At 50.7% G+C, this 60911-nt stretch overlaps 2 protein-coding genes across 5 annotated transcripts; one reads left to right on the forward strand and one right to left on the reverse strand.

The window, feature by feature from the left end:
- Positions 1–4504: 4504 nt before the first annotated feature.
- On the reverse strand, positions 4505–40062 carry UHRF1 (ubiquitin like with PHD and ring finger domains 1). Of its 2 annotated transcripts, none has more exons than XM_027969835.2 (17): positions 39935–40062; positions 38459–38625; positions 29667–29939; positions 29231–29385; positions 25901–26116; positions 18104–18204; positions 17461–17647; positions 16779–16902; positions 16562–16669; positions 16168–16272; positions 15224–15330; positions 13616–13778; positions 13387–13524; positions 10738–10876; positions 10505–10650; positions 8600–8698; positions 4505–6066 (listed from the first exon to the last, which is right to left on the reverse strand). In XM_027969835.2, the coding sequence occupies exons 2-17, from the start codon at positions 38609–38611 to the stop codon at positions 5920–5922; spliced, it is 2361 nt and encodes a 786-aa protein (XP_027825636.1). In that variant the 5' UTR covers positions 38612–38625; positions 39935–40062; the 3' UTR covers positions 4505–5919. The 2 variants fall into 2 exon arrangements, with proteins under 2 accessions (XP_027825636.1, XP_027825635.1); XM_027969834.3 differs by lacking the exon at positions 39935–40062 and adding an exon at positions 39283–39430.
- ARRDC5 (arrestin domain containing 5) lies at positions 36398–58778 on the forward strand. 3 transcript variants are annotated; one of them, XM_015095879.4, is made up of 5 exons: positions 36398–36892; positions 38531–38734; positions 43375–43848; positions 45574–45782; positions 56753–58778. In XM_015095879.4, the coding sequence occupies exons 3-5, from the start codon at positions 43521–43523 to the stop codon at positions 57287–57289; spliced, it is 1074 nt and encodes a 357-aa protein (XP_014951365.1). In that variant the 5' UTR covers positions 36398–36892; positions 38531–38734; positions 43375–43520; the 3' UTR covers positions 57290–58778. The 3 variants fall into 3 exon arrangements, 1 of the variants encoding a protein (XP_014951365.1); XR_009600824.1 differs by lacking the exons at positions 43375–43848; positions 45574–45782; positions 56753–58778 and adding an exon at positions 50441–51037; XR_006059883.2 differs by lacking the exons at positions 43375–43848; positions 45574–45782; positions 56753–58778 and adding an exon at positions 50505–51037.
- Positions 58779–60911: the final 2133 nt, after the last annotated feature.

The raw sequence follows: 60911 nt of genomic DNA on the forward strand, positions 1-60911 counted from the left end.
TGCCAGCAAATTTGGAAAACTCAGCAGTGGTCACAGGACTGGAAAAGGTCAGTTTTCATTCCAATCCCAAAGAAAGGCAATGTCAAAGAATGCTCAAACTACTGCACAATTGCACTCATCTCACACACTAGTAAAGTAATGCTCAAAATTCTCCAAGCCAGGCTTCAGCGATACATGAAACATGAACTTCCTGATGTTCAAGCTGGTTTTAGAAAAGGCAGAGGAACCAGAGGTCAAATTGCCAACATCTGCTGGATCATGGAAAAAGCAAGAGAGTTCCAGAAAAACATCTATTTCTGCTTTATTGACTATGCCAAAGCCTTTGACTGTGTGGATCACAATCAACTGTGGAAAATTCTTCAAGAGATGGGAATACCAGACCATCTGACCTGTCTCTTGAGAAACCTATATGCAGGTCAGGAAGCAACAGTTAGAACTGGACATGGAACAACAGACTGGTTCCAGATAGGAAAAGGAGTACATCAAGGCTGTATGTGACTTGTGCTGATTTGCTATGCACTGACCTGTATGTGGGGAGAAGGCAATGGCATCCCACTCCAGTACTCTTGCCTGGAAAATCCCATGGACAGAGGAGCTTGGTAGGCTGCAGTCCATAGGGTTGCCAAGAGTCGGACACGACTGAGCGGCTTCACTTTCACTTTTCACTTTCATGCATTGGAGAAGGAAATGGCAACCCACTCCAGTGTTCTTGCCTGGAGAATCCCAGGGATGGGGGAGCCTGGTGGGTTGCCGTCTATGGGGTCGCACAGAGTTGGACACGACTGAAGCAACTTAGCCACAGTAGCAGTAGCAGCAGCAAGCCTGTATATTGTCACCCTGCTTATTTCACTTATATGGAGAATACATCATGAGAAATGCTGGGCTGGAAGAAGCACAAGCTGGAATCAAGATTGCCGGGAAAAATATTAATAACCTCAGATACACAGATGACACCACCCTTATGGCAGAAAGTGAAGAGGAACTAAAAAGCCTCTTGATGAAAGTGAAAGAGGAGAGTGAAAAGGTTGGCTTAAGGCTCAACATTCAGAAAATTAAGATAATGGCATCTGGTCCCATCACTTCATGGGAAATAGATGGGGAAAGAGTGGAAACAGTGTCAGACTTTATTTTGGGGGGCTCCAAAATCACTGTAGATGGTGACTGCAGCCATGAAATTAAAAGACACTTACTCCTTGGAAAGAAAGTTATGACCAACCTAGACAGCATATTCAAAAGCAGAGACATTATTTTGCCAACAAAGGTCCATCTAGTCAAGGCTATGGTTTCTCCAGTGGTCATGTATGGATGTGAGAGTTGGACTGTGAAGAAAGCTGAGCGCTGAAGAATTGATGCTTTTGAGCTGTGGTGTTGGAGAAGACTCTTGAGAGTCCCTTGGGACTGCAAGGAGATCCAACCAGTCCATCCTAAAGGAGATCAGCCCTGGGTGTTCATTGGAAGGACTGATGATGAGGCTGAAACTCCAGTACTTTGGCCACCTCATGCGAAGAGTTGACTCATTGGATAAGACTCTGATGCTGGGAGGGATTGGGGGCAGGAGGAGAAGGGGACAACAGAGGATGAGATGGCTGGATGGTATCACCGACTCAATGCACATGAGTTTGAGTGAACTCCAGGAGTTGGTGATGGACAGGGAGGCCTGGTGTGCTGTGATTCATGGGGTCGCAGAGTTGGACACGACTGAGCGACTGAACTGATGCCAATGGCTCATGTGGTTGTTTAGGTGCTGGATAAAGTGGCTGCCCCATCAACAGGCACAAGAAAGTACATACACTACTGTCCTAATGTTACTCTTTAAATTTGTATATAAAACAAAGACAGAGAAACATCTATAAACAAGCATGTACCCTGGCTTTGCCATGTCTTTGGGTAAGTCATTTAACCCGTCTGTCTATGCCTCAGGTGTTCTGAGGTTGAATGTTGCCATACCAACACACGTGTACAAATGAAGTCTAAAAATATTAACCCTCTGGGGTCAGGATCATATACTTTGGCTTTTTCTTCATCTTCAATTTACGAATGTTCTAAAGGATTATTGTTGTTCAGTCACTTAGTCATGTCCGACTCTTTGTGGCTCCACGGACTGCAGCACAACAGGTTTCCACGTCCTTCACCATCTCCAGGAGCTTGCTCAAACTCATGTCCATTGAATCAGTGATGCCATACAACCATCTCATCCTCCATCAGCCCCTTCTCCTGCCTTCAATCTTTCCCAGCATCAGGGTCTTTTCCAATGAGTCAGCTCTTCACATCAGGTGGCCCAAGTACTGGAGCTTCAGCTTCAACATCAGTCCTTCCAATTAATATTCTTTCCAATTAATAGTCATCAGGGTTATTTCCTTTAGGATTGACTGGTTTGATCTCCATGCACTCCAAGGGACTCAAGTCTTCAACACCACAGCTCAAAGGCATCAATTCTTTGGTGCTCAGCCTTTTTCAAGGGTTATTAATTTTATAGCATGGAGTGGAGGGAGAAAAGGAAGATTTACATTAAAAAAAGAAAAAAGCAACCACATAAACTTTAAAAGGTGATCCAATCTCAAACTGGAGTATTACTCACCCATGAAGAGTGAAGCCCTGACACTTGCTACAGTGTGGATAGGCCTTGAGAACGCGATGCTCAGTGAGATGCCAGACACAAAAAACTGTGTCTTATGAATTTAATTACATGAAATATCAAGAACAGGCAAACTGGCAGACAGAAAGTACGTTGATGGTTGCCAGGGGCTGGGGGAGGGGTGGGAAATGACTGCTAATAGGGACTGGGTATCTTTGAGGGAAAATGAAATTCTGGAACTAGATAGAGATGATTACACAACTGTGCAAATATACTAAAACCCACTGTATACTTTCAGTGGGTGTTATGGCATGGGCAATATATCTCAATAAAACTGCTATAAAATTAAAACTACCAAAAGTCAACCAGGAACCCAATACACCTAATATTGGAATTATTTTCTGCATAGCAGTTCATATACACTTTTCTTGGGTTTGTTCATTTTTTAGACATTTTTAAATAAAAAATTTTAAAATATTTAATTGGCTACATTGGGTCTTCGTTGCAGCACATGGGATCTAGCTCCCTTGCACTGGAAGCACGAAGTCTTAGCCACTGATCAACCAGGGAAGTCCATGGGGTTTGCTCACTTCTAACAGTGACAGCTTTAACTTTTGAGAAACAAAAAATATTCTACAATCTTGACAACATACCTCGGTGTGTCCTGTTCCCATGTGTGGCCCCCCTGCAGACACATAAGCCCACTTGGGGACATTATTTCTAGGCTCCTCATAGGAGGGCCTCTTTCTTATTTTTATTTCATGTTCACACTTTGACTTGAGATATAACTCACATACCACACAATTCAAAGGATTCTAACGCATTTACAGGTATTGCAATCATCACCAAATTTAGGACATTTTTATCACCTGCAAAAGAACCCTGCACCCTTTAGCTCCCCACCTCCTCCATCCCTCACCATATCTTGTCATCACTACATGAATCTGCCTTCTGTCTCTATAGATCCCTGTGTTTGGCATTTCATATGAATGAGAAACTACATGATCTTTTGTAACTAGATCCCCTGGAGAAGGACATGGCAACTGATTCCAGTATTCTTGCCTGGAGAAGTCCGTTGACAGTAGAGCCTGAGGGACTATAATCCATAGGGTCACAAAGAGTTGGACATTGCTGAGCACCACTAGCACTACTTTTACTTAGCATGATGTTTTCAAGGACACACTTGAAGGTCCTGAAGAGGCAGAGTTTTATTTCTTACATCCACCCACGGCATTTATAGAACCATCAGCACAAGGTGTCAGTGGTAGGTTGGCATCTGCAGAACTCACCACTGTTAACTTCCCTGGAACTGTTAAACTTGCCTCATTGTTGGGGAATTCTCTGGTCCAGTAGTTAAGATTCCATCCTTCTATTGCAGGCGGCAAGGATTCAATCCCTGGTGGGGGAACTAAGATCTTGCAAGCCAAGCCATGAAGGCACAGCCAAAAACAGGAGAAAACCTGAAAAATGTACCTCAGCCTTGGACCCTTGACTCCCACTGGAAACAGTGTTTCAGGTCATCTGTCTCCACGCCCCACGTGCACCCAATCCCCCAGGCCTGCAGAGGGCCCCCCAGGGTAAAGCAGTTCCCTAGCTGATGGTCCAGGCTGCTGACGCCCAGTTAAGGCAGAGCCAGTCTTCTCATGGGGGTCCCATGACAGCCTCTGTTTCTTCAAGTGTCAATGGGGACAGTGCCACCCCCCTTAGTGACACTAAATGACCTCTGGGTCCAAGCTGGAAGGCCCAGTTTGGCCCCTCTGGATCACTGCCCATCACTTGGATCTTCTGGGCCTGTTTTCGCATCTGCAAAGTGGAAATGATGCTACTTGTCTAGCATCCTGGGTTTTTCTGGATAGAGAAAACATGTTACAAGTTACAGAAATGCCTAGTAGGCTACAGGGCAATTTGCAGACAAAAGACACCACCAAATGCATCTGTAAAAGGCATTTATTCTGAGAATCTAAAACCTGGACAGAGAATATTGAACTTTGTAAAAAAAAAAAAAAAAAAGCCTACACAGGATTTCGGTGTTTATTTCTAATACATTAAACCACCTAATAATGAAGAAAAAAAGAGAAACTTTTAAAACAGTATTGCTCCAGTTTGTCTGCAGTTATGTGACTTAAAAATATCCCTGTTCTGTTGAGGTATAAGCTGCAAACTTTGGTAAAGTTAGAAACATTAACGAATCATTCCCCAAATACAAAACTCCCCCGACCAAAAAAAAAAAGAAAAAAACACAACCAAACCCTAAAGTTATTAGCTTCCTTGGTACATATACAGTAACTACAAAAAAAAATAATAATTTCATTTGGAAAAGGTGTTTATTCATTTTAAAAGGTTTCCCTCTTGTAATACCCAATTGGTGAGTTGAAAATTCTATTTCGAGGATCCACAAAACCCTGATTGTCCCCACTTGCTCACCTGGGGTCCCCAGGGAGGCACTGGAGGACCCCAGTTTAAGAATCCGGTTGGCAGTGTCAGTAATTCAGTGCTGAGAAAGAGCCCTGGGTTGAAAAGGAAGGAGGGACCAAAGGCACTTGAACATGGCCCCGGGCGTGGCTTCCGTGGCGTCAGGTCGGGACGGCGCTGCGCCGAGCGTCGGCCCCCATGGAGGGGAGGGTCCGGTGGAGGTAGCTTCGGTGTGGCCCCAGGTTTCTGCTCGGGTGGCCCGTGGCCTCTGTGTGTGGTGGGGATGCGGAGGCAGCCCGATGGGGGATGGCTTGGAGGTGAGGGTTTCAACGGGCCCCAGCGGGACTTCTCCGCTTTTCCTTGGAACAGTTTCCTGCTGGTGATGCGGGGCCAACACCTGGGTGTGGTGACACCCAGGACCACAGCCTTGCTGGGTCTTAGGCGATGGAACTTCACCTCTGGGGGCCCGACCTACCAACCTTGAAAAGATTGTTCTAGGCAGCCCGGTGCCTTCTTGCGAGTCGGTTGCGGGGATGGCTGAGACCTCAACCCTGGGAACTTCAGCAGCCTTCACACCAACTCGTTTCTAATCCCATCCTCAGAAGAAAAACCATTTTTTGAAAAACTTTGTTTTAGGTGTTTTTTTTTTTTTTTTTGCTGATAAAATTGCAGGCTTTTTGTTAAAAACCAAAATAAAAACACTGAGAAGTCCAACTTTGTTCCTTCCTTTGAGCCATAATACAAATTCCTGAAAAAATTCATAGATTAAAAAAAAAAAACATGGGAAGACGAGGCAGTTTTAGGGAGTGGAGGAAAAAACTACATGTTTAAGTTAAGCCCACTAAAAACGAAATGGGGGCCACGGACCCCTCTGATAACATGGTTTTTTTTGTTGTTTTTTTTTTAAATACTTGGCGAGAAGTGCTTGAAGATCACCGCCCGCTGCCATAGCCGGGGAAGAGCTGGGTGAGGACGGCCTGCAGCGGCTGGTTCACGGTCATGGTGTAGCTCCGGCCCAGGTCATAGCGACAGGCCGGGCAGCTGAACACCTGGGCCTTGAAGGACCTGTCCAGGCAGTCCTGTGGGAGAGTGGGGCGGGTGAGAGGTGATCCTGGCCACCCATGGTCCCCTGGGGCACCACCAGGCACCCAGAGGACCCTCCTGACCCTCAGTCTCATTTTCCACTGCTGGCAGCCCATGACCGGCCCGGCTGCCCCAGGCTCATCAAAGACACCAAGGTTGAACTTTCCAGTGGTCCAATGGTCAGGACTCTGTGCTCTCACTCCCAAGGGCCCATGTTCGATCTCTGGTCAGGGAGCTAAGATCCTACAAGCTGATCAATCACTGTGGCCAAAAAAAACAGAGACTCCCAGGTCATCCCGGCTGCCAGGCTCCTGCACCTGGAGGTCACACCACCTGACAGGTCTACCCTGGCTCTCTCGTCACTGGTGCTGGAGTCCCCTGCTCAGAGGACCCTTCCTCAAGGCGCCCTGGAACATCAGGATGGCCCCGCCTCACCACACCCTGTCTGCTTTCAAAACCTTCCTCCTTCTGAAACTGTCTGATGGACTGATGTGCTTGTGTGTTAACAGAGCAGATGCTCCCCACGATCAGGGGTTGTGTCTCCCTGATGTTCCCCATGCCAAGCACAGGACCCAGCATGGAGCACAGGCTCAGTAAAGATATGTCAGTGAGAAGACAGAAGGGAAAGGGGGGAAGGATGGAGTTTGGATTCTGAGCCAGACTTCTGTGTTCGAACCCAGCTGTCAACCAAACAATGCGGGAGGCAGTGTGTGGAGGAAGAGTCAGGTGGAGACTGAGCTGCAAGCCTGAGGAGCCCTGGAGAGCTGACCTCCCCATGAGGCGAACAGCGGGGAGATGATGCCCACAGGGGCACAGACACCTGCACAGCTATGCACACCTGAAGGATGGCACAAGGCAGCTGCGTGAGGGGCAATGCCAAGCAGGTGAAAACCTGCTGCCACAAGAGGAGGACAGTGGCTTTTGCTTCCTATATTTAAAAATCCCTGCATTCTTTTCCAGTATAAAGTCTATAGCTGATCGCAGACACAAAAGATAGTACTTTGTGCTCAATGCACTGACTCGGGTTCAAAATCAGATGCTGGACCACTTTGAGCTGCACGGTGGCCAAGAGGTGAAAACACTTAGAGCTCACTCACAGGTGATGGATCAACACAGCGTGGGCCATCTGCATGCTGCAGGGTGACTTAGCCTTCACACGGAAGGTGACTCACCCACGGGACCACATGGGCAAGCCCTGAACCTGATGCTATGGGAGAGAAGCCAGACCCAAGAGGACACACCCTGTCTGATGCCACTCACAGGAGTTCCCTGGAGGAGTCAGATCCACAGAGACTGTAAGTATCAGTAGAGGGTGGGGTCAGGGGCTGGGAGTCAGTGTTTAACGGGGACAGGGTTTCAGTTTGAGAAGATAGGAAAGATCTGGTTATGGGGCTTTTTAGAGTCATACAGCCAGAAAGGAGAGAGTTGGAGGTCAAACACAGGCAGCTGATCCCAAAGATGTGCTCTCTGTGCCACTCCACCAAACCTCTGAACTTGGGCGCCACGTGGCCTGGGGCACCGGAGGGTATCTTTCCCAGCCTCCATCAGGCCACGTGAGCACTGCCTGAGCGCTCCACATTCTCAGGGTCCCTCTCCTGGTCTGACAACTGACCCGATGCCCTGGATACAGCTCAGTGACCTAGAGTGAGCAGGTGGCAGGGACGGTCCCTTCTGAGCTGCCTGCCTACACTGCCTGTAAATTCTTACAGATTGACTCTGGCCAGAAGGCATGGCAAGGATGCTGTGCATGCAGCCCAGTGCTTCCCAGCTCGGGGGACTCCTGGGACCAAGGAGGTGGGGCCAGGGATGCTGCTCAGCTCCCAGGACACCCCCATGATAGAGAACGATCCAGCCCCAAAGCGGGGAGAGACCCTGGTCCGGGACCCATCTCAGCCTCTCCCAATCTCTCTTTCAAAAGCATCAGACTGGAGACCACTTCCCTCCTAGGATTGACCGCTGGCTGGAGGCTCCAGCCCCACTCACCAGCTCTCATTCCCTGACAGGCCCTGGCTACTCCCATGTGCCGGGATGCTGCCCCGAGGCCCCTCTCAGGGGGCAGGTTAGTGCCACCTCATCCTCCAGGAAGCCTTCCTCCCGGCTCCTCTAGGTGATAAGGGCCTCGTGCCTCTCCAGCCCTGCCTGAGGCCCACTTAAATCATTTAGTACGACTAGACGGCAGGAGCAGGACAGCAGCCCCTCCTCTCCCACCCTGGACCCCCAGGCTGGAAGATGCTGGAGAAGACCAGCGTGTGACCCCCAAGGAAGGTAGGCACAAACCGGCCTGTAGAGGGCCCAGCAGAGGGCCAGTGTGGCTGGAGGCGCAGGGTGGTGGCGGGGCAATGGGCAACTGGGATGAAGGCTGGTGGGGGAGGGGAGAGCAACTGTAAGCCAGGCAGCCCGGGAAACAGACCCTGAGGCCCCGGAAGGGCAAAGGGCAGGAGGTCCGAGTGAAGCCGGCCATCACAGGGTGCTGGCAGGGGTCAGAGCACCCTTTGGGACCCCCGGCGGCTCCCGCGGCCGCCCCCTCACCTTGCACACGTTGTGCTGGCACACGGTCGTGATCGGGCGGAACACCAGCTCCTGGCAGCAAATGCACTGGAATGTCTCCTCCACTTTGCTCAGGAATTTCTGAAAGCGGGAGAGCAGGTGTGTGAGTGCGGCAAAGGCTCGGTTCCCCAGAACGAAGAAGCACAACAGGCCTCCAGTTGCCCCGCTCGGCCCCCGCCCCCAGGTCCTGAATCTCATCTTCCTACCCCTGCCCTGGGAGGACAGGAGTCGCTGTGACCCTGTCTGAGGACCAGAAGACAGGGGCCCTGGAGCCGGGGGAGCACATGCAGGCTCGAGGTCAAGACCACGCTTGACAGTGCCTGTCTCGGTGCAGAGCCCAGTCCTGCGACACGCAGCGCCACCTGCCCGCCGCTCAGACACCCAGGTCCAGCAGGGGGCAAAATGGAGAAACACCTGCTTTCCTGGAGCCTGGGGCCCAGTGGGGAAGACCGAGGATAGGCAGGTGAAGACAGAAGCACAGCTTCTGTGGGGGACAGCAGGGAGCGAGGCGGGCTGCCCTGGAAGGACAGGGCAGGGGCCACCAAGAGCCCTCCACGGAGAAGCTGGCCTGCCAACAGAGAGACCTGAAGGACTGAGCCTCCTGAGCCTCAGGCCTCCTGAGCCCTCCCGTCTGGATCCTGGGACCTGCGGACCTGTCACCCACCACACACAGCAGAGGGGACTTGGCAAGAGGGATTAAGTTAAGGCCCCTGAGATGGGGGTGACCCCGGATTCCCAGGGGTCCCAGTGTCATCACAGGCTCCTTATAAGAAGAAAGGGGAGGGTCAGAGGCAGACGGACAGAAGATGCTGAGCTGCTGGCTTGAGGACGGAGGGAAGGGCCACGAACCAGGGATGCAGCGACTCTAGAAGCTGGAAGAGTCAGGAGTCGAAACTCCCCAGGAGCCTCCAGAGGGACCAGACTTGCCCAGGCCTGGGCTTTACCCCCAAAGGCTCATTTGTTAGGGCAGCCACAGTGATTTCACACAGGAAAGAGGTTGAGCCAGGAAGGCTGTGGGGGAAGGTACTCTGGGCAGAGAAACCCATGAGAGAGAAGGCTGTGAGACAGGATGACAGGGAGGAAGAGACCAGAGGCAGAGGATGTCAGCAGTAACAGGCAGCTGGCCCAGGGCTCAGGAGGGTTTGGGTTTGATCCTGACTGTGAGCCAAGGAGAAGTGGTCCCCACCAGGCAAGGACAGAGGACACCAAGGCCAAGACACTTGCCTGCAGTGACCCATCAATGTCACTCTACCCACCAAGGCAGGAGGACCGAAAAAAAAAAAAGAAAAAAATAGACCTGGTTTGGCGGTTTCTGGGAAATTTGAAAACAGAATGACCCTAGGATCCAGCAATCCCACTTCTAGGTTTATACCCAACAGAACTGAAGGCAGAGTCCCAGAGTCACCTGCCTACCCGTGTTCACAGCAGCCCCTTCACAACAGCCAAAGCCGGAAGCACCCCAAGTGTCTAATGAGACGACGGGTAAGCAAATTCCATTCATGTGGTGGAATATTACTCAGCCTTCGAAAGGAAGGAGGGTTCCAACATGGATGGACCTTGAGAACGTGATGCTCAGAGAGAGGAGCCAGACCCAAAAGGACATACACTGTCTGATCCCACTCACAGGAGGTCCCTGGAGGAGTCAGATTCACAGACAAGAAGTAGATGGTGGGGCCAGGGCCTGGGGGAGAGGATGGGGAGTCAGCGTTTCACAGGGACAGTTTCGCTCTAGGGAGATGAGAAAGCTCTGGAGATGGTGGCGGCAATAGTTGAATGTGCTCAATGCCACCGAGCTGCGCAGTTTAGAGAATGAAGATGGTCAATCTCACGGCATCACCATCTTACGACAACCAAGAGGAGAGGCCCCGGCCAGGCAGGAGAGCTCACCGGCCCGTCCTTAAGTGACTTCAGGATCTCGGTCCACAGCTTCATGTTGCTCTTGTCCTCCTTGATGAGGCTGCTCTGCTGGGTGGTGAGGCTGTAGGGCTCCACCTTGGTCTTCTTAGGTGTCCCTTGCGAAGACCCATCACCTCCTGGGGCAGAGCCGGGGGCGGGGTGAGGATGGAGAGTGGAGGGGGCCCCCCGCCCCTGGGCACGAGGGTGGCTGCAGAAACACCCACCGGCCGACTTGCTCTTCCGCTTGCCCTTCCTGGGGGATGTGAAGCCCTCCTCCCCGTCCTCCTCCTCCTTGTCCAGGGCTGCCTGCTTGCTGTTCTCCTTCTCCTTTCTGGCCAGGGCCTCCAGGTAGCCCTCTGGGTACTGCGAGTGGGAGATGACAGGCCGGTCACCCCTCCCCAGTCCAACCCCAGAGACAGACTCCGTGCTCACTCAGCCTCAACCCAGAGGTCTCCACCGACCCAACTCTGAAGCAGTGACTGAGCAGAGACTCACGGTGGCAAACACAGAGACACACAGCCTGCGCCTCGGGGTGGGGGTGGCAGGGGAGGAGGCAGAGTGAGATCAGAGGCAGCAAAAAAGACAAGTCTTGTGTTGTTGCTGTTGTTGTTTAGGCTGTAAACCCACACAGCATGGGGGATCTTAAAGTTTCCCAACCACAGACTAAACCCAAGGCCTCAGCAGTGAAAGCCCTGAGTCCTAACCACTGAAATGCTGAGGAATTCCCAAGATAGCCTTTATTATTTATTTTGCCGCATACCCCAAGGCTTGTGGGATCTTAGTTCCCTGACCAGGGATTAAACTAGGGCCCTCAGCAGTGAGAGCTCAGAATGTTAACCACTGAACCGCCAGGGAACTCCCCCAAGATAGTCTTAACAGTTTTCCATTTCTAAGAGAAAAAGTAGGCAAACCTTTTCCAGCCAGGGGCCAGGCAGTAAGAATTTCAGGCTCTGTGCTGCCAAGAGCAAGCCCAACCCCCGTGGGGATGATGGGCATGGCTGGCTCCCAAGATGATCTCATTTACTAACCGCCAGCCCCAGGCCTTAGCTCCAGGACCCTATTCTGATGGGTCTTGCGTTCCTCCAAGCCCCAGAAGGCTTTGTTAGAACCCCACTTCCTTTTTGTTTGTTTCAGTTTGGCCTAAGAGGCATGTGGGATCTAAGTTCCCTGACCAAGGATTGAACCCACACCCCTCGCAGTGGAAGCTCGGAATCGTAACCTCTGGATTGCCAGGGAAGCCTCTAAAACCCCATCTCTAAGGCACCTACAATCACATCCAATTCTCCAAAGTTCCATCAACAAACCCTCAAGCTTTTCTAGCAATGTGAACGTACAGTGAAGACTTAAGTCCTAAATAAAAATCTTCCTCCCACTGAACAGTTCCTGACCCTCAGCTGCCTGCCTCCTCAGTTCCTCAGCTTCTGAATTCCCTGCGGTATAAACACTGCTTCAAAAGACAACTCTCTGTGGCTCCCCCAGGGGGCAGGCGCTATCAGACTCTCAACAGCAATTAAGATTCCTGAAATAGCCCCACTACGACATATCAGCTGTAAAGCCGCTCACCGTGAGGAACAGAAAACACCATAATTATAGTGCAAAAAGGCAGTGTTCCCCAGGCATGGGGTAAACTGTTGGAAAAGGAAGATTCTGCAGCCATAGAGGTGAGCAGTTGGTCCAGGGGAGCGATCCACCTTATCTTTACATTTAGACTTCTCTCCATCTACTATGGGCTTCCCAGGCGGTGCTAGTGGTTAAGAACCCGCCTGCCAACACAGCAGACATAAGAGACCTGGGTTCCACTCTGGGTTGGAAGATCCCCTGGAGGAGCACATGGCAACCCACTCCAGTAGTCTTGCCTGGAGGATCCCATGGACAGAGGAGCCTGGGGGGCTACAGGCCATGGGGTCGCAGAGTCGGGCGTGACTAAAGTGACTTAGCACACATGCACTACCTACTAATATTAATGTATTTAGACCAATTGTGTTGGTTTGTCAGCTTTGGGGTTAGGAAGGGGTGATAGAGAGGAAGAAGAGAGACGGGGACTTCCCTGGTGGTCCAGTGGTTAGGACTCTGCTTCCACTGCAGGGTTCCATACCTGGTCAGGGAACTAAGAGATCCCACATGCCACATGGTGCAGTCAAAAAAATAGAAAGAGACAGATGGAAAGAGGAGAGGAGAAGAGAAGAGAGAGGGGAGGGGACTGGCCAAGAGAAGAGATCAGACTCCAGACTGATTTCGGGTACGCGCCTCTAACACAGCACCAATGAGGAAGCCCAGCTCTCAGTTCTAACCACAAAAGCCAAGCCTTCAGGCTTCCCCACTGATCCAGTGGTTAAGAATTCGGGTGCCAACACAGGGAACACCAGTTTAATCCCTGGTCCAGGAAGATCCCGTGTGCTGCAGAGCAATAGTCCATGCACAACAGCTATTGAGCCTGTGCTCTAGACTCTGGGAGCTGCAACTACTGAAGTCCGAATGCCCTAAAGCCCATGCTCCGCAACAAGAGAAGCCAATGCCATGAGCAGCCCAGGCATCAGAGAGAAGAGCAGCCACCACTTGCTGCAACTAGAGAAAGCCTGAGTGCAGCAACGAAGACCCAGCCCAGCCAAAAGATAACAAACAAATGAATCTTTAAAAACATCATTTAAGGAAAAAAAAGGAAAGGCAAAGCCACGTGCACACCTGAGCCACCACCCCAACATCCTCTGGGTGAAGGACGAGGAAGGGAAAGCCAGGGAGGTACCACCCGTTCGCAACCTGGAAATCATCCAGGATGAGAGAAACCCTGGAAAGCGTGGCCCTGCCGGCCAGACGCTCCCTGCCCGGGCCCCCGGCTGGCTCTGGTCCGGCCGCGAGTGCTGGCCTGGACGCACCTGCATGGTCAGCCCCAGCTTCTTGATCCGGTCCTTGCCCTCCTTGGTCCAGGGTCCCGGCTCCACATCATCTCGACGTAGGAGGAAGCGCCACACCAGGAAGCCAGACTTGCCCTTCTCGGGCCAGTACCTGACAACCTATGGAGGGAGTGGAGCGGGGGTCAGAGGGGATCACGCTAGCATGGGGGGGGGGGGGGCAGGCGGGTACAGCCACAGGGGCCCTGCTCACCTTATAGATGCCGTCGTACCGGTTGCCCTCGATGGGCGCGTACTTGCTGTGCTTGCGGCCCTTGACGTTCCGCACCACGCGGACTGGCTTCCCCGACCGCCAGTCCTTGGCCTCAGCCCCTTTGAGGTCGTTGATGGGGGCAAAGCAGTTGAGAGCCAGAGCCCTGCGGGGCAAGGCGGGCCCATGCTCTGGACAGTGTCCGCCTGAGAGGAGGCTGATTGCATCCCAAGCCCCCAATCACATGAATGTGTCACCTTCTTTTGAAAGAGGGTGCTTGCAGATGGAGTCAAGTTTGGCAGCGGTCAGAAAGGACTAGGGTAGGCCCTGAATCCAATGACCTTGTAAGGAAAGGGAAACTGAGGGACTTCCCTGGTGGTCCAGTGGTTAGAACTCCACATTCTCACTGTTCAGGGAACTAGATCCCACATGCCATAACTAAGAGTTCACATGCCTCAAATTAAAAACAAACAGACAATAAAACGCACATTTCCCATGCCACAACTAAAGACCCAGTACAGCCAAACTGGGGGGAAAAACCCACAAATGTGGGCCAGGCCAACAGGCGTGTCCCAACGGAGGACACAGTGGTCTGGGAGCTGGGGCGTGAGAGGTCAGCTCAGCTGCCCTCCTTTTTAAAACAAAGATTATTTAAGCAAAGAGTTTTCTGGAAAGCAAGAAATATCAATTTAGATTTCTACTAACAATGGAATGCTAGCCTATGCCTTGGCCTTTCTCAACACTGGAGAATCTGGGCAGCTTTACAGGATAAATAAATAGGAACTCATCATTGCTTCAATGTGTATTTCTTTGCTCACTAAAGATAAATAAATTTTCATGGTCACTGGGGATTGCATTACATTGTGGAATGATTTGCACATCATTTGCTTTATTCTGTTAGTTTTTCTTGTTGATTTGCAACAGCTCTTTACGTAGAAAGGCATAACCATCAGGTATCCTGTTTATGGCAGACTTTTCCCCCAAGAGTCACCTGCCTTTTCTGCACACTGAAGGGTTTTGTGTGATTTATAATATTTAAAGGTTATCAGATCTCTATTTTTTCATTTTTGCTCTATGTTTATGCTTTACCCCATCCTGTAATCGGGGCTCAAGAAACTCCTGCCCACGTACTGATGTTGCAAATAAAGTTTTATCGGAACAGAGCCATGCATACCCTCTTCCGTGGGCTCTGTGGCTGCTTATGTGCTATAAGAGCGGAGTTGAATGGCTGCCACAGAGAGCATGCAGAGCCAAATATGTTTATTATCTGGCCTTCTGTGGGAAAGTTTGCTTTGCTGTGACTAACTGATTCACAGGCGGACAGAGCAGGGAAGAGATGGACCCTACGTACCACCACGTTGGGTTTTGGCCATGATATGTGGCATGTGGGATCTTAGTTCCCCGACCAGGGATGAAACTCGAGTGCACTGCAGTGGGAGGGCAGAGTCTTAACACTGGACTGATAGGAAGATCCCACCACCACACTCTTAATGGGGATCTAACTTCCTGCATGTAATGCCTCCAAAACAGAACACAGCCCCTCCCCTGTGTAGCCAGCCAAGGACGAGGCAGACGTGCGCTTGAGAAACAGGAACACTCTGCTCCGCAAACCTGTTGGTGTTGGTGAGTTTCTGATCACAAGACTGTTCCGCAGTCCGCTTGTTTCCGGAAAGGTCTCGTCCGCCGCTACCTGTGTATGTGAACGAGTTCCCATGGTCCTAAAAACGACACAGAGGGCAGGCTAAACCCTGCAGGCATGGGAAAGGAGACATCCTCAAAATGAAGCCACGCATGCCCATGAGGATGCCAGCTGCCAAAGAACCAAGGCGTCAGGACCAGCAACCCAAGAAACAGATAACACCAAGAGCAGGTGAGGATGCGGAGAGACTGAAAACCTGTGTGTAGCTGGTGAGGATGGAAACTGGCATGGCTGCTGTGAAAAACAGTATGGACTTTCTTCACAAATTAAAAACGGAATCACTGTAGGCTAGCAATCCCATTTCTGAGTTTATACCCCAAAGAACTGAAAACAGGGACGTGAAGAGATCTGTGCAGACCCAGGTTCATAGCGGCATTATTCATAGTGGCTAGAATGTGGAGACAACCCAGGCATCCACGGATGCGTGACTGGATAAACAAAATGTGGTCCAGCCACACATCGGAGTATTACCCAGTCTTAAAAAAAGGAAGGAGATACTGTCACCTGTTACAGCGTGGATGAACTCTTAAGGACCAGATGCTCAGGGAGATAAGCCAGACACAGAAGGATAAATATATGATTCCACTTATATGTCAGATCTACAGACACAGAGAGCAGATGGTAGAGGTCCGAAGCTGGGGGAGGGGATGAGAACTCAAGTGTTTAGTGGGGACAGAGTCTTGGCTTCAAAAGATGGGAACGTTTCTGTGGATGGATGGTAGTGATAGTCGCATGACAGGGTCAATCTGCTTAATGCCACTGAGTGGTTCACTTAAGAACAGTTACGATGGTTAAGTGTTCTGTTACGTGTATTTGCCACAGTTACACACAAATGAAACCAGCTTCCCACACTCACCACATCGTCCTCATACCCTCCAGCCAGGACCAAGGAGTAGGCCCCGTGATTGCTCCGGCCATGGATACCCGCCACGTGAGGCCGATGGACCCCCGACTCGCTGACCTGTGAACCCAGAGAGATAAGTGGCACCCCATGGACCAGACACTACAGATAAGCTCAAATGCCCTCACTCCTGCCTTCAGAGCCAGAGTCTGACCCTTCGATCCAAACGCATCAGTCCTGTTAACAGAACCCTCAGCCCCTGAAGGCCAGAGTCCAAGCCATACCAGGGAAGGAGCTGGTGTGAATCCCAGCCTAGCCTCCTGCCCTTGGGGTGGCCCTCCCCAGCAGAGGGGCTACTGGAAAGCCAGCGCCTGCTGGCCGAGCCGCAGAGCCTGACATCCACACGTACCTGGACTCGGAACCTCCACATGGTGCCCACGGGGATGCCCGGGATGGGGCCAAAGTGGTTGGATGGCACGATGGTGCACTCCTTGGTGCGGCCCACGCACGCCATGCCCTGTCCATTGCGAAACAGAGGGGAGAGCAGCGTGAGTGGCCACGGGCAGGCGGAAGGCAGCAGGGCCCTCCAGGAGCCCAGGGACCCCAGGAGCCCAGGGCCCGCTCACCTTGCCCCAGTCCCGCTGCGAGGACGACGTGGCCGACGCCATCTTCGCCTTCTTCTTACTCTCCTTTAGCTTCTCGCCCGCCTGCACCACCTCGCTGGAGTCGATCCGGCAGTCGGGGCAGTACCTGTGATCATAAGGACGTCACCCCCTGCCCGAGGCCGCATGCCCAGCCCCCTGCCTTCCTGCACAGCCAAGACTGCACAGAAGTGGGGAGGTGGGGAACAGCTTCAACTTAAATTCACGAACTCGACATAAGAAATCCATTCCCTCGGTCCCACGGGCCACACTGGAAGAGCTCGATGGCCACATGGGGCGAGTGGCCCCCTTGGTGGGCAGCAGACACTGACCCCTCCCACTGGTAACAGCAGTGCCCCCCATGGTGAAGCCAAGACCAGCCCCCACGCAGCCAACAAGAAGGGCAGTTCAACGGCACCTACTCACTGCCAAGGACTCAGTTCCCTGTCTCCACCAGGAGGGCAGGGGTGGGGCAAACAACAGCCACCTCTGTTAGCACTCCCAGGCTCTCACACCAGAGCTGCGCATCACGACTCTCCCACTCCAGGCCTGAGACGCCCGCTCCCACCTCCGGCCCACAGTGCCTCCCTCCCCGCAGTGAGCCAGGGCCAGGCCACATGGGAAGGATCCCACATCTCCGTCACCTCGGCCACCCGGGGGCACTCACCACTCCTCCTCAGGGGGCACGCTGCTGAGCGGTGGGCGCAGGCAGTAGATGTGGAAGGCCATGTCGCACTCGTCGCACATCAACTGCTTGTCAGGGTCCTGCTTGCCCCCACACATGTGGCAGGCACACATGCGGCAGAGCTTCCGCTCATCGTCCTTACAGTGTTTGCAGGAGGGCCCGCTCTTCCCTGCATCCCGGGAAGCAGGGGACGGGATCAGCTCTGGCAGCGCCCCACCACCCCACCCTACACCCCATCACACACACAGAACGGAGGGGCTTTACAGTGTTTGCAGGAGGGCCCGCTCTTCCCTGCATCCCGGGAAGCAGGGGATGGGATCAGCTCTGGCAGCGCCCCACCACCCCACCCTACACCCCATCACACACACAGAACGGAGGGGCTTTACAGTGTTTGCGGGAGGGCCTGCTCTTCCTTGCATCCCGGGAAGCAGGGGATGGGATCAGCTCTGGCAGCGCCCCACCGCCCCACCCTACACCCCATCACACACACAGGACAGAGGGGCTTTACAGTGTTTGTGGGAGGGCCTGCTCTTCCCTGGATGTGGGCTGGGGTGTCAGCTCAGGCATGACTCCCACCCCTGCACCAACCCTCAACCCAGCACAGAGGGGCTGGATCAGAACTCACTTCTCATCGGGTTTTCCACCATGGGGTTCCCCTCGCCCGGACGCTCGATCTTGAAAACTTCGTCCACGAAGACAATCCGACAGTCGTTGAGAGAATCACCCCTACGAGAGAACAGGCCTGTTAGGACAACCAGCGGGCTGGTCCCACCAAAGACCCCAAAAGACCCGGCCACTTGGACATGTTCTCAGAGCCCACGAATGGCTCTGATTCTAATTATATCGGAGAAGAGGCTTTAGCAGGGCCCTGTGAACTCGCCTAGCTACTACCCTCGCAAATTCCAAGTCCTACCAAATCAAGAACAAGGTGAAAACAGCAAACAAGCCAGAATTTCATTATGTGATGCATTTGAGAGAATAATTTTTAACCTTTGGGAGGTGAGGCCCACTAAGAGGCAAGGCCCACTAAACAAGACTCAATAGGCAAAAACTATAAAGCAAGTTCTGATCAAAATATGAAAAATTTTAAAAAATTACAAAAACTCCTCTAGGTTAAAACAACCCCAGGGATCATCTCACTGCTTCCATCAGACCATCTGACTGCATCCATCAGATCATCCCACCACCAAGAACCACATTTAAATAGTAAAAAGTAGATGGCATCAGTTTGAATGTGCTCCTTGGAAGGAAAGCTATGACAAACCAAGACATCGTATTTAAAAGCAGAGACATCACTTTGCCAACAGAGGTCCATATAGTCAAAGTGACAGTTTTTCCCGTAGTCATGTACAAATGTGAGAGCTGGACCACAAAGAAGGCTGAGCACTGAAGAACTGATGCTTTTGAATTGTGTTGGAGAAGACTCTTGAGAGTGCCTTGGACTGCAAGGAGATCAAACCAGTCAATCCTAAAGGAAATCAACCCTTAATATTCACTGGAAGGACCGACGTTGAAGCTGAAGCGCCAATACTTAGAACACCTGATGCAAAGACCCGACTCATTGGGAAAGACCCTGATGCTGGGAAAGACTAAAGGCAAAAGGAGAAGAGGGCAGAAGATGAGATGGTTAGATAGCATCACTGACTCAACCGACATGGAGATGGTGAAGGACAGAGCAGCCTGGTATGCTGCAGGGGCAGACACGACTTAGCAACTGAACAACAACAAATGTAACCCAATGTATACAAGATGCCATTTCAATGTGCAATGAATGTTGAGGAATGATTAACAATCGCTAGTTTACACTCTTTCTCAGCACTGAGGTTTTGAAATCCTGGGTATATTTTACACTCACAGCATATTTCAGTGGCTCCTGGCCACATTTCAAGTGCTTGGCAGCATGTGACTCGTGACTGCAAGGCTAGATGGCACATGTCCAGATCTACCCACCAGTTCAAGGGGAACGCGGGGACAGAGGAACAGAGGAAATGACACCAGGAGGATGTTGGTGGGGAATCCAGACTGTGCAGATTTTATGTGACAAACAACCCAGCCTCCCCAACAAACAAGGAAAAGGAGGGAAAAACAAAAGGACAGGAAACCTAAGATAAAGGAGACTGAACGATCTACTGCGGATTTCCCTGGTGGTCCAGTGGCTAAGACTCCAAGCTCCCAATGCAGGGGTGGGGCCGGGTTCCATCCCTGGTCAGGGAACTAGATTCCACCCGCCGCAACTAAAGATCCCGCCTGCTGCAACTAAGAGCTCACATGCCACAACTATGGCCTGGCACAGCCAACGAAATAAGCAAATACAAATATTTTTAAAAGAAACAGATCTACCAACTTAACTGAAATCTGTGGACATTACTTAGATCTTAAACAAACAAATTATTTTTTTCTAAATGTGAGCCAACCGGCAGACAGAACAATGACTGGATAGATGTTAAGAAATTAAATGTTCTGGTGTAATAATAGCATTAAAACTGTTTCTCTAAAAGAGTCATTTTAAAGAAATATACTCAGAAGTATTAACAGACACAATGAAACGATGATTGGGAATTACTTCAATTTAATGGGGTGGTTACATTCTCAGGTGAAGGAAAATTAAAAGAATGTTGCTAGCTGATACTCCTTTATAGAATAATGAAGGAAAGGTTTTCAAGTAGACAGAAAATTACAAAGGAAGGCATCTGGGAGGAAAAAGGAAGACAGACAACAGAAAGGGCAGAAACATGGCTATGTACCGTAGATTATGTTCTTTGTGCGTAGATTATGTTCTTTCTTTATATATCATAAATCATATATGATGACAGAAATCAAGACATCGTCTGACACTCAACGCACTGAGTGTAAAGGAATGCAAAGGCATGAAAGATTTCCACACTTCCCTCAAAGTGGTAACAGAGACACTGGTATGTCACAGGCTTCTATGACAGAATCCAGAGAAACCACTTAGAAAACTGTGCAAAGCAATACATTCCAAAAGACCATCAATAAATCAAGACAGAACCCTGAAACATGCTTACATAACCCACAGGAAGGGCAGGAAAAGAGACACAGGAAAAAGAAAATGGGGAAACAAACAGAAAACAAGCAACAAAATGGCAGGCTCAAGCTCTGATGACTCAGTGGCAAAGAATCCGCCTGCAGTGCAGGACACACTGAGACCCCTGGGTGGGGAAGATGCCCTGGAGAAAGAAATGGCAACCCACTCCAGTGTTCTCGCCTAGGAAAGCCCATGGACAGAGGAGCCTGGCGGGCTACAGTCCATAGAGTCGGATATGACGGAGCGGCACACGAGCCCTAACATACCAATAATCACCTTAAATGTGTAATGGGCGAGACACTGTTGATCCCTGGCCAACATGAATTGGAACTTCATGAATCTGGTTATAAGTGGATTTTTCCCAATAATAAATGCTACAGTACCATACAATCCCCACTTGGTTGAATCCTCACACAAGGAACCACAGATATGATGGAACCACAGAAATGGGACGATGGACTGTAAGTTATGCTTGGATTCTCAACTGCACAGAGGTTGGTGCCTCTAATCCCCTAGTTGTTCAAGGTTCAATAATGTATGCCAAGTGGTAGACTTCCCTGGGGGTGCAGTGGTTAAAAGTCCAAACTTCCACTGCAGGGGGCATGAGTTCAAGCCCTAGTTGGGGAACTAAGATCCCACATGCTGTGTGTTGCAGCCTAAAAAATATGTAAATAATGGCCAGAAAACATAACACATGCCACGGAAAATGCAGACTTGATAAAGTGGATTAAAAAAAAATGACCCAACTATATACTGTTTATGCAAAGATGGGTTCGATAATGGACAGAAACGGTACGGACCTAACAGAAGCAGAAGATATTAAGAAGAGGTGGCAAGAACACACAGAAGAACTGTACAAAAAAGATCTTCACAACTCGGATAATCACGATGGTATGATCACTCACCTAGAGCCAGACATCCTGGAATGTGAAGTCAAGTGGGCCTTAGAAAGCATCACTACGAACAAAGCTAGTGGAGGTGATAGAATTCCAGTTGAGCTATTTCAAATCCTGAAAGATGATGCTCAATATGCCAGCAAATTTGGAAAACTCAGCAGTGGCCACAGGACTGGAAAAGGTCACTTTTCATTCCAATCCCAAAGAAAGGCAATGCCAAAGAATGCTCAAACTACCTCACAATTGCACTCATCTCACACGCCAGTAAAGCAATGCTCAAAATTCTCCAAGCCAGGCTTCAGCAATACGTGAACCATGAACTTCCAGATGTTCAAGCTGGTTTTAGAATAGGCAGAGGAACCAGAGATCAAATTGCCAACATCCACTGGATCATCGAAAAAGCAAGCAAGTTCCAGAAAAACATCTATTTCTGCTTTATTGACTATGCCAAAGCCTTTGACTGTGTGGATCACAATCAACTGTGGAAAATTCTGCAAGAGATGGGAATACCAGACCATCTGACCTGCCTCTTGAGAAACCTATATGCAGGTCAGGAAGCAACAGTTAGAACTGGACATGGAACAACAGACTGGTTCCAAATAGGAAAAAGAGTATGTCAAGACTGTATATTGTCACCCTGCTTATTTAACTTATATGCAGAGTACATCATGAGAAACTCTGGGCTGGATGAAGCACAAGCTGGAATCAAGACTGCCGGGAGAAATATCAATAACCTTAGATATGCAGATGACACCACCCTTAGGGCAGAAAGTGAAGAGGAACTAATAAGCCTCTTGATGAAAATGAAAGAGGAGAGTGAAAAAGTTGGCTTAAACTCAACGTTCAGAAAAAGATCATGGCATCTGGTCCCATCACTTCATGGGAAATAGATGTGGAAACAGTGTCAGACTTTATTTTGGGGGGCTCCAAAATCACTGCAGATGGTGATTGCAGCCATGAAACTAAAAGACGCTTACTCCTTGGAAGGAAAGTTATGACCAACCTGGATAGCATATTCAAAAGCAGAGACATTACTTTGCCAACAAAGGTCCGTCTAGTCAAGGATATGGTTTTTCCAGTAGTCATGTATGGATGCGAGAGTTAGACTGTGAAGAAAGCTGAGCACCAAAGAATTGATGCTTTTGAACTGTGGTGTTGGAGAAAACTCTTGAGAGTCCCTTGGACTGCAAGGAGATCCAATCAGTCCATTCTGAAGGAGATCAGTCCTGGGTGTTTATTGGAAGAACTGATGCTAAAGCTGAAACTCCAGTACTTTGGCCACCTCATGCGAAGAGTTGACTCATTGGAAAAGACTCTGATGCTGGGAGGGATTGGGGGCAGGAGGAGAAGGGGACAACAGAGTGTGAGATGGCTGAATGGCATCACGGACTCGATGGACGTGAGTTTGAGTGAACTCCAGGCGTTGGTGATGCACAGGGAGGCCTGGCGTGCTGCAATTTATGGGGTCGCAAAGAGTCGGACACGACTGAGCAACTGAACTGAACTAAACTACTGTTTATGAGAAACTCCAAATTCAGCCATAGTGGTGGAGATACACCATGCATATTCATTCATTCACTTATGGCCATTCTGTGTGGTTTGTAGGATCTTAGTTCCCTAACCAGGGATCAAACCCAGGCCCCCTGCAGTAGAAACAAGAGTCTTAACCACTGGACCACCACGGAACTCCTCATTTACTTTTTTTTTTTTAAGTGTGTTAATTCACATATATATATATCTCAGGTAAAGTAGACTTTAGAGCAAAGGAAATTACTGGAGACAAAGACAGACATTACATTAGGAACAGAAAGATAACACACATGAGTATGTCCACATCAAACAACAGATCCTCACGATTCTGAAGCTGACAGGTGAAATAGACAAATCCAGTTACAGCTGAACACCGGGACAGCCCCCTCAGCACATGACAGAAGTACTAGGCTGAACATCAGCAGGAGTTAGAAGATGCGAACACCACAATCAGCCGACATGGTCTAACTGACATAAACAGAACATTTGCCCGAACTACAGAATATACTCTTATTTTTTTTTAAAGAACTTTGCAATATTCACCAAGACAGACCCCACTCTGAACCATAAAACAAACCTCGACAAGGACTGGAATCATACAGTGTATGTTCCTTGACCGTAACAAAGTCAAATTGGAAATCAACAACAGAAAGACAATACAAAAAATCTCTAAACACTTGAGAGTTAAAAACTCCATGTTTCTCAATAAGCCAGGAGCCAAAGAGGAAGTAAGTGTCAAAGGAAATTGTAAAAACAGAGGTAACTAAATAAAAAGAAAAAGAATACAGCAAAGTATGTGGAAAGCAGGAAAGGCAGCTCTGACAGGGAAATTTGCAGCACTGAAATGCGTACATCAGACTTTTAATAATCGAAGTTGCTACCTCAAAAAGACTAGAAAAAGTCAACCCAAAAGAAGGAGAAAATGATAAAGGTGGCAGCAGGGAATTCCCTGGGAGGGGTTAAGACTTCAGGCTTCCACTGCAGGGGGCATAGATTCAATCCCTGGTCAAGGAACTAATATGTCACCTATCTCAGCCATAACTAACAAACTAAATATATACTTTTTTTTTTTTAAGATGAGAGCAGAAGTTAAAGAAATAGAAAACAAGAAACCAACATTCTAAGCAAGGAAACAAAAAGCAGGTTATTTTCTTTTTTAACAATCATGTCACCGCACCAGGGCTGATGCCTGGACCTTGCCCCCATCAGCCTCCCCCGATCTTCCTGCTGCCCCCTGCAGTCAAGTCCCAGCTCGGTTGCCTGAGTGATGATTCTAATTACAGGTGGCATCTGCGCTCTTCTGTAGTGGCTCAGATAGTAAAGAGTTCGCCTGCAATGAAGGAGACCTGGGTTCGATGGCTGGGTTGGGAAGAGCCCCTGGACAAGGGAATGGCAAGCCGCTCCAGTATTTCTGCCTGCAGAATTTCACGGACAGAAGAGCCTGGCGGGTTATGGTCCATGGGGTCGCAGAGTCGGACACAACTGAGCGACTGACACTTAACACTTACTCCGTGCTCTCAGGCTCCAGGAGCTGCCAGCAGCAGAGAGCGCACAGCACTCTGCACCCCTCCCAGCCATGGCCTAAGCGCTTCCTCCTCCCTCTCTCCCCGCTAGCCCACTGGCCTCCTCAAGAGGCCAGAAAGACACTAAGAATGGTCCTGCCCCAGGGCCTCTGCACTCGCTGTGCCTGTGCTCAAGACAGTTGCCTCCACTCATGTCTTGTATACAACATGTACAGTGGAGTATTATTCAACCACCAAGAAAGGTTCACCGTGCAACATGTATGGACCTTGAGAAAAAGCCAGACACAGAAAGACACATAGTGTATGATTCCACTTATGTGAGGTCCCTAGGAGTCAGATTCACAGATACTGAAAGTCGGTGGTGGGGGCCAGTGGTAGGGGAGCGGCTGGGGCGTTCAGTGTTTCAAGGGGACAGAGTTTCAGTTTGGGAAGATGAGAAAGTTCTGGAGATGGATGTTGGTGGGGGTGGGGATGGTTGCCCCAACAATATGAATATGCTTAATGCCACTGAACTATGCGCTTTAAGGTGGTTAAGGTGTTAAGTACTTCCCTGGTGGTCCAGTGGTTAAGAATCCACCTGTCAATGTAGGGGACGTGGGTTTGATCCCTGGTTGGGAAAGATCCCACATGCTGCGGGACAGCTAAGTCTGTGCGGCACAACTCCCAGGAGCGCGCACACTCTAGAGCCTGTGCTCCGCAACAAGAGGGGCCACTGCAATGAGAAGCCAACGCAACACCACGCCCCCTACCCCCCACCACTCGCTGCAACCAGAGAAAGCCCACACACAGCAACAGAGACCCAGTGAGGCCAAATAAGTCAAGAAAGATATTAAAATGGTAAAGATGTTAAGCTTTCTACACATACACAGAGAAGCCTGGTAGGCAGGGTTCAGCAAATATGTTCTGCAAAGGGCCTGGCAGTAAATATTTTCAGCTTTGTGGGCAGCCACCCAGCTCTCTTCTGGGCGCCCTCCTAACATGGAGCAGCCACAGTGAAGCAGTGAACAGATGGGCATGGCTCAGTGCCAATAAAACTTTATTTGCCTGTCAGAGCTAGGGGCCAGCTCTGGCCTGTGGCCAACAGCCTGTTGACCCCTGATGTGAAGGGCACCCTGGGTAGGAGTGTGTGGTTCTGGCTATGTTCTTGCCTGTCTGTGCACACACGTGACCCGGGAAGGTGCGGGGACCAGCCATGTCTCCAGACAGGAGAACTGCATGACCAGGGAACAGGAGAAGGGAGAATATTAAGTGTGGCCTTCAGTACTTTCTGGACTTGGCCACATTTTTTCACCTGTTTGCCAAATTCAAAATGACAAGTATACAAGAACAAGGAAGCCTGAAATCTCTGCCAGGGCCCTAGAGACAGTTCCTCTATGCAGGTTGGGCATAGAGGGCCCGGGGAGAAGGTGGAGGCCGGGTAGACTCACCCGATCCTGACGTTGGCATGCAGCTCCCGCGCTGTCCTGGTCTCGCGTTTCCGCAGGATCTCGGCGTCATACCAGAAGCCGCGGTCCTTGGGGAGGTCTGGGTTGTAGTTGACCATGACCACCTGGCCCACCTGCAGGTCCTCCCACTTGATGGTGTGTCGGGCCCGAGCCCGGACGTTCTGTGAGGTCATCTGGACCACTCCGTTCTCTGGGTAGCTGCAGGGGAGAGCCCTCAGCTCAGACCTCAGGCACCAGCAGGCCTCACTCCATCACCGGCAGAGAGAGAAGCCAGGCGGAGAGGGCCACCCAGTGTGCGGGTTTGAGTTACGCTCGTCACAGCAATCCAGAAAGGCCCCTCCCAGAGAGCTCATCTGTTGGTGTTAATAACACACAGGCACAGTGACACGTTCCAATGTGTCACAGCAGCCACCAGCCTTTGCAGCACCAGGGACTGGTTTCGTGGAAGACAGTTTTTTCATGGACCAGGAAGGCATGGGTGGTTTGAGGATGATTCAAGGATGATTCAAGTGCATTACATTTACTGTGCACTTTATTTCCACCCTTATTAAAGCAGCTCCACCTCAGCTCATGAGGCATTAGAGCCAGAGGGAGGAAAAAAAAAGCTACATTGGGATCCTAACCCCTGGCACCCTGACAAGTGGTGCTTATTGGCACCTAATCTGGAAATAGGGGCTTCCAAGATGGTGACATCAGCAGTAAAGACCCTGCCTGCCAATGCAGGAGACATAAGAGATGGGGGTTCGATTCCTGGATCAGGAAGATCCCCAGGAGAAGGAACTGGCAACCCACTCCAGTATTCTTGCCTGGAGAATCCCATGGACAGAGGAGCCTGGTGGGCTGCAGTCCACGGGGTCGTAGAGAGTCAGACACGACTGAAGTGGCTTAGCATGCCACGCACCCTGCTCATTTAGGGACACTGCTCAACCTGGAAATAGGAGTGTTGCAGACAGGAGAAGTTAAGATCAGGTCCTGATAGAGAAGAATCGTCCTAAACCTCGTGACTGATGGATGAGAGGCAGACAGAGGAGAGCAATGCAGCAAGAGGAGGCAGAGGCAGGAGGGGGGAACACAGCCACGAGCCAGGACAGCCAGTCCCGCTGGAAGAGGCACAAAGGACTCTCCCCTCCAGGTTCCAGGAGGGTCTCAGCCTTGTCACCACCTTGGTTTTGGACTTATAGCCTCTAGGACCATGAGACGATACACTATTCCAGCAACAGCAGCAATACTTCGTAGAGCAGCCATAGGAAACCAAGACAGAAGGAAATGAGGGGACGGAAAACCTTTTTCCATACATGTGTGTTGATGGTGACTTTTGTAGAGGGATAGACATTATATTAAAAAAAAAAAAGATAGGAAGTCATTGTTTTGGATATACAGGAATTCCAAGTGGCCCCAATACAGGCATAAGACAATTGGGGGAGCCTGGTAGGCTGCAGTCCATGGGGTCGCTGAGGGTTGGACACAACTGAGCCACTTCACTCTCTGTTTTCACTTTCATGCATTGGAGAAGGAAATGGCAACCCACTCCAGTGTTCTTGCCTGGAGAATCCCAGGGACGGGGGAGCCTGGTGGGCTGCCGTCTATGGGGTCACACAGAGTCGGACACGACTGAAGCGACTTAGCAGCAGCAGCAGCAGCAGCAGCATATTCTAAGTAACACAACATTGTAAAGCAACAAAACACCAATAAAAATTAACAAAAGATAAATAAGTAAAAAATTTTTTAAAAACCTAACACTGTAAAGCAACTATACTCTAGTAAAAGCTATTTTAAAATAAATTAAATTTAAAAAAAAAAAATAAAAGCATATCCTATTAGCAACAAAGTTTAGCCTCAGCCTAGAGCGGGGATGATCCCAACTTTACTGTGATGAGCTGGTTAGCCTGGTGTTCATTATTTTTGCTAATAAAGCGCCAAGAACAAGGGTTGTCCAAGGGGTGCTAGTGGTAAGGAACCTGCCTGCCAATGCAAGAGACATAAGAGACATGGGTTCGACCCCTGGGTGGGGAAAATCCCCTGGAGAAAGAAATGGTAACCCACTCTAGTACTTTTGTCTGGGGAAATCCCATGGACAGAGGAGGCTGGAGAGCTGCAGTCCACAGGGTTGCAAAGGGCTGGACACGACTGAAGCAACTTAGCATGCACAACAAGGGTTGCCAAGGACTAGACAGTCAATACTTACAGCTTTGTGAGCTGCAAGGTGTCTGCTGTGAACACTCAACTCGGCTATTACCACAAGAGCAGTCACAGACAAGATGTAAACAATCGGAGCTGGGGTGTTTCAATAAAGCTTTATCGTCAAAAACAGGATGTGGGCCAGGTCTGGCCTGAGGGTGGAAGCTTGTGAACCCTGACCAAGAGGATGGGAATCTGGCACCTTCTGCCTTTCACTCATCCAATTACTCCAATAATTTTTAGAGCTAAGCTTAGAATGTGCCAGAACCTGGTGTGGGCAGTAAGAGACTCTGCAGGGAAACAGATGAAGCCCTAGCACCCTCATACAACATGAGCTCCCTATAGGCAGGGAGGCTTGCCCTCTGTTACAAACTGCATCCCCCACATACATATTCTGAAGCCCTAATATCCACTGTGACTGTATCTGCAGACAGGGCCCTTAGAAGTTGTTATTGTTTAGTCACTAAGTCGTGTCCAATTCTTTGTGACCCCCATGGACTGTAGCCCGCCAGGCTCCTCTGTCCACAGGATTCTTCAGGCAAGAATATTGGAGTGGGTTGCCATTCCCTTCTCCAGGGGATCTTCCCAACCCAGGGATCAAACCCAGGTCTCTGCACTGTAGGCAGATTCTTTACCAGCTGAGCTACCAGGGAAGCCCAGGCTGTAATCAGTTAAAGGAGCTCATAAGGACAGGGCTCTAATCTAATAGGACTGGTGTCCTTATTAGAGAAGACACCAGAGCTCTCTCTCTCTCTCCCCAAACTCAAAAAAAAGGCCACGTGAGGATACAGTGAGATGGCTGTGTCCAAGCCAGGAGGAGAGCCCTCACCAGGAGCTGACCCTGCCAGCACGCTGAGCTCGGACTTGCAGCCTCCAGGACCATGAGAAGATACACGCCTGATGCTAGTCGCCCAGCCTGCGGCATGTGGTTATGGCTGCCAAGCCAACTCAGAGCCCCTCTGTGTTCACAGACGGGAACTCCCCAGGCCCATCACAGGGCTTGCCACATGCTAAGTGTTCCATAAACACTCTGAATTCCTACGACGGAGGGAGGGGACATCACCACCCAAGCAACTCCAAACACCAGGTCTTCGGAGCCGCTACTGTCCCGGGGCCCACCCCGAGAACACTCACTCATCGTATTTCACGTGATAGATAATGTCGTCCTCTGGCTCTGAGCTGGAGCTGCTGGGCTGGTCGTGAGCCTGAGCCTTCCTTGTCACCCTGATGACCTTGGCCTCGAACCACGCGCCCATATTTGTGTCCCTCGCATCCACGTACTCGCCGACCTGCCGGGGAAGGAAGCTCTCATTTGGCCTTGGGGAAATCTGAGAAGGGTCATGGTCTTAAGGGGAGGAGGGCAGCGGATCAGAACTTAACACGGCCCCTGCAAGGACCACAGGGAAGATACTCGCAGGTCCAGTTACAGGGTTCTGCTTTAGGGGTGGAGAAGGAACCCCTGAGCACTGATGTTTCCACCAAGGGACTGTGAGGACATAGGGCAGGATGAGGGGGCTGTCCAGCCACGGGGATCAGGGGCTGCATGGGGACAGCGATGCATGAGCCCCACCTTGTAGAGGCCCAGCTCCGTCTCGTCACACTCGTCCTCGTCTGCCTTCCCTTCTGGCTCGTTGGCGGCCTCGCCGCTGTTGGAGGACTTGTCCGACTCGCTCTGGGCCAGGCCGCAGCCGGAGTCTGTGTCCGAGAGCTCAGAGTCCCTCTCCTTGCTGCCACCGCTACTGCTGGGAACAGGGACGGGCAGCACAAGGCTCTGCCGGACCAGGAGCTGGATGGTGTCGTTCAGGCGGACGTCGTAGTCAAACAGCGTGTGGCCGTCCTCCATCTGCAGGGATGCAGGCCAAGGTCACCAGGCGAGGGAGCTCACTGGGGGGTTGGGAGGGTGATGGACCACACCCGCCCTGGCTGAGGCCTGCCAGCTCCCAGGGACAAGGTCACCTGAAGCCCTCCCCAATGAGGACGCCGGCTGCTACACGGGGGGTGTCCCCAGAAGCGTGTGGCCTAACCCCGCTGGGCCATGGCCACACATCAGGTATCGGGGGCGGTTTCAATACTTTATGTCGTTTGGAACTTTTGTTACAGTCAACAAGCACTGCCTGTACCCCTGGCTCTCAGGGAGAGTGACCTGCCCCCGGGACGATGCTGCAGGGACACTTCTGGTTGTCTTGACAAGGTGGGGGTGCTGGGAATGCCCAGGACGGCCCCCAGAGAGAACACCTTTCTGTTATTTCCACCCACGCTAGGCACTCACTGACGGGGAGGCTAGGAGCCAGCAGGGCTCTATGATCCATTGGCACCGGGCGACTCACCAGGTACGTGAAGGGGTTTGGCTTCAGAGCACATCCCTAGGGCACGAAAGTCTTTGCTGGGAGTTACCTTTCCGTGAGCAACTGCCCCAGAGCACCCCACCAACACCCAACAAGGACCCTCAGCCCTCGGGATCCAGAACACCCTGAAGCAGGCTCTGCTGATCTCTGATTGCTCTGGAGGGGTGGAGCAGGGGGCTATCATGGACACCACAGGAGCAGCTCCCTGCCCCCCACCCTCTGGATGCTGGGAGCAGCCCAGCTGTGACAACCACAGAGGGCATCCAACATCACCCAGCGTCCTCTGGTTCAGAAGCAGTGCCCTCAAGAAAGGAAGGACAGGACCTCCCTGGTGGCTCATGGTAAAGAATCCACCTGCCAACGCAGGGTTCGGTCCCTGGGAAGATCCCATGTGCCTCAGAGCAACTAAGCCCGTGCGCCACAACTACTGAGCCTTCGTTCCTAGAGCCCTGCTCCTCAAAAGAAGCCACAGCAACGAAGCCAGAGCTCCGCAGCTAGAGAATAGCTGCCGCTCGCCCCAACTAGAGAAAAGGCCGTGTAGCAATGAAGACCCAGCACAGCCAAGACAACTAAATTTTTTAAAAAAGAAACAAAAGGAAGAACATGCAAAAGTCAACTTTCCCTCCTTCCCAATTTTTAACCGGAAGCTGCTGGCTCAAAGGGCCGATTGCCATTAATATGCAAACAGCACCTGGGGGTCACGGGGAGGGCACGTTCCAGGTAGTGGTTGTTAATCCTTATTCATCACAAACCTGGGAACAGGATGGCTGAGAATCCCTCTCCCCAAGAAAGGCACGTGTGAACACACTTGCTGCAGAGGCCACCGGGGGCCCCCTGAAGCCCACCCTGCACAGCCGGGCCCATGCTGCCTGCTCACCCAAAGCCCAGCAAGAGCCTCTGATAAGCCTTGCCCTGCCTGGCTGCCACGGCAGGTCAGAGAGTGAGACAGCGCCAGCCCTCCTACACGGGGTGACGGCAGGAGAGGGGACACACACGCGTTGTCACAGCCCAGGGTCCACAGACTGACGGGCAGACCAACAACACACTGAGGTCATCCTCACGCTGGGATGTTACTGATCCCTAAAAAGGAGAGAAGGGACATCCCTGGCAGGCCAGTGGTTAAGACTCTGCATTTTCACTGCAGGGGGCACAGGTTCAATTCCTGGTCGGTGAACTAAGATCCCCAAGCCACATGGCAAGGCCAAAATGAAAAAGTCAACATAGGTTTCTCAGTTATACCAAATGCGCTATCTGGCAGGAGACAGGTGGTGGGGTGGGGGCACAGAGAGTATGAGAAATCTCTGTCCCTTCCTCTTAAATCTGTGAACCTAAAACTGCTCTAAAAACTAAAGTTTATCAGTTTTTTTTTAAAAAATGGTGGAGAAATGTGTGTCCCCAGCATCATTATGACAAGGAAACCAGCAGAACGTCATTAAAATGTCATTAAAAAGGATGATGAGGAGAGGCAGGCACCTGGTGCCCAGCACCTGCACAGTTAGGCAGACCCCCCTCACCACTGCGGACAGTAAACACCCCGACCCTGATCATCCTCTCTGTGGGGAGGTGGAGCAGAATTCCTGCTGCCCCAACTTGATGTCAGGAACCCCCCTAGTTGTGACAACTGATGTCTCCAGACACTGCTCAGAGCCCCAACAGGGCCAAACAGCCCCTAGGGAGAACCACTGAGCTAGACACAGGTAGCCTGGTGCTTACCATGCTCAGGGAAGCATCATTTGCCAGCCAAGCAGCGGCTCATTCCTGGAGACACAGGACACAGCTGCACATGACAGCTAAATGCAGGAGAGTAGAGGCGCTTCCCACACACATCAGGGGAAGCAAGGGTGGTTTCAGAGGACGAGAACTAATAAACGGAAACGCCAGAACGGGGGAGAGGCAGTGGGACCAGTAGGGGGCATGTGGTCGGACTTCTGTCTTACAAGGAGCACCAGGATGGAGGCCCAGCGGCAGCCAGGGTGGCAGAGCTGGGGGCGGGAGCAGAAAGGCAGCTGGGAGTGCACAGGGCAAGCGGGCTGGAGGGAAGATCAGGACCTGGCTGAGGGCTGCAGCTAAAGGCGGCAGGAGGAATACTGATGGGGCCATCCGTGATGGGTCAGGAAGCTAGATGGACGGGAGGGGCCCACACACACAGACCCAGACCCAGACCCAGACAGACAGACAGACACACACACACACACACACACACACCCCACCCCACCCCCCTGGTACAAGAGTGCAGCAGGCAGAGGTGCAGTCAGGCGGGCTGGGCACCGGGGAGGCCGCACGCTGGGCCACGCTAGCCTGGGGCTCCACCTCCAGGATGGAATGCAGACTGGTCTGACAGCTTCAGAGGACCACTTCTGGAAGGTTCCAGACAGGCCCCGCAGTGGGCAGGAAGGTGCTTGCACAACCACTTGCTATGATGAAAGGGTGTGTGTCGGATGCCCCCCTCCCCAACCCTGCTAGCCTCAAGTTGTACACAGCAGGGGGTGGGGCTGGACCCAGTGAGGATATGGACACGCCAAGCCCGGGGTTTCTTCAAAGATCCTAAAACTCCAACTGAGGCTAACAGCGTTGATAAAAGCTATACAAGGGACTTCCCTGCCTGTCCTGTGGTTAAGACGCCAAGCTTCCAACGCAGAGAGCATGGGTTCAGCTCCTGGTGGAGAAACTAAGATCCCATATGCCACGAGGCAATAACTGAAAAAAAAGGCAAAATTAACACACAGTTTAAATCCCTGGTGGCTCAGATGGTAAAGACTCTGCCTGCAATGCAGGAGACTCAGGTTTAATCCCTGGGTTAGGAAAATCCCCTGAAAGAAATGGCCACCAACTCCAATTATTTTTTCCTGGAAAATTCCATGGACAGAGAAGTTTGGTGGGCTGCAGTTCATGGGATCGCAAAGAGCTGGACAGGACTGAACGACACTTCAACACAACGTTGTAACACCACTGATAATCAACTATACTGGAATAAAATAATTTTTTAGAAAATTCAAAAAATGAAAGCTATTCAAACTGAATGGCAAGCTGGATCTTAGGTTGCAGATTCTCATGTTAAAAATTAAACATGCAGTCAGAATCCTGTACAACCAGAATGGCAGGTGAAAATCCCTTAAGCTGCCTGGGGTGGTAGTGTAGTCGCTCAGTTGTGTCCAGCTGTGTACAACCCCATGGACTGCAGCCCGCCAGGCTCCTCTGTCCATGGGATTTCCAAGGCAAGAACAGCGGAATGGGTTGCTATTTCCTTCTCCCGGGGATCTTCCTGACCTAGGGATCAAACCCAAGTCTCCTGCATTGTAGGCAGGTTCTTTACCACTGAGCCACCAGGGATTAAACTGCTTGTAGTAAAACACAAGACACGTGGTCTGGGGCACATTCAGGTGTAAAGGCCAAGCTGCCGGCGGCATTTAGATCACATCCCTCTTTTAAACCAGAAGCTTCCTGGACTTGGGGAATTCTGGGCATGCACATGGCAGTAAATGAAATCAACACAGAGGCCATCTGACAACAGAGCTTCCTCCCAGAAGCCTAGATTCAGAGCTGCCCACTTTCTGTCCCCCTGGGGCACTGGGGGGACACTTTTGAGGTATGAGTGCTGCTCAGAGCACAGGAAATACATGACCCTGGGTCTGGCAGGGGGTGGTTCTCCTGGACTGGGGAGAGGTGGAGAGGTCATAAACCAGACCACGGCGTGTGAACCTCTGGTCAAGAGGGACCTCCAACAGGAAGAGGCCAGGAGCCTCTATAAAGACCCTTCCTGCAGCTGTAGTCCCTCCCAGCCCCCACAGTCCCATCTAAGACTCCAGGCCTCCCCAGCAACGTGGGGTTCAGGCCAGACAGACAGATGGACAGACAGAGATGGGGGAAGGAGGAAAAGGCATGATTCAGGCCATAGCAGAGGAACACGCTTCCCGCTATGCGGGGGAGAGGTGGGTGTACAGGCATGACCCAGACTGTCCACCAATCAGTCCTGACAAGTGAACTCTGCCCTATGACCACCCCCGCCGCCAGCCACAGCCCAGGTCATGCCCTGGAGTGGCATTTCCATTTCGGGGGTCTGTGAGGCCCAGGCTACCTACCCTGTCAAGACACTGTGATGTCACTGGCCAGCCTCACGACCTTGCAGGGGCATGGAGCCTGTGCAGTGTGGGCTGACGCCACCATTCCGATGCCTAAAGAAACATACATGTGTGTTTTCTCTTGCTCCGTGGGGTTGCAGAGTTGGACACGACTGAGCAACTGAATAACAACAAATTTTTCTCCAATTCCGAATTCTAACAGGACAAAAACTGATAGACATGATCCACGTCCACAATGCTCTCTGTGGTCCTCCATTGCTTTGAGGGGTGGAAGCGGTGCTGAGTCCAAACAGTGTGACACCCAGGCCCTGGAGGGACACCTGCAGCACCCACCGCGCCCTGGGTACTCAGTCCAGCACATCCCACAGCACAACCCGGATCTGCACCCCGGGAGGAAGCCTGCATGTAACTGCCACACCTCAGCCAGCGGGACAGTTCCCACTAACCGTTTGGTAAATAAAGTTCTACCAGGACTCAAATTAGGACATGCCCACTCCTTTGGGCTCTGGATCTATTCCTGGCTTCAATGGCAGAGGTGAGTGGACAGACTGCCCAGCCGCAAATGGTTTCCACTGGGTCCTTAACAGAGTTTGCTAAACCCCAACCTGAAGGGTGTGTCTCCAGCTGCGGGGAGGGTGTTAGAGGGAGAAGGAAGGAAGGGACCTTCCCTCCTGTAGCCAGAAGGACAGGTCTCAGCAAGGGGCTGTCCAATTTACCGCATGACTCTGTCCTTTGGGAAAAGGGGCAGACCTTCAGAGAAGGCCCAGCAGGGCAGGGCCATCTGGCGGGGCACTGCGACAAGAGTGACCCTCAGAAGGCCACTCCCAGGATGCCATTTCACCTGATCCTTCAGACAGCCCTCCTATAGTAAATCACCGATTAAATAATTAGTTCTCGTCTCAGCTGGGAGCAACTTTGCCCCCAGGGGGTAATTGGCAATGTCTGGGGACCCTGTGGACTTTATGACTCGGGGGGGATAAGGGGGTGCTCCTGGCTTCAAGTGAGCGGGACCGAGATGCTGCTCCACTCCGCATACTGCTGGGGGATGAATCCCCCATGGAGGACGATCAGGCCCTGACGTCAGCAGTGCCCAAGGGGAGGTCCTGCACTAAATGATTTATCGCCCCTTTACTGTGAACCAGGAGGGAAGCTCAGCCCCCACCGCGCATCCGTGACCTCACTGAATCCCACCAAGTACATGTTGTGAGCCCACAGTTAGCCGCATCTGACTGCACAGCACAGACTGTCCCCGGCCAGAAAAACTGGTGAGGCACTTGGGACAATTAGGCCCAAGCATTGCGCCTGAGCACCATTAGCAGCACCATCAATGACAGCTATTGTGATTTTTCTGGGCAGCCAAAAAAAAAGACAAAGAAAGAAGCACCAGACGCCTCTCACCCTTGCCCAGGCTGGGCCAGCCGCCCGGGGTCCCTTCCCCCATCCAGCTCTCTGCATTTCCGCCAATCAAACGACATAACCGCCAACCTATTCAGCCTAAGCTAGCTCGCCACGGGACCCTCCCATATCCTGAAGACAGACTCTGCTTGGTTCTGCTTTATTGGCTCGAGTGACCTTACCGCAGACTTGGGACTGCATGCAACGCCCTGTTTCTTTAAAAAAAAGCGGGGGAGGGAAGGAATCTCGGACACTCTCTAGAACGTTCTATTAAAACAACAGCTCTCTCACACCCGCTGGAGGCTGCACGGCCTCCTACGGTGATTAGCCCAGTCTGTTTGCAGACCTAACTTGCTTCAAGGTGTCTTTGTGCCCCACTCGCCTGGCACTGTCCACACCTCCCTGAGACCGGGCCACTTCCTGGTCGCGCAACCCTGGGGAAATTGCATCACTCTGAGGCCTGGCTTCCTCACCCGGAAGACAGAACTGACTACGCATTGGCCCAGTTGAGCATGGGGAAAGGGATGAACAGCGGTTAGAGGAGGTTACTCAGGAACAAGGAACCTTCTGAGATCTTCAAAAGCGGCACTATGAGAAGACAGACAGACAAACAAACCTAAGGATTAAAGGTACACTGCTTATCATCAGGCTTTAAAACTCACACAGGCAATACCAAGACTTTGGTATGGATCAGTTGCCATGTTGCCCATGCAGGAAGAGAGGGGTTTGGTTACACGAATGTACGCATTGGTCAACATGCCAAACCATCTGCTTAGGATGTATTTCTCACTGTATGCAAATTTCCTCAGAAGAAACAGGAGCTACAAACAAACACTGTACTTAAGGACTGGCCGGCTGGAGGGTCTACTGGTGACATGAACTGGAACTTTCTCTGCAATGCATCTCCCAAAATAAGATGGGCTGGTGGACGGACAGAGGCAAAGACAGCTGTGTGATGTCAGCGATAAAAGCCACGGGTAGGTGTTTAGGCGTTCATGGCTCTTTCGACTTCTCTGCATGTTTTTGAATGTAAAAATTAAAGTGCATGGCGCCCAAGCCCACAGCAGGCATTCAGAAATAGTCACTGCCTTCAATGTAAGGATTCGATCCTATCTGCCTTTGCATGATGCCACGAACTGTTTAGCCCGTGCCCATGGGAGGTCTTCAGAAATTCAGCAGAAGGACCTTTTGCTGAACACAAAGACTGGGGGGCAAACTGTAATTAGTATGGACGTCCCCAAAAATGAGCCTCTGTTGGAGGTAGCAGCAAAGAGGCTCCGCTCCCCAGAGACCGCATCCCAGGGAAGCGCCACTCCCAGCCCTGCCTTTTCTCCAGCCGCACAGTGCACATGACCACAGTGAGTAAGTTCCCCAGCTTCCCTTCCCCAAGCGGGGCACGTTAACTCAGATTGTTAAGACATTCGAGTCCTCATATCTCCCACAGGAAGGAGGCGAGAGGTCTCAGAGGGCTCCTTGAGCCCAAGAAATTAATCATCAGGTCTCATTTCCAGGAGACAGGCAGGATCCTCCCAGCCCCTAAAAAAAAAAAAAAAAAAAAAAAAACTCCTGGCCAGGCGGACAGCATCTATTTTTCAATTTAAACACCAGATGGCGGCAGCATCCAGTTTAAGACATGACAACAACAAAGTCAGAGCCCAAAGGAACACTTTTATTCCTGGGTAGTCTCTATACCGAGGTCACCGAGGTCCCTACAGGCCACTCGCCTTCCAAGGTGGCCCCAGCAGACAGGAAGGACACTTTCCGTGGGACCATCTTCTCCCACTCAGGGACACCCCAACATAGCCTGGCCTGCGGTCCCCTCTGAAGACACCAAGAATGAAAACTCCCAGGGGTGTCACTAGAGAAAGCATCTCCAAAGTGGGCAGCTGATAAAGCCAAGGGGTGGGGGGCATTTTCAAGGGCTACAGGGGGCTGTGGTGGGGAATCTCGAAGAAAGGGAACAGGGCCAGCTGAGCCCACGCAAAGCACAAACCCCCATTCAGGGGCAGCCCCACCGCCTCCGCCAGGGAGGAGGCCCAGGAGTGGCGGAAATTCCTGATTAACAAGCACCGTCTCTGACTCTGAATAAGCTGATCCCAATTTCTAGAAAACCCCATGGGGGTCGGAAAATAGTAAGGTGCTAACCGACCGTAGACCTTTGGGGTGTGTTTCAAAGAAAAATCTGGTCTCTTCCGTCCGGGTGTCTGAGTATTGATTCTAGGCTCTTCCTTGAAATTCATCAGCCCTCCAACGGCCACCTCCAACTTCTTTTTTCTAGAAATTATTTTGAGGGGAGCGTCCACAAAAGGGAGGGCTGGGAGTTTAAAAGACCTCCAAACGCAACAGATTTGAGTGCCCGGCTGCCCGCCTGGAGTGTCAGTCTAGGAGTCGAGCCTTTGTTCCTCGCTCAGGCACTGGAGGTTTCTGTGGAGAAGCAGACCGGACGAGGGGGGTGGGGGGGGTGGAGTGTGTGTGCCCTGCCTGGATGAGGCAAGAACAAAGGTGCTGGGCAGGCAGGCGGGCAGCCTGCAGAGCGAGTTTACCTGCTTGCCCCGGTAGAAAAGCCTCTGCAGGCCTGGCTCCACGTGGAATAGCTCCTGGATCTTCTTTCTCAGCTCCTCCACCTTGGTCAGCCTAGACAAGGAGTCCACGGTGTGGGCCACCTTTCCATCCATGGTGCGAACCTGGATCCACATGGTGCCTGCTGGTGCTGCGAGGATAAGGGAGCGAGACCCCTGGTCAGTTCTGCCGTCAATACCACCACCATGGCCGTGCCATATTCGGGTCATCCTTGCTATTGTCCAGACGGTGGACACCAGGTAACTCTCGGAATGCCCTCCCAGCCCCTTATTCCCTATAGCCTGCCACAGCTGGCCCAGGCCCCAGGCCCTGAATTAAGAGATAATGCATTAATGAGCAGCACTGGTGGAGGATTAAGGAGGGACGGGAAATTAGGGGAGAGTAAAAGACACCTTGGGCTACTCAGTCAACGAACCCTGCCTTTCACAGGGGAAAAAAAAAAAAAAAAAAACCACATACCAGGATTTAAAGGAAAAGGGCACACAGTCAAAGGGCCGAGCTTGTTCATTCATTCATTCATTCATTCCTTGGATGAACACTGACGCGAGAGGGAAACCCAGAAGTCCCGCTCGGGTTGGAACTTACGAAGTCCCAGGGAACTCAACTAAGTGGGACCGAAGGGGAAGGAACCCACTCGAGACCCGGGAGCCCGGGACTCCGGGTGCCCGCGGACCCCCACCGCACCCCAACCCCGCGCGCGCGCGCTTGCGCGACGCGGCGGGCCCCGCTGTGGCCATGGCAACCGGCCGCCCCGTCCCGGCCACCCCGCGCGGGCAGCGCTACTCACTTCTGCCCCACGACCGCTCGGAGCTCCAGCCCGCGTTTCCCGGACCCCGACGCACGGCCCCGGAGCCCCTCTTGTTCTCTCGCTCGCCAGCGCGGGCCACGCCAGCGAGCCCACGCCCACCCCCACCGCCGGGACGGCCAAAGGGCCCGCGCGCCAGGTCCCGCCCCCTTCACTTGAGCCGCCTCACTGATTGGCTCCACCGCGGTCGGCCGCCCCGCCCTGTTCGCTCCTCATTGGCCCATACGCGCCTGGAGAACTAAGGGCGCGCGAAATCGGGCTCGGGCGCGACAATTGAATCGCGGGGCGCCCCGCGCGCAGGCGCGGAGCCTGACATCCTCCCCCGCGGCTCGCCGGGCCCTCCCCCACCGAGCCGGCGCGACCCCCGCGGGGCGCCTAGGATGTTCCGCTCGCCCCTGCCAGAGTCTGGGCTTCCGGGGCGACTTCTAAGGGTCGGCAGGGTGGTGGGCAAAGCCGGAGACCGCGTGTAGGGTAGCCCTGGCGCGGGGGAAATGTACTCCCGTGCTGGCAGAGCGTCCCGGAAAGTTTTGCAAAGTCAAGGCGCCGGGTGCGCCGAGTCCGGCCCGCCTCCCCCCGTCCGCGCCTTGGCCCGGGCTGACACCCCAAACGGCCTGACCGCTCACGATCCACTCGCCTGCTTGCGCTCTGGCCCTTCTGAGGATGGCAGAGGAGCCGCGTGTGTGGCCAGGACCCTGCGCAGACGTGCGTGCGATCCCGAGCGCCCGGACGGCCACCACTGCCCGCTGCGCTGCCAGCTGCTCTGATTTTTTTCCCGCGAAAACTTGGCGTTTGGGAGTTGCGGGGCCACAGGAGGCCGCGCCGGGGGCGGGCGCCTGCCTGGTGATTGGCCGCCTCAATGGCGGGAAGCGAGAAAGGGGGTGGGGGGCGCCCCCGCCTCTGTCCACCCCCCCCCTGCCCAGCGGGCCACGGCCCCGCCCAGCCCTGCGCGCTCTGCTGGGCTCGCCCAGCGTGCAACGGGGCCGGTGGCGGGACGTGGGCCCCCTCATCATGGGTGCTCTCCATGAACCCTAGGGATCACCCCCAGGGTAGACACCCCTGACCTCCTAAGTCTGTCCTTCAGCCCCTCTTACCAGGCATGCACTGACCAGTTGGGCAGGAAGACTGGAATCTGTAAATTATGCAGGAGAATTTGGGGGTATCTCCCAAGAGACCTCCTGCACCCCGATGACGGGCCTGGTCGCCCCAGCTCCGTTTCCTTGCGCCAAGGCCCTCCAGCGCTCCCCACCCTACCCACCCGCAGGGCTTGTTTGCTGGTTTTTCCCGCCTCCTTTTCCCGCCTTCTCCTGGCTGTCCAGGCGGGCAGGGCTGCCCTCCCCCCTTCGCCCTGCCTGCTCTGCTCTGACCAGTCCTGCCGGGCACACAGTGACCCATTCTGGGCACCTACAAAATGCCTGAACAGGGTGTTCAGAGCTGGGGGCCCAAAAGTGGGCAAGGCCCACCCTGTTGGTGGTCTCCGAGAGGTTAAATTCTTATCTGGGGAGACCAGCAAGAAATGAATCAATAAAGCAAATCATTTCAGATACCACACTACCATGAAGACAGAACAAGAGCTGGAGAGTGACCAGCAGCCATGTGGGAGGGCGGGGAGAGGAGGCACTCTGGTTGAGGTGGAGAGGTGGGCCTCTCTGGGCACATGACATTTGAGCTGAGATCTGAGATGAGAAACCCCGAGGACAGACGGATCCAGGCGGAAAGAGCAAATGCAGAGGCCGGAAAAGGCTTAGAAATGGACAGAGAGCTGGGCAGATGCAGTGAAAGGGCGGGCGGGCGGGAGCGGATGAGGTCAGAGGGGTGTCATGTAAGACCTCACAGGCCACCAGGAGGACTTTGGTCTTTCTCTGGAGAGCAGTGGATAGAGTGGGAGGGCTGTGAGCTAAAAACCGACACGCTCCGATGTGTGTTTTCACAGGGTTTCTCTGGCCACACACGGAGTTCCTTCTATCTTGGCTCTGGTATTTCTGCTTTTACTTCTCCCAGCGGTAGACAGACGAACGGCCCCCAAAGATGTCCGCATCTTAATCCCTGGGGTCTGTGAATATCATACCTTCCATGGCAAAAAGGGACTCAGCAGATGGGATTAAACTAAAGATTGTCAGATGGGGAGATTATCCTAGATTATCTGGGCTGGCCCAGTGTCATCATGAGAACGAACGTGAAGTCACTCAGTCATGTCCGACTCTTTGTGACCCCGTGGTCTGTAACCTACCAGGCTCCTCCACCCGTGGGATTTTCAAGGCAAGAATACTGGAGTGGGTTGTCGTTTCTCCAGGGGATCTTCCTGACCCAGGGATTGAAGCCAGGTCTCCCGCATTGCAGGCAGACGCTTTACCGGCTGAGCCACCAGGGAAGCCATCATGAGGGGCCTAGTAAATGAAAAAGAGTGGCGAGAGGATCAAGTCAGAGAAGTGAGAATGGGAACAGAGGATGGAACGATGATAGCAAAAGGCAAAGGATATGGGAAACCTCTAGAAACTGGAAAAGACAAGGGACAAATTCTTTCCTAGAATTCTAGAACGTAATCCTGCCAACACCTTGACTTTAGCTCCATTTCATGCTTCGGACCTCCCGAACTGTAAGAGAACTCAGTTGTCTTGTTTGAAAGCATGGAATTTGTGGACATTTGTTACAGCAGCCATAGGAATACACTCCAATCACAAAGTCAAGATGCTCCTATTAATTTTCCCTCACTTTCAGGATTTCACCAACACAGCTGAATGCGTTTATCAAAACTAAGCCATCAGCTACGTGGCAACCATGTTGTAGACGTGAGCAGGTAGCCAGGCCTCCCCAACGTTGTGTGGCAGGTGAGGTCTTCCATACTGACAACATCTCTGCCAAGAACCCAGCCCATTCCTGGCAAGAGCATAGCCTCTCTTTGTGCCTGCTGTCAAAATTCAGCATGGCTGAAAAAGAAATAGACCCTATATTCCCTGTGTACATTTGGTGCAGGGCACACAATCCAGCCTCTTTGGATATCTGAAGTTAAGCAATACAGAAAGAGGTGTCTGGTTTTCCCTGCAGAAAAGACCTTGAGCAGTGGTGATGCTGGGCCCCACCCAATCTCTCTACTCATTTCAAGAAAGTCAGAGGGGTTGCTTGGGTTAATTAACAATCATGAACAAGAAACTATGCCAAGCGTCTTTAAAAGAAGCTTACCAATCAGTTGGAAAAGCAAAATGTTGATGTCTGCAAAAGACATCACATCAAATACAGCAAGATATGACATAGTCATGAGGCCTGCCAGAGCCTGGAGAACAGACACTTCCTAAAGCTTCTTCTGTTTTTCTGTCCCTCCTACTAAGGCACCAGCCTACATACAGATCAGGCACCATGAGGATGCAAATGGCTTCAGTTTCCCTTTTGCAAAATGATATGCACTTGACAATCATTAAGTCATTGAACAGACTTTAACTGCCCTCCCTTTTCTGCACCAGGCCCTGGGTCCAGCAAACCAAGTCCCACTCTAGAGGGACTTCTTGGCAGTGGAGAAGCAGGAAGGAAGGACAGGCACCAGTTGTGTAGGGAGCTGGTGCTTTGTGATGGTATCCATGATCACGTGGATACCACCTCCAAGACACAGCAAATCCCATGTTCTAGATATCGCTATCATTTTCCTTCTAATACACATTAATAGAAATAGAGAGCTATTAAAAAGAAAATGATTGGGACTTTCCTGGCAGTCCAGTGGATAAGACTCCACACTGTCACTGCTGAGGTCACAGGTTCAATCCCTGGGCAGGGAACTGAGATCCCACAAACTGCACGGTATAGCAAAAAAAAAAAGTGAAAATGATTATTTGCATAGGACCCAGCATCCATGTGTGAACCCTGAGGGGGGTGCATGTGCCGCAGCTGGGGGCCATCCAACGGGGCAAAAGATACCCCTGGGCTCATCCCCTCTCCATCTGTAAATGAAGCTGATGATGCACGTCTCACCAGAGATCCTGGGAGATTTCTTCCCACCCAGGCCCCAGACATCTGGCAAGATGACAGGTGCTCCCTGTCTGCCAGGAATATTGCTATCTTGTGGTTTTCTTATTTGTTATTTCCTAGAAAAAAGAGGTCAGGCTGCCATTTCATCAACCAGTGAGGCCTTTGGGACTGTCAAACTGCCGCCCACCCCCAACAACCTTGCCCCCACCAATCCTGGCCACTGGGAACCCCTTCCCGGAACCCTGGCTGGCTGATGTCACAGACAGATGACCTCACTGCGGCCGAGGATCTCTGTGACATGGGGGAGGGGGAAGGATGTTTCTCCGTCACCCCAACCCCCCATGTCTGTGGTGAAGTCGATCGAATTAGTGCTGCCCAAGGATGCAGTCTACCTGGCCGGCTGCACCATCGAAGGACAGGTGATCCTAACTCTGAACAGCACCCTGGTGGACCCCATCGTGAAGGTGGAGCTCGTGGGAAGAGGTTACGTGGAGTGGAATGAAGAAACTGGGGCGTCCCGCGATTATAGCAGAGAAGTTATTTGCAACAACAAGGCTGACTATGTGCACAAGACAAAGACATTCCCAGTGCAGGGTAAGGACCAGTATGACTGCCACTGTTAGCCAGAATAGGAAACCAGGGTCTGGAAGATAAACACATCTGTCAGTCAATCAACAAACCCCCAGAGATATGAGAAATGGGCAGAGGCCTGGCTCCTGTGATCACAGGGAAAGAGAAAGAAGGGAGAGGATTAGAAGAGATCCTCGAGGGAAGCACTGATGAGCCCCCAGCTCTGCCAGATTCAGATCTAAAGTCTGGACAGACTTCAGGGAGCCTGGGCTGCCAGGGAACTATAGGTCCTTTCCAAAATGAGTGTTTCTGGGTAGGCCACAGTCAATCAGAACGCTTGACCAATGCTTGGTTGAACAAAGTTTCATTTCAGATTTTTTTTTAAAAATTTTAGATAGGGTCGCTGGGGAAGGTCACCAAAAGACTATGGAGCTCAGATCTAGTGATGGAAGGGGTCCCTGACTTGCAGATACCCAGATGTTGTTTGCACATTAGTTGCTTAGTCTTGTCCAACTCTTTGTGATCCCATGGACTTTAGCCCACTAGGCTCCTCTGTCCATGGGATTTCCAAGGCAAGAATACTGGAGTGGGTAGCCATTCCCTTCTCCAGGGGATCTTCCTGACCCAGGGATCGAACCCCGGTCTCCCGCATTACAGGCAGATTCTTTACCATCTGAGCCACCAGGGAAACCCCTGCAGATACTGCTGGACCTTAATACTCAACAATCAGGCAGCCTCTCTCTGTCTCAGTTAACCCATCTGGAAAATGGGAACAGAAGTCCTGCCTCCTGAGTTGTCTTGAAAGAAAGAAAAAAAGTGAAGTCACTCAGTCGTGTCCTACTCTTTGTGACCGTGTGGACTGTAGCCCGCCAGGTTCCTCTGTCCATGGGATTCTCCAGGCAAGAATACTGGAGTGGGTTGCCATTGAGTTGTCTTGAGGACTTGATTTAATGGCATGTCTCAGTCTCAGAATAGCAGGGGTTATATAGTAAGTGCTGAATAGGTGTTAGTTCTTTCAACCAAAACAATTCTTCAGCTCCTCAACCCCCACAGCATCAAGTACCACCCTTCTCCATTTCCAAGGGAAGCATCGTTTCCCCTCAGGAGCATCAGCCTCAATTCATTTACGCCACAAGCAAACATGTATTAAGCACCTACTGTGCACAACAACCATGCCAGGTACCAGGAAAGCAGCAGCAAAGAAAACAAGAAAGGTCCCTGGCATCCCTGGGGTTGACTTCAGACGGGGAAGACACACTCACAAGAGGGTTTGGGAGAAATGTAAGAAAAAATAAAACAGGGAGGTCACAGAGACGAGAGGGCAGTATGAGTCCCTCCCTGGTCCACCACCATCACTTGGTCAGTCAATCTGCTGTATGCTGTGCAGTGAAGGCCAGCCTCTGCCAGGGCAGGGAGATTTGCCTGCCTCGGGCCCCAAGATGTGTTTGTTGAATAAATGCGTGATCGAACCTGCAGGCCAGACCTCCAGGTTCCCAGGCCCAGAGCAGGGGTGAGCAAGTCCCGGTGGGTAGTTTGGGGTGACCACCACCCCCCCAGAGCTTCCATCTCCAGCCCAACTGAGGTCTAATATTTATGAGCCTTGGCTTTTTCGATCCCTAAAACTCAAGAGCTAGCTCAGGGACAGAGAGGCCAGATTCAGAAAAAGCTAACTGCCAAAACAATAAAGAAAGAGAAGGAGGGAAGAAGATTCTAGAACCTTCTGATGGCATTGGTGTGTTTTGCTTTCAGATAATTGGTTAAGTGCAGGCAGCCACACCTTTGACTTCCATTTCAACTTACCTCCCAGGCTCCCTTCCACCTTCACCAGCAAAATCGGCAACATCTTTTACTTCATGCAGGCATCCTGCATGGGTCGGGAGCACATTCTAGCCAAGAAGAAAATATACTTGATGGTTCAAGGCACTTCCTCGATTTTCCACGCAGAAAAATCATTGCAGGTAGTGGGGAACGAGCGGGAGCAGGGGTAGGGCTTGGCCTTAAAATTCCCCAGGGATAGGGGATGGGGCAGGAGCGGCCAGGAGACAGGGAAGGCCCCAACCCAGAAAGAGAAGGGAAGGTGTTGGCCGCTCCTCCAACTCAGGAGTTTTGCAAAACGGGGAATCAGAAACCAGGGCGGGAACTAAGCCAGTGGCTCTCAACCAAGGTGATTCTGTTGCTGCAGGGGACACTGAGCAATGATGTCTGATGACATGTGTGGTTATCGCAACTGGGGAGGGGGATGAGTGCCATCGAGGGGATGGGGGCCAGGGAAGCTGTTCAACACCCCACAGTGCCCCTCACAAAGAAGGACCTGGCCCCCGAATGTCCTTGACCCCAGGGTAGGTAGGTCAAGAGTGACCAGATGCCCAGCTCTGATCACCTGACTGAATGTCCCAGATCCTCAGTGACTCTCTGGGAATGGATAATGGAGATGGTACCCTCTCCCTACCAAGAAGCACAGCAAGGGGTCCCCTCCAACCAGGGAAGGAAAGGTCTGGTAGCGTCGGTCACCTGAGCAGAGGAGGTTTGGTTTCTGTATGGCTTCTGGAGGCCAGGTGCAGAGGTGGAAGTGAAGGAGGGTAGAGTTCCGTTGAAGTCACTTCACCTCCCTGGGGGCTCCTTTGTCATCAGAGCATGGTGGCTGAGAGTGCCGGCATTTTAGTTCTCAAGGTCCAAGTTAAAATCCCAGCGTCCCCACCTACCTGCTGTGTAACCCTCTGCAAGTGATGTGGCCTCTCTGTGCTATTTCCTCATCTGTCACTTGGACACAGAGAGGGTGCCTGTCCCCTAGGTCTCAGGAGCAGCAGTCAGTGGACTTCCTGTAGCTTCAGGGCCTGGAATGGTGCTCGGCACTGGTGGCCGGGGAAGCCTCTTAAAATATTTATGCCCCATCAGTCCTTTTATTTTTAGGATTTTTTTTTATGTAAACCGTTTTAAAATTCTTTATTGAATTTGTTATAATATTGTTTCTGTTTTGTTTTCTCTTTTTCTGACCGTGAGGCATCTTAGTGGGATCTTAGTTCCCCAACCAGGGGTTGAACCCTAGTCCCCTGCATTGGAAGCACAGATTCTTAACCACTGGCCCATCAGAAAAGTCCCAGGCACAGTCTTATCTGCGTAGCAGGGAATCATCTCTAGCCTGGCCAACCTCAGAGGAGGAGGATTCCAGCGCAGGTAGATGCTTAGAGGGGTGGATCAGAGGTGAGCAGATCTGAGCTCAAGGCCTGCTTTCTGGGTGACCTTGAGCAGACTCTGGTCCTCCCTTGAGAGCTAATCTAGAGTGCAGGGTGCACAAAACAGAAATTGGAGCAAAATGCTGGTGTGGGGCCAGACCTGGATTGAAGTCTCTGCTGCCAGATGCTTCATTAGCAAATGGCCTTGGGCAATTAACAGCACCTCCTAGAACCTCGATTATCCTGATCTGTATGAGGAGCGGTATAATGAAAACAACACTTTCTGCGATCGTGAGGGTCATGAAGCACGCAGCACTATGAGTACACATAGAGGACTCCTGGTGCATGGGAAGAGCTCAAATCGCTACTACAGCAACAAAGGGAGTTATTGCATATATATTTTGAGAGTATGAAAATATTGTGTTTTTTCAACTACTCAGTTTAGTTCAGTTGCTCAGTCATGTCCAACTTTCTGCGACCCCATGAACTGCAGCACGCCGGGCCTCCCTGTCCATCACCAACTCCCAGAGTTCACTCAAACTCATGTCCATAGAGTTGGTGATGCCATCCAGCCATCTCATCCTCTGTCGTCCCCTTCTCCTTCTGCCCCCAATCCCTCCCAGCATCAGAGTCTTTTCCAATGAGTCAACTCTTCGAATGAGGTGGCCAAAGTATTGAGTTTCAGCTTTAGCATCAGTCCTTCCAATGAACACCCAGGACTGATCTCCTTTAGAATGGACTGGTTGGATCTCCTTGCAGTCCAAGGGACTCTCAAGAGTCTTCTCCAACACCACAGTTCAAAAGCATCAATTCTTCGGTGCTCAGCTTTCTTCACAGTCCAACTCTCACATCCATACATGACCACTGGAAAAACCATGGCCTTGACTAGACGGGCCTTTGTTGACAAAGTAATGTCTCTGCTTTTGAATATGTTGTCTAGATTGGTCATAACTTTCCTTCCAAGGAGTAAGCATCTTTTAATTTCATGGCTGCAATCACCATCTGCAGTGATTTTGGAGCCCCCCAAAATAAAGTCTGACACTGTTTCCACTGTTTCCCATCTATTTCCCATGAAGTGATGGGACCAGATGCCATGATCTCCATTTTCTGAATGTTGGACTTTAAGCCAACTTTTTCACTCTCCTCTTTCACTTTCATCAAGAGGCTCTTTAGTTCCTCTTCACTTTCTGCCATAAGGGTGGTGTCATCTGCATATCTGAGGTGATTGATATTTCTCCCGGCAATCTTGATTCCAGCTCGTGCTTCTTCCAGTCCAGTGTTTCTCATGATGAACTCTGCACATAAATTAAATAAGCAGGGTGACAATATACAGCCTTGATGTACTCCTTTTCCTATTTGGAACCAGGCTGTTGTTCCATGTCCAGTTGTAACTGCTGCTTCCTGACCTGCATACAGATTTATCAAGAGGCAGGTCCAGTGGTCTGGTATTTCCATCTCTTGAAGAATTTTCCACAGCTGATTGTGATCCACACAGTCAAAGGCTTTGGCATAGTCAATAAAGCAGAAATAGATGTTTTTCTGGAACTCTCTTGCTTTTTTGATGATCCAGTGAATGTTGGCAATTTGATCTCTGGTTCCTCTGCCTTTTCTAAAACCAGCTTGAACATCAGGGAGTTCACAGTTCACGTATTGCTGAAGCCTGGCTTAGAGAATTTTGAGCATTACTTTACTAGCATGTGAGATGAGTGCAATTGTGCGGTAGTTTGAGCATTCTTTGGCATTGCCTTTCTTTGGGATTGGAATGAAAAGTGACCTTTTCCAGTCCTGTGGCCACTGCTGAGTTTTCCAAATTTGCTGGTATATTGAGTGCAGCACTTTTATAGCATCATCTTTCAGGATTTGAAATAGCTCAACTGGAATCCCATCACCTCCACTAGCTTTGTTCGTAGTGATGCTTTCTAAGGCCCACTTGACTTCACATTCCAGGATGTCTGGCTCTAGGTGAGTGATCACACCATTGTGATTATCTTAGTCATGAAGATCTTTTCTGTACAGTTCTTCTGTGTATTCTTGCCACCTCTTCTCAATATCTTCTGCTTATGTTAGGTCCGTACCATTTCTGTCCTTTATCGAGCCCATTTTTGCATGAAATGTTCCCTTGGTATCTCTAATTTTCTTGAAGAGATCTCTAGTCTTTCCCATTCTGTTTTTTCCTCTATTTCTTTGCACTGATCGCTGAGGAAGGCTTTCTTATCTCTCCCTGCTATTCTTTGGAACTCTGCATTCAAATGGGGATATCTTTCCTTTTCTCCTTTGCTTTTCACTTCTCTTCTTTCCACAGCTATTTGTAAGGCCTCCCCAGACAGCCTTTTAGCTTTTTTTGCATTTCTTCCTATTTTAATCCAATTGGAGAGGGCAGGGTGAGGGCAGGAGCTGGTGGACCAGTGCAGAGGCTACTACTGCTCTGGTCCAAGCAGGGGCAGAGACCTGACCCCCCCAGTCTGTCCTCCTCACACCAGCTGAAAAGAATCAGGTGATGAGCCTCCTCTGTCTTCCAGGGCTCCCACCTCCCTGGGAGTAAAAGCCCATGACCTCCCCATGGCCCACAAGGCCCTTCACGACCTGCCCCATCCCCTCCCTGCCTTCTCTCTCCTCCCTCTCTCCCCCTCTCACTCTGCTCCAGCCACGTGGGCCTGCTCGCTGTTCCTCCAACACAACATCCTTTGCATGTTGTGTGCCCACTGCCCAAAACCCTGTGACAGGATCTTCCAATCCCTCCCCTTCCTCCTTTAAATCTTTGCTCGGAAACTACATCTTCAGTCACCTGCTTCAGTGATGGCCGGACGAACTGCCACAACCCCCACAGAAGGCAATTTAGCCACATCTATCCAAAGGAAAAGAAACACGTACTTTGCCCCAGCCATTTCATTTCCCTTCTAGAAAATTCTCCTACCACTGTCATTTCCTTGGTGTGATAGGACCTTTCCATGCATTGCCTGGGAGGCCAGAAACTGGTAACCACTTAAATGTTTGTTGCAGAGGGAATTAAGTAACAGTTCACAGTCAAAGGTCAACTCTATAGACAGAGCAAAGAGAGAGAGAGAGCAAGACACAGCCAGAGATGAAAGAATGAGGCAGCTCTCGGTATCAGCACCTCCTCATCTCTGGGTTGGACGCACAAAGCAAAGTTCAGAACAGCGTGTCTAGCCTGCACCGTTGGTGGTAAAAATAAGAAATGCACAGAACTTCCTTGCAGGTGTAACAAACTGTCTCTTTCCAGAGACCAGAGAAACTGGCAACAGACTGCTGCTGGCTGCCTCCTGGGAGGGGAGAGGGGGGAGGCGGGGGGAGCGGTGGAGAGAAGCAAAATTTTTCTCCTTCCACTTTTTTTTTTTTTAACATCTTGATTGAGATACAATACACGTACCTTATTATTCTTCCCTTTAAAATGTCCAACTCCGCGGCTTTTCATGCATTCACAGAATTGTACAGCCGTCACCACTGTCAGTGTCAGAACACTTTAATGCCTCCCCTCCCCCCCCATAGAGAAGAAGGCTGACCGCTGAAGAACCGATGCTTTCAAACTGTGGTGCTGGAGAAGACGCGAGAGTCTCTCGGACAGCAAGGAGATCAAACCAGTCAATCCTAAAGGAAACCAACCCTGGATATTCACTGGAAGGACTGATGTTGAAGCTGAAGCTCCAATACTTGGGTCACCTGATGCGAAGAGCTGACTCTTTGGAAAACACCCTGATGCTGGGAAAGACTGAAGGCAGGAGGAGAAGGGGTCGATAGAAGATGAGATGGTTATGGCATCACCGACTCAATGGACATGAGTTTGAGCAAGATCTGGAAGATAGTGAAGCATAGGGAAGCCTGGTGTGCAGCAGTCTATGGCGTTGCAAAGAGTCAGACACGACTGAGGGCCTGAACAACAATCAAGGAAGTCTTGCATCCCTTACCTGTTCCCCTCAAACCTCCCTTTCCCTCCCTAGGCCACCACTACATTCACTCTCTGTCTCTGGGGGGATTTGTCCGTTCTGGACACTTCCTGTTTTAATAAATGGAATCAGACACTATGTGGCCTTTTTGTGCCTGGCTTATTTGAACATAGTGTTTTCAAGGTTCATCCAGAGACTTCCCTGGGGGTCCAGCGGTTACAATTCCACCTTCCAGTGCAGCGGGTATGGGTTCAGTCCTTGGTCAGGGAACTAAGCTCCCACCTGCCATGGGGTACAGCTGAAAAATTTCTTTTTTAAAGTTCATCCACATTGTAGTGTGTGTGTGTCGGTGCTTTCTTCCTTTTTAAGGGTGAATTGTCTTTCTACAGCATGGATGAACCACTTTCTATGTATCTCTTCATCACTTGATGGACATCGGGTTGTTTCCATGTCTTGGCTATTAGGGACCATGCTACTGCTAACATAGGTGTCCACGTTTTCATGTGGATGTATTTTCCTTTCTCTCAGGTAGCCATCTAGGGGTGGAATTGCTGGGGCATATGGTAATTCTACATCTTACCTTTTGAGGAGCAATCAGACTCTTTTCCACAGTAGCCGCTCCATTTTACATTCCCACCAGCCATGTACGAGCGTTTCGATTTTCTCGATTTTTCTACACCCTCTCTGTGTACCTTTAGAATTTTGAAAGACATGACCCATTGTCTTGGAACAAGCAGTCCCGTTGGGTACAGCACTTGTCCCCAAGACATCTCTCTCCTAACCATCAAGTCTGAGGGAGTCTCCTTTACCTTAGCCCTTTGCCATAGCCTCATAACTTATCTCAATCAGAAACCTACCATTAAAGGACTTCCCTGGCGGTCTGATGGTTGAGACTTCGCCTTCCAAAGCAGGGGGTGCAGGTTCGATCCCTGGTTGGGAAGCTAAAATCCCACATGTCTTGCAGCCGGCGGGAGGAAACATTAAACAGAAGCAGTACTGTAACAAATTCAATAAACCTCTAAAAATGGTCCTCATTTAAAAAAAAAAAAAAAGGAACTTAAAAAATGTACCATTAAAAAAAAATGTGCCATGTTTATATCCATCTTTCCAATCAGAGCAGGGACTGGACTGGTCTCCACTGCTGTGGGTTTTCCTTGAACTTGGCACCAAGTTGATAAAATGATACTCCTTGAATGAATGAATCCCCCGAAAGTTTCACATATGCCAAAGAAAGAGGGAGATCAGAAAAAACTCCCAGGTTTGGAAGATCAGTGTTGAGTTTGTAACCTAACATTCTTGGAATTCTGGGCTCTTGGGCCACCCTACCTGGCCTGGCAGGGGAATCTCCCCTTGGCCACCGCTGATGTCTCTTGGCACCTCCTTCAGGACCAGGACAGAACTGCTGGCTTGGTCTTGAGTTAGGGCAGCCAGTCCTTTCACGCCTGTAGGGTCCTAACGCATGCAACGAATTTTCGAATAAGACTGGAGGAGCTTAGAATGAAATGGCCTGCAATTAGCCTTCCAAGAGGAGAGAAAGCATGGGAAGTCTGAAGATAGGCAGGGGCCAGAGGCAGAGGGCAGGAGGTGAGGCTGAAGGGGTCAGGGGTCAGCCTGAGGTCTCTGAGATAAAGGGTATTGGATCTAGAACACGGTCCTTCGGTCATGATCCTTTAGTGGGGTATGAAATCCATTTAGCAAGTTGCAGGGCATATTTCTACAAAATGAAAGAGCAGGCAAGCCCAAAATAAAAAATGTGTTTTTTAAAAAATACCAACTTTGTAGGTTGCAAATGTTATTTTCTGAAAACAGTACTAAAGGGTACTATTTTCCTATTTTATATTAAAACAACAACGTTTGCAACCCACAAAATACATTCAATTCAGTTCAGTCACTCAGTCATGTCCGACTCTTGAGCAGGGCAAACGCTAATAGATTTTGCCAAGAGAACGCACTGGTCATAGCAAACACCCTCTTCCAAAATACATAACCATATGGAAAATAGATAGCCATTGTGAGGTTTAATGCATGAGGCAGGGAACCCAAAGTCAGGGCTCTGTGACAATCCAGAGGGGTGAGAGGGGGAGGGAGGTCGGAGCAGAGCTCAAGAAGAGGTGGACATATGTATAGCTAATGCTGATTCATGTTGATGTGTGACAAAAACCATCACAATATTGTAAAGCAGTTGTCCTCTAATTAAAAAAACATTAAAAAAAGAAAACAATACACTGGGAAACAGTATAATAAAATAAGCAGAATAGAAAATATCAGAAAAAATCCATTTGTTGGGCTGCCATTTATTTTTTTAAATGAAAGAAGAGAAGGGGTAAGAAAATATAAAATTTGCTGGGTTGCAACAAACTTTGTTTTTATAAAATCAATGTGTAGGACTGAACATAATAGTATTAAATAAGTAAAATAGGAGAGAATGTACCAGAAAAAATTAATTTGATGGCTTACAACATTTTTGTTTTATATAAAACAAAACGATAGCATAGCATAAGTAGACAAGAAATAACACAAAAATCAGTTCAGAGGGTCCAATCAACATTTTTTTCAGCTGCACCATGTGCTGTGTGAGACCTTAGTTCCCTGGCCAGGGATCGAACCCACATCCCCTGCAGTGAAAGCATAGAATCTCAACTGTTGCACCACCAGGGGAGTTTTTGTTTTCTCTGGATATATACCCAGGAGTGGAAATGACTGGATCATCTGGTAGCGCTATTGTTAGTTTTTTGAGGAACCTCCATACTGTTCTCTATAGTGGCTGCACCAATCTACATTCCCACCAACAATGTACAAGAGTTCCTTTTCTCCACATCCCCATCAATGTTTGTTATTTGTAGACTTTTTGATGATGGCCATTCTGACGGGTGTGAAGTGGTATCTGACTGTGACTGTGAGTTGCATTTCTCTGATGATCAGCAACATTGAGCATTTTTTCCTGTGCCTATTGGCCATCTGTATATCGTCTCAACTCCTGGGTCAGGGAGATTCCCTGGAGAAGGGATAGGCTATCTTCTCAAGTATTCTTGGGCTTCCCTGCTGGCTCAGATGGTAAGGAATCCACCTGCAATGTGGAAGATCTGAGTTTGATCTCTGGTTTTTGAAGATCCCCTAGAGGAGGGCATGGCAACCCACTCCAGTATTCCTGCCTGGAGAATCCCATGGACAGAGGAGCCTGGCGGGCTGCAGTCCAAGGGGTTGCCAAGAGTTGAACATGAGTGAGCAACTAAGCACAGCACAGAGCAACTCTTTCTGGTATGGAAGCCCAAGAAGGGTCTTCACCACGCTCCTTCTAGCTCTTTTATGATATCAAAGACATAACAACAATATAAATGTCCATCATGGAGGGGGTTGGGTGAATAAGCTATTTCGCAGCATACTTCACCGCCGCTGTGAAAATGAATGAATCAGAATGACAGCCACCAACGTGAATGCCTTTCAAAACACAGAATGTTAAGCTAGGAAGGCAAGTTGCTGGAAAACACATGAGGATTGATTTATACAAAGCATTCAAATATGTAAAACAGTATTGTATAATCCAACCACAAATAAATGTATTTCTAAACAATGCAAACATCTGCATGAGAATAACAAAGGCCACACAGACACACAAACACGCATGCGTGCTGCTGCTGCTGCTGCTAAGTCACTTCAGTCGTATCCGACTCTGTGTGACCCCAGAGACGGCAGCCCACCAGGCTCCCCCGTCCCTGGGATTCTCCAGGCAAGAACACTGGAGTAGGTTGCCATTTCCTTCTCCAATGCATAAAAGTAAAAGTGAAAGTGAAGTCGCTCAGTCTTGTCAGACTCGTAGCGACCCATGGACTGCAGCCTACCAGGCTCCTCCGTCCATGGGATTTTCCAGGCAAGAGTACTGGAGTGGGGTGCCATTGCCTTCTCCAACACACGCATGCATACACACATATTTATAAAAGTATCGAGTCCGTCTAGAAGAAGACACAGGAAGCCAGCAGAACTGGAGAGTAACTCATTGTAAGCACACCCCACATCACATCAAATCTTTTAAATTTTATTTATTTTTAATTAAAAAAAGTTTTTGTCACACTGCAAGGCTTGCAAGATCTTAGTTCCCTGACCAGGGATGGAACCTGGGCCCGGCAGTAAAAGTCCTGAGTCCTAGCCATTGGACTGCCAGGGAATTCCCTCAAATCTTTTTAAGTAGTATCCACTAATAAAAAGTAAAGTGTTACCCAAAGTGTTCGTCCGCTCAGCCATGTTCCACTCTTTTGGACCCCATGAACAGTAGCCCACCAGGCTCCTCTGTCCATAGAATTCTCCAGGCAAGAGTACTGGAGTGAGTTGCTGTTTCCTCCCCCACGGGATCTTCCCAACCCAAGGATTGAACCTGGGTCTCTTGTAGCTGGATTCTTTACCATCTGAGCCACCAGGGAGGCCCTAAGAAAGAGTGAAATGTTACCCAAGCCGCACATTAAATATCATGTATATGTGAATTTATTTGCAATCCAGCAGCTAACCAGTTGATATAAAGACAGCATTTTGAAGTTTTTGTTTAAACATGTTACATAATTTCAGTTCTACAGTTTTCATGATACAGAGCCCATAATATTTTTTCCTTAAGTCTGAACTACTTGGGTAAGCCTTAGGTCTTGGGCTATTGACTATAAGATATTCCCTGTCTTCCGGAAAACTAGGGTTGAGAGAAGTCCAGGTACTGGTTCAAGGTCACACAACAAAGTGAGTTACGGATGTAGAGATAAAACCAAGGTCTTGTGAATTTCTTAGGTTTATGTTACAAATAAGGAAATTGACACTCAGAATGGAAAAGGGCTTTGATCGTTTATTTTTCTAAATTGAAGTACAGTATAGTTGATTTACAACGTGTGCCAATTTCCGCTGGACAGCAAAGTGACTCAGTTATACAGACATACTGTTGTTTAGTCATGAAGTCATGTCCGTCTCTTTGCCACCCCATGGACTATTTCCCTGGCAACAATACTGGAGTGGGTTGATATTTCCTTCTCCAGGGGACCTTCCTGACCCAGGGATCAAAACCCCATCTCGTCCACTGGCAGGTGAATTCTTCACTGCTGAGCCTCCAGGGAAGTCCATACACATACATACATTCTTTCTTCAAATGTTCTTTTCCAGTATGGTTTATCACAGGATATTGAATATATTGCCTGTTCTATACATTAGGACCTTGTTGTTTATCCACTCTAAATTTAATAGTTTTTATCTACCAACCTCAAACTCCCAATCCATTCCTCCCCCTCCCCCTTGGCGACCACAGGTCTGCTTTCTGTACCTATGGGTCTGTTTCTGTTTTGTAGATAGGTTCGATTGTGCTGTATTTTGGATTCCACATATAAGTGATATCACTTGGTGTTTGTCTTCCTCTTTCTGACTTCCTCTACTTAGCATGGTAATCTCTAACTGCGTGCTTATCGCTGCAAATGGCCTTCATTTCATCCTTTTTTGGGGCTGAGTAATATTCCGTGGTATGTTCCACATCTTCCTTGTCCGTCCATCGATCCACGGACATCTAGGTTGTTTACACGTTTTGGCTGTTGTAAACAGTGTTGCTATGAACGCAGAGGCGCATGTATCTTCTTGAATTAGAGTTTTGTCCCGGTATAGTCCCAGGAGTGGGATTGCTAGTTCATATCCTATTTTTAGCTCTCTGAGGAACCTCCATACTGTTTTTCCCATAGTGGCTGCACCAGGTAACATTTCCACCAACAACGTAGGAGGGTTCAAAGGGCTTTGGAGAGTCCCAAAGGCTCGAGACCAGGTGGACTGTTAAGTGAGCAAACAGACCTGTGGCCTCAATCCCTCACAGTTGTCGCTCCCCGCCCCCACTTCTTCTAGAACCCTCTGTTGGTGGAGGCTGAGAAGAAGGTGTCTTACAGCTGCTGCAGCCAGGGCACCATCTGCCTGCAGGTCCAGATGGAAAAGAATACCTTCACGCCGGGGGAGAGGGTCATTTTCACCACGGAAGTCAACAACCAGACCAGCAAGTGCATTAAGACGGTCATCTTCGCCCTCTATGCTCACGTACACTATGAGGGCTTCACGCCCAACGCAGAGCGCCGCTCCAGGGTGGATAGCAGTGAGCTGCTCAGGCAGGAGGCCAACACCCACATCACGGCCTTCAACACAACCAAGATCGTCAGCACTTTCCACCTCCCGCCCGTGCTGTCCGTGAGCGGTAGCGGTTCACAGGACAGCGAGATCATGAACACCCAGTACGAGCTGGTCAGCACCGTCCACCTGCCCTGGTCCCTGACCAGTGTCAAGGCCAAGGTGCCCATCATTATCACCAGCAACCCTGTGGACTCAAACCAGACCGCTGCGGGCTGCCGGACCAGGGCGGTGTTACCCGTGAGCCCGGATCAACAGAATTAAATGCCCAAACGTCTAAATATTAAAAGTTTTATCAGACTCTAAGGTAGATCTTTCCTTCACCTCGCACAAATGGCCTTTGGATGAGTGTGCCTGTGGGCAGCATGTGACCCAAACCTCCCCAAGCTCCAGCTGTGCAGGCATCCACTTCTCCCATCCCAAGAAAGATCTGTAAATGACAGGAGAGGCCAGAGCCTTCCAGCCTGACAAAACCTTCCAGGACTCGCCCTGGTTGGCACCCCAGGCCCATCTCCTTGCTTACTCTTACACTACCTAGATAAGGGATCCCCCACTGGGAGTGACCCTGCCCTCCATAGGATATTGGCAAAGTCTGGTTGTATAGGTTGTCCCAACTGAAAGGAGCAGCGTGTGCTCCTGGCATTCACTGGGTGGGGGCCAGGGATGCTGCTCCACAGTGCCCAGAACAGCCCCCACGGAGGATGTGCGTAGTCACTCAGTCGTGTCCAACTCTTTGCAATCCCATGAACTGTAGCCCACGAGGCTCCTCTGCCCATGAAATCTTCCAGGTAAGAATACTGGGGTGGATTGCCTTTCCCTTCTCCAGAGGATCTTCTCAACCCAGGGATCAAACCCGGGTCTCCCCAGGTTTGCAGGCACATTCTTTTCCCTCTGAGCCCAACGGAAGCCCATAGTGGATGACCCAGCTCCAAAGGTCAGCAGTGCCATGGGACAGAGACCCAGGCTGGGGCCATGCCTGGGGACAGATGGTTGCTGAGTCCATAGGCTGGGTCTGTGAGCCTCTTACCCATGTCACATCCCTCCTCTCCTCGCAGCTGCTCCCCTGGGGATCCCCCACATCACTCAGGGTAAAAGCCCAAGTCTTCCAGGTTCATCCACCCACATCTCATCCATCACTAAACCACAGAGGCACTTCTCCAACCTGCCCCCTGTTCAGTTCAGTTCAGTTTAGTCGCTCAGTCATGTCCGACTCTGCGACCCCATGAATCGCAGCACGCCAGGCCTCCCTGTCCATCACCAACTCCTGGAGCTCACTCAAACTCACGTCCATCGAGTTGGTGATGCCATCCAGCCATCCCATCCACTGTCATCCCCTTTTCCTACTGCCCCCAATCCCTCCCAGCATCAGAGTCTTTTCCAATGAGTCAACTCTTTGCATGAGATGGCCAAAGTACTGGAGTTTCAGCTTTAGCATCATTCCTTCCAAAGAACACCCACGGCTGATCTTTAGAATGGATTGGTTGGATCTTCTTGCAGTCCAAGGGACTCTCAAGAGTCTTCTCCAACACCACAGTTGAAAAGCATCAATTCTTCGGCGCTCAGCTTTCTTCACAGTCCAACTCTCACATCCATACCCCCGGGACCCCCTATTTCTCTCCCCTCTGCCTCCACCTGGCTCCCATCCTTCACCTGGGCCACCTGCCCCTGGGTCTCGTGACTCCTAACCTGGTCCCTCACATTCTGCTCTTCCTGAGAATAAAAATCCAGGACACCTGGGTTAATTAAACTTGAATTTCAGAGGAATAATTGTTTTAGCGTAAGTATGGTCCCCACCATATTTGGGGTCTCCTGATGCTTTTTAAAAATCATTTGTGAACGCTCGTCGTGTATCTGATATGCCAGTTTAACTGAGCATCCTGAATTTCATCTGGGATGGGATTCCCCAAGCAACTAAAAGACTCCGCACACAAATCAGGCCATGAAAATCCTTAAACGTCTGATGGTGCTAGTGGTAAAGAACCCTCCAGAGACGTAAAAGTCAGGTTCGATCCCTGGGTCGGGAAGATCCCCTTGGAGGAGGAAATGGTAACCCACTCCAGTACCCTTGCCTGGGAAATCCCGTGGACAGAGGAGCCTGCCAGGCTGCAGTCCACGGGCTCGCAAAGAGTTGGAGATGACTTAGTGACTGGGCACAAGCACTGCTCTGTCGGGTCCCCAAAGCACAGGCCGGGTCCCAAGCAGTCAGGAATGAAGGAATGGGCCAGACTGCTTCTTCTGGGCTAAGGACTCTGAAATATTTCTCCCTGAGCACCCACAGGCTAGGAAATACCCACACCTGCCCCACCCTTGCCGCAGGCCCTCAGTCAGCAGACAGGAGGCTTAGACACTTGAATGGCTGGCCTGCGGCAACTCGTTCGGAGATGCTGTTTTAGATCTAACTCTTTTGAGGAGCAGCAGTAGAGATAGAATGCACAGATTTCGTTCTTTTCTGATTTTGTCTTTGCAAATATTTTTCATGGGAGAGCTCTCACTTTCATACACTTAAAAAAAATAAAAATTTGCTCGTTTGGCTGCTCCAGGTCCCAGCTGCAGCACGTGAGCTCTTAGTTACAGCGTGTAGGATCTAGTTCCCTGACCAGGGACTGAACCCAGAACCCCTGCATTGGGAGCGTGGAGTCTTAGCCACTGGACTACTAGGGAAGTCCCTTAAGGCACTTTATAAGCAGTCTCCAAAAGAGCCTGAGTGGCGGTACTGGCTCCCTGAGGGGGAGGGGGGTCACTGCTGGGTCAGGATGGGGATGTGATCTACTGATCTACCCTGCTGATCCGGGTATGTGATCTACCCTTTGCATTAGTTAAATGGATCCAAGTCTGGGGTGGCATCCTTCAGCCAGCTGCTGGCTTCCCCCAAATTCAAAAAGGCTTATTTTAGGGATGAGTGGGATGATCTTGCTTGCCTTCGTGTCCTTGGCCCTGACCTGAGCATCCTTGAGGCTCTGAAGGCCAGGTCTGGGCCATCCCCACATCCCCAGAACTAGGTCCAGAAAGACTGTGTTCTTCAAACCTACAGAGCCAATGCCTTCTCCAGGAAGCCTTCCAGTCATGCCTCTTGCCCTCCACTGGGTTCCCCCATTGCAGTCTCTTCCTCCATTTGGTCCTGACCACAGCAAAGGCCTTTGCCCAGCTTCATCCCATGTGTGGGGGAAATTAAGGTTGGGGTACCACAGCAGAGTCCTCCTCAGGGCCCCCTGCACTGTGCCAATCCCCAAGTGGTAGTTAAATATATAACAAGTTGTTGTTAATATATAATAACAGCCTTCGGGACTCCACTCATCCTGGATGGCGGGATGAAGCGTTTTAAGAAGGCCAGAGATGGATCATAAGATAGCTGGTGAGTGCCCTTCACAGCTGGGGTTTCATCAGGCTGGAGGAGGGTGCCAGTGAATTGGGGGACAGGGGCTCAGATTCTTTTCCATCTCACTGTATTATCCTTGCATGTCTGTGTGCTAAGTCACTCCAGTTGTGTCCAATTTTTTGCAACCCCATGCACTGTAGCCCACCAAGCTCCACTGTCCATGCGGATTCTCCAGGCAAGAATACTGGAGTTGGTTGTCATTCCCTGCTCCAGGGGATCTTCCCAACCCGAGGATCGAATCCATACCTCTTATGTCTCTTGCACTGGCAGTTGGGTTACTTACCACTAGTGCCAACTGGGAAGCCCACACTATGCTTACTTCATTCTATTTGGGACAAGGGAATTCTCCTCTCTGGGCCTCAGTTTCCCCATCTGTAAAATGGGAGGAACAATAGTGTTCACCTCTAGAGTTTGGAGAAGATTAAAAGGGCCAGTACGTGCACCCCTTTAGGAGAACTTCTAGAACACAGCAAGTGCTGGCTGGATGTCAGTTATGAGTTTTAGGATTTA

Source organism: Ovis aries, chromosome 5 (genome assembly GCF_016772045.2).
Source record: "Ovis aries strain OAR_USU_Benz2616 breed Rambouillet chromosome 5, ARS-UI_Ramb_v3.0, whole genome shotgun sequence".
Taxonomy (NCBI): domain Eukaryota; kingdom Metazoa; phylum Chordata; class Mammalia; order Artiodactyla; family Bovidae; genus Ovis; species Ovis aries.

Coding starts and splice junctions, on each gene's coding strand:
- UHRF1 (XM_027969835.2), bottom strand. CDS start 38,611: ATGTGGATCCAGGTTCGCACCATGGATGGAAAGGTGGCCCACACCGTG. Junction 29,940..38,458: donor TTTTCTACCGGGGCAAGCAG/GTAAACTCGCTC, acceptor GCATCCCTGCAG/ATGGAGGACGGCCACACGCT. Junction 10,651..10,737: donor GCGGAAGAGCAAGTCGGCCG/GTGGGTGTTTCT, acceptor GCTCTGCCCCAG/GAGGTGATGGGTCTTCGCAA.
- ARRDC5 (XM_015095879.4), top strand. CDS start 43,521: ATGACCTCACTGCGGCCGAGGATCTCTGTGACATGGGGGAGGGGGAAG. Junction 43,849..45,573: donor AAAGACATTCCCAGTGCAGG/GTAAGGACCAGT, acceptor TTTTGCTTTCAG/ATAATTGGTTAAGTGCAGGC. Junction 45,783..56,752: donor ACGCAGAAAAATCATTGCAG/GTAGTGGGGAAC, acceptor CACTTCTTCTAG/AACCCTCTGTTGGTGGAGGC.